The sequence below is a fragment of the Lissotriton helveticus genome, chromosome 3_1 (assembly GCF_964261635.1).
Source record: "Lissotriton helveticus chromosome 3_1, aLisHel1.1, whole genome shotgun sequence".
Classification (NCBI taxonomy): Eukaryota; Metazoa; Chordata; class Amphibia; order Caudata; family Salamandridae; genus Lissotriton; species Lissotriton helveticus.
In genome coordinates, this window is record NC_136061.1 from 451,954,049 (window position 1) to 452,026,137 (window position 72,089).

Here is a 72,089-nt window from a genome sequence, read left to right on the forward strand (position 1 = left end):
ATTTACAGGCCCTGTTATTAGGGATTTAAAAGTGCATTAAATATGCCAGTTGGGGATGGGTCAATATTATTATGTGCAGGGGAAAGAGCACAAGCATGTTAGCACTGGTCAGCAGTGGTAAAGAGCAGAAAGCCCTAACACCAGCAAGTACAAGATCAGAAAAGAGGAGAAGGTAGGCAAAAAGTTGGGAGGAAGGCCAACCTAAGACTGTCAGGTCTATCAATTTTTCCCCATAAAGACACGGAACAGATAAATGTTCCACTCTCAGATCTCAGCTCTCAGGATGAGGAGAAGCCTGCAATCCGCTTCCCTCCCGCGCTCAAAATCGCTGTTTATCTCCTGCAGCGTGGGACGCTTGCAGCTGTTTGAAGCGCAGGATATTTCTGCCAGCCAGGGACTCTGTCTCCCAGAAATCCATGAGGAGGAGCCTGCATCCCACTTACCTACGTCACTTGCTGAAAATCGCTAATCATCTCCTGTGGCGCAGGACACATGCGTACCCCCCTGGGCACAGCTCAGCCCAAGGGCGGACTCGTCCGCGCCCGTCAGAGACAGGAGGAGGCTAGGCTAAGCCCCCCCCTCTTGGTTCCCTGATGTTCGGGAGTTTGGTCAGTAGACCCATGGTAGATGTAGGATCCAGAAAATCATAACAGCAAGGACCTTGTGTGTTAATATTTGGACAGGCCAGCAATACCGGGTAGTAGGCCACTGTTTTACCTCCTGCTTTTTTTCTTGTTTATCTAAGCACTTTGGTGCAAGACTGTTGTCACTTTAACATCTTCCTCGGCCTTGGAAATCCAGCTTACTAGTATAGTTAGTGGTTTGCTTTACACAGCTCATCACTGTCGTTCTTATTGTCATTGTTAGGCAGTCATGGGGAAACGCTAGGCAGCCGTGGCAGCCTCCATGGTCCTGTGGTAACCATGATGGGCACTTTTTTACAGAGACCAGCAGGGGTCTTAGATACAGAGATAGAATTGGTGGCTGGACGGCTCTCTTGCTCTCCAGTAAATCACCTATTTCCTAGTTCCCCAAGAGTTCCACCAATGCAGGTCTCCAAGCTGGATCTTGGATCCTCTGTCTTATCTATAGGGCAGGAAACAGGCGGAGAGGCAGGCCCACCTATTACTTTGGACAATGCTGCCAGGGATGAACCAGATCTTTCGTATGCTGGGAGTAAGGATACCATCAAGACAATGGTCACTCATCCCCTAACCTCATTAGGGGGCACCAGAGTGAGAGTAGGGACAGGAAAAACAAGAAAGTGTTCCAAGACTGGGGGTAAAGCAAAGCGCTTAAGGGTCCAGGGCACATAGCACAGTGCACACAACATACAAGCCCTGACTAATATAACAGTCATGATGGAAGAGTTCTTGGGTTCCTTGCTGGCCAGAATAGACTCAAAACTGGATCCAATAAAGCAACGTCTAGCTACAATAGAACAGGAACTTCTCAAGCTTAACCAGAATAATCTCATGGACAATATTGTACCTCATGATGGACTTGTGGCTTCACAAGGCAAAGAGGGTTGCAGCTGGGTTGGTCCATGTACAATGAGTCAGGAGCAGCCATCATCACCAACCTTTGTGCAGGAGAGTGCTACCCATTCTCCATGGCCCCCATCGAAAATAGCCCAAAAACTTTTAAAGTATTCCCTGGGTTTTTAATCTTTATGTGGAAAGGTATTGTATCACTGTGTATCTGAAAAAAGGGGCTCTCACTCTCGCATTCACTCTTGGGTATCCCTTAATATAGAATTAATATGTTGTATCCCATCTAGTAGTAGAACCACAAAGGCAAAAATCATTTGGCATAGAACTATTTATTAAAATGAATCAATATCGATATCGAAAATAGTCCATTTGGAAGCAAGACGAAGGGGGGGGGGGATCTTCAATGAAGAATCCCAGGTCATAGGACTGCCCGGGAATTGCGAAGTCCTCCACATGGAAGCCAATGAAAGGAGGGGATGATAGCTCAAGGTATGGGGTATTGGGTACTCTGAGACAGGGACTTATCACTCTTCATCTTCCACCAAAAGCCACACCATGTGTAGTGGTCTGAGGGAATGTACCTGTGCTCCTGTTGGATGTTTCAGAAGACTTCTGCCAACTGAAGAACAAAGTTCGGTATTGGTTGAACTCCAACACGGTATGGGGAATAAGGGTGGAAAGGTACATCAACATGGTGCGTATAGTTGCTTGGGTAGGGAGGTCTAGGAAGAATTGTGAAGTTGACGGTGTCATTATCAACTTCTATAGATCTATGTGGCAGAGAAAATCCTTTCAATGGTCACCTCGAGTACCCTCACAGGCCCCACCATGGCCATCATGGCACTTCCTCTGGGTTATTTGTTATAGCCCTTCAAGTATTGTAACATCTCTTAGCGAAAGGAACCCTAGGAGGTTCCCTGACCAAGTCCAGTATAGGCGGCAGATAGCAACTTCCAATATATCCCTTGTCAATGGTTTTGCACTTCTTGTTTCGTTTGACAATTGGACAATTGTGATTGACTCTCGGCTGCAGTCCCAGAGGAGTCAATAATTTCCACTCACCTGGTTGTCCCTGGATACCCAGGTAGCAGGTCATTGGATGGCAAGGACTGTAAATCCATCTTGTGGAACATAGCTGGGTTGGCAAGCAAGTTTTCTTACCCAGGATGGACTTCTTTCATAAAAAGGTTTGACGTAATACACTAAAAGTGGACTCTCAAGAACACCTTTTTCATAGATGGGTATAAGTCCTTTTTTGTACCTGCCACCCGCTTGAGGGCAGATAGACACATGGGGGTTTAGTTGTTTATGTTTCCTTAGCAGTAAAATGTAGATCAGTTGTGTTGCCCAAGGATAATTTATGCTTGTAAACTTTGTCACTTATCATGTTCTTATGATCGCTTCTTACTGACCAGGTTCCGGTTTAACCTCTTTCATCTTCTTCTTGTCCACCCATGGGGGCAGAGCAAGGTTCAGCGTTTGTCGCACTGGGGCTGCAATGGAAAGTCTACACAAAACATGCTCCATTTTTTAATGTTCTGTAGTTTTTATGAGCTACCGAGGAAAACATATGTCATCCCTATCTTAAAAAGGGTAAACTTTAGGCAGTTGCGTCCTGCTTTTATCTGTTATCAGCGCTCTCAGGTAATACTGTATTTTATGTTCTTAGCTTTTTAAAATCCGCTCTTAGGTTCAGATCTAGCAGTGATTAACAGTTGAGGGTGTATCATGGCTGGATGTGAGCTTGGTATCCCTATTTTATTCTTTATTTAGTTTCATGTACCTTTTTAATCGTAAAAAAAAAATAATAATAAGTATAGTTATAATATTTGTGCAGCACTTGATGTGGCAGATGTTTTATAGACTTGATTTATTGTATATTTTTGCCAATCTTACTTTTATGTTTTTATGCAAAAGTCGAATAAAGATGTGTTTTTGTTGTTCTTTGACACAGGGTCCGATAGCAGTATTCGGTGACCTGCTGGGCCCTCGCCTCAGTGAAAAATGTATTGTATAAAAGCCGAAATATACACATATTTTTTTTTAACGCGTAAGTACTAATTGCATCAGTAGTCCCTGTAAGAGAAGGGGAGACCTTATTGTGCAGATGTGCACAATGTGCAAGAGCAGAATGCAATTGCTCACAGTCAGACAAAGCCAGTAACTAAAGTGGACTGGACTTTTGCCAGATACTGCATGCTGTGGTGGGTGGAAGCAAAATTTGAATGACCCTGCAGTAGAACAATGGATGAAGAGGGCTTGCTGTTAAGTATATATATTTTTACTAAAAACAAAATGTCTGGGCTAAAAGCAGACATAAAAATGCATCTCTCTAACTTGATTGTGCAACTAAATGCTAATATAAACATAGCCTTTGCAGCTCACTAAATTGTTGGTGTTTTTCCTCATTCTGGTGACCATACACCCGAGGTGCGAGCACAATGTCTTCAAAAAGAGATTAGAGCATAGGAGTGTGCAGCCCTGTATTTCTTCTCAATGATCACAACTCCGTCGCTTCCTCTGTGCCCATAGTCAGCGCCAAAAGCAGAGGAAAAATCCAAACATGATGCCCATCGGTCACAATAACTGCTGATTATTTATTGGGTTATTGCTTCATTGAATTTTTTCACGTCTGATCTTCATGTAAAAATGAGAGATGGAAATGAAAAACTCCCCAGTTATGTGTATGTGTACTGCCTTTATACTCTCAATTAAATTTATAATACATGGGAGCCTGAAATCCTTGTATAAGAACCGGTCTCTAATTTCTTTTTTATAGGCAACTTGTGACATATTTATTCACCTGTAATAATAAAATGATGTATTTGCTCAACTGCTGCAGTTGAGTTGTGACGTCTAATATCTCCTGCCACCAGTCAAGGCCAAAGGCAGGTCACGGACCTTTATTACTGCTGCAGGTTAAGCAATGCAAAGAAAATGAAAACTGACTTTTCATTCATATTCTTTGTTTTACTAATTATGCGTCTCAGCACTTTTTAATCTGACTTACATTAAACTGATTCTAATATCTTAATCAAATTATTAATTGCTACCTGATTTGTTTATTTTCATACTAGGTTCCTCTTTTATTCTTTATGGCTGGAGCTATACTACCTCTTTCACATGAGCATGTCACTAAGGATTTAAGTGCTTTGCAGGAAGGGTGAAGGTGTGACCATGTAAGGAATACAAAAAACCCGAGCAATACTTTTTAAGGATATTGCTAGTCATTGCAAAGTTCCATGACCTCTATATGGTCACATAACACCTCGGTGACTTGCAATACCCTAATAATGTACAGCATGGGTGCTTTATCTTAGATATTATGCTTTTGTAACACCAAAAGTATTCATCTCACTTGGAGTGACTATATGCACAGAGCATATATTACAGAAGTGGACCAATATTTGTAGCATGAGAGAGGAATATGTTAAAATGTATGTGTTCCTGTCTGCCAAAATAGACGTCCTTGAACATGATATGGCTAGAACAGAAATATTGCACATTCTTATTAGTATGAAGGCGGGAATGCACACAAATGTTATAGAGCAGGGGTTTCCAACCTTTTGTGTTCTTTGAAAATAATCCTGAGCTACTAATATGATGATTGTTCTAAAGTGACCCTGGTAAACACGGCTACATCAGTGGCCAGGATTACCACCACCGTTCACCTCAGTGCATCAGGCAGGGTTGTCAGCAGTAATACAAACAAGGCTATATCAATATGGAATGCCTCTGCTTGGGTAATGCAAAAAAAGCAATAGCTGCCATGCCATTGGCACCCAGTTAATATTATTAGTAATTGCTCCCCAATGTGCATAATCTGTCACTTAAATATCAGCCCTAAAATTATTTTGAAAATTCAAAAAGTTTTCTCCAATCAATGAGCATATGAATTTTGACAGTACACACGTTTTCTTCTCGAATGCTCACTTTTTTTTATTTTGGTTTATTCAATGTTAAATAAACCATGCAAAAGGTCTAATCGATAGAATTGGCTGCACACAGGAGAGCTATTTACATGCAGCTAGAGCTACTCGTTGGAGAAGCCTGTTATGGGCCATGTGTTGTTGCCTGTCCTTATCATAACTGTCCAACTGTCCAGAGAAGTGAACTGAATGCCAAAGATAAAATGAAGTGGGAGGCGTACTCATGAACCGAATGGACGGGAAGCACTTACTGGGGACATGCTATACAGCACCCTGAACTACTATAGTGGGTTTATTTCACAATAATTTGGCGTCAGAAATATTGGTAAGATATATTGAGTGTTTGACTACTTATTGAAAATAATATGGAAATATATTCTAAACTTACTGACAGCTATTGAAATAATTTTTTGAACTCATGAGACAGTTTACAAATGTTGTGTCTGGACATATAGTAATGGAGGTTTATCAGTAATAAGACAGAAGCAATGCTATGAATGAATACATTTTATTAACAGTTCTTGGAAACAAATTTAAATCTTAGAAACTTTAGTGGAATTCCATTTTTCTAAGGGAGCCAACTTTGCTGCTCATGGATCCCCAGTCTAAGTATCTTCTGTACTCCCCGGGTCTAAGGAAGTACTGTCGCCCCCTGAAGTTTGGCTGTTCATAAAAGATCCAGTATCCCTCATGCACAGTGCAGGAGTGGATTTCATGGTATTTGAATTCTTCATGTAGATCAGGGCAATCCTCAGTAAACTCCATCATCTGCCCTCTGAAGTCCTCTCTCTCGTAGATCTGGATTCTGAACGTGCCTCGATACTGTGAGATGAAACAGTAAGGAACAGTATTATGTTAAGTTTTGTTATGTTATGTTATAGGAGATATCTTGGATAGCACGTAGAAGCCCCAGTGTACATTTTACATGGAGTGCATTTTTGCCCCCCAGCTGCTAGTTATAATTGCTTTAATAAACATTTTGGCTGAAAAAGAACCCAAGGTTGTGTTCTCTGAGAAACAGAATCTGAAATATGGATCATTGTCTGTAAATAAATGAATTTAAAATAAAACACAGACCTAAACAATTGAGAAAGGTACAGCGAAATGTATTATTAGGCTCAAGAGTGGACAAATCAGATAAGACTGAACACTCTAAACTGCCCTTACATTTGCTTGTTTCTACTGTTTATATTGCCTTTTTTCTAAACAGATGCTTAACCCAATGTATTAAACTCATATATAAAGTATACAATAAGACAGCAAAATAACTGTCATGATTTAATCTGCAGAAGAATCTAAGGAAAACCAGCATGAAAGGGTTATTTTCAATTAGTTTGAATTGATTTTAATAATGCAAGAAAATGCAATTGTTAACCAGAGTTGCAAAAATCATTGACAATTGCACAATACCCCAAATGAAATACCATACCAGGCAAAGTGCGTGTTGTACAGGTGTATTAGTAATAACAGACAGCCATAAACAATAGTCGTTTTTGGCGAACACAGTAACGTTAATGGAGGTTCACCAGGGCCGGGCTAGCTACCGGGCGTTTTGGGGTGCTGCCGAGCTGGGGGCTGATTTCGTTGATTGGGACCTGCGTGTGCTGAACAAAATTTGTTTTGCTTATTTCAAAACACCCGCAGGTCCCCATCAACGAAATCAGCCCCCACTGCAGTGAAATAAGCTCCCAGCTCGGCAGCACACCAAAACGCCCAGTAGCCAGTCCAGTCCTGAGGTTTACGAAATTTTATTTCAAAAAATGGTATGTCTGCACAGATGTCAATGGCGTTTCGACCCTGAGGAAGTATAACAGGGTCTCATCAGTACTGGTGATAACCAGGGGAATTGCAAAGCGGATTACAAACAGAGAGGCGAGTCCCTGTGAAAAATTAATCCGTGCCAGCATAAAAGTGCACCGCAAAATAAAGTAATACTCACAGAGCAGTTCCTGGTGAGTAACTCAAGTATTCTCAATGAGCAACAAACTCAAATGTAGGATTTGGAGGATTTCTGCGAGTGAATCTCAATGCCACCAGAGGTGCGTAATAATATGAATGCACTCACGGGTTCACGGTCCAATAGACCATCAGTGTCTCAGGGTTCTGAGACACTGGCAGTCCATTGGACCAGTTGACGGTCCATCGGACCGCTGTGAGCGAATCTCTCATTGAGGAGTTCACATCCAGATCCCACATCCGGTACTAGGCTGGTTATGAAACAAGTTTTTGGTCTGTTTACGAGACCTCCTCCCTCACCCCCCCCCCCCCCACTGGGGCCCTCCGTATATTCAGTGCGCTTTTCTTACTCGGCACGGCCGTGTAAGGATATTCTCATTATTACAGCAGTTTTGTCTGATAAACCCCACAACCTGGAAGCTTTTCCCATTCACTTTTAAGGGAGGAGAATAGGTAGCTGTTTTTAGGTCCATTTGATTTTATTAAAATTATATGTATAAGATACTTAGATAAAGGGGTTTCAACCTTGTTTTTTCATCCGATGGTATATTCATATGTTGCTTCCTTTCACTACAGCATACAACATGACGCAATGGATAAACCTACTTCAGTCAAAGGCTTACATCACATCACTGCATTTAGGTGCCAGTGTTTTTGTTTTTACTATATTATTACTTTAGCCTTGGCTTTGTTTGCAGAGCCTGATGTGATAGCAGGATACCTACTACCAGATGAGAGTGCAGGGCACATTCCATCTTTATATTTTCCTCTCCCCTTCCAATGCTGTACAGTTCTTTTGAAGTGGTCTTTTTTTCACCTGACTGCTGGGTTTTTTACGCCATACCAAAAGCTCGCATGGACTATTTTTGTCCTTCTTCCGCTTTCTTTTTCTTCTTTCCTTCTATCTTTATTCTTACTTCTGTCATTTTTCCTTCTTTGCCTCTTTCTTTCTTCATTCCTTTCTTTCATCTTCCCTTCTTTCTTTCAGTTTCTTTCTTTCCTTGTTGGTGTGTTTCTGCCTCTTTTTATTTCATTCCTTCTTTGCTTGTTTGTTTCTTCCTCTTGTTCTTTCTTCCCTTCGTTCTTCGTTTCTTTCTTCCTCCTGTTTCCTTTTTTCCTACTTTCTTTTCTTCCATTTAATTAGTTCCTTCTTTCTTTCTCACCATCTTTTCAAAAGGTAAGAGGTATTTTTGCTTTGTCTGTGTGAACAGACTTAACAAATCAAGACCATTTGATTTTACTCAAATTATATGTATAACATAGTTACCTACTGTGGTTCTCAACCAGATTTTGTCAACTAGTCTGTGGTTCTGTCACTCACATTTTCCTTCCACACACTTCAGCATTCATCAAGGTGCAATGTGTCAGCCCACTTCAGCCATTAGTTGATTTCTTTATAAGTTATGGGTTGCTGCCCTTTCACATCAACACACAAAGTAGTTCCGTCAGGGCCAGGCAGTACTATGCATATTTATTTCGACCAAAAACTCTTTTGCCTTCAGTCAATTGTTTTGATTAAATTGATAAGTGCCCAGCAGCTTCCTGAATATTAAAGTTGGGCCACAACATGACAAAACAAAACAAGAATTTCCAAAAGGCTGGAGGCCAACACCATATCTATTGGCTTTGCCAATGCTTGTTTTTTCAAGTCATGGGAATTATGTCTTTTGCCTCCTTATTTTGCTGTAGGACAGGTTTGGCAAAGATGAGACCGGTCAGTGCAGACGCATATGGGAACCGTGTGTTTTTTTTAACCAAAATTGGCCTGCGCGCTGCATGTACAGTAACTAGGAAGATCTCCAAGTTAGTGGATTAGCCACAGACATCACAACTTGGAAAGTTGGAGCAGTAATTGTATAAAGCTTTATTCGACATAATTGATATCATAAAAGCATTACATATACATTAAAACAGTTAGAAAAGTGGACATAGCAAATACATAATTATGTACAACATTTTACATATTTAGCTCAATAAGACAGTATAAAATGCACTCAGCTAAGATAGGATAGTCTATTAAGTCTAATACGCCATGCCCATCCTAAAAACTTGGCTATTGCAATAGCAAACAGGGGACGAGGGTCCGTTTTTAGTATCCTTAAGGCCTCCCTATGCGACCTAGTCCCAAGGGTTCTACAAAGGGGCTTCAGCCATCTACTACGGGGGGCTGAATAAGCCAAACATTCAAACAGCAGAAGGGGAACTGTCTCTAGTCTGTATGAACAGCAAGGGCAAATAGGGGAGGTCTGAGCCGGGACCTTCCAGTTCGCAGTCACAGTACCTACTGGCAGGACACCTACCCTGAATTTATAGTAGAGGGCCCTATCCCAAGGAGCTGTGATGGAGTACAAATATGGCTCTCGAAAATGCACTTCTTTTAACAGAAGAAAATCAGTCGATGACCTACACAAATTCACATCATTTTTTCTGCCCTCAGCCACCCAGGACCAGAATAGCTTTTTTAGTATCAGCTTTGGCGGGGCAGATCTGTTATCCCAATCGTCCTCAAGGCCCAAATTAATTAGGAGATGATTAACTTCCCTTAGCCACTGAATCTTGGCCCAGCCAGGCGATGCAAGGATCTCTTTTAAACCATCCGCATAACTGGACAATTCAGGGACTCTCCAGATACGGGCCCATAGTAAAAGCGGGCGCAGCCTCGCTTGATCGCTAATCGAGCGAATGCCCATGTCTAGTAGAAGAGGAAGAGTTGGGGTACTATGGGGAAGGGCCATTAGATCTTTGAGAAATTTATTTTCGGAGCGGGCCAACTGGTCCACATTCTGTACACCCCATAATTCAGCACCATAGAGAGCTGTACTAACACCACGCGCCCTATAGATGTCCAGAGCCGGTGCTATTGGTTTATAGGAGGAGCCACGATGTTTCTTAAGAAGGGCGCCTGTCACTCTCTTATGGGACACCAACATCTTTTGCTGATGATTTTTCCAACTCATGGAGTCGCAGAGACGGATGCCAAGATAGTCGAACTCCTTGACCCTCTCGAGTGGTACTTGATCAAGTGTAGGTGGTATAACTGTTTTCTTTAGGGGATGTAAGACCAGGAACTTCGTCTTCCCCGTGTTTATGACCAGACCTCTCAAATCACAGAAGGTCTTAAAGCTATTTAGCAGGCTCTGTAGCCCCACTGGTGTCTTAGAGATCAGGAGGGTGTCATCTGCAAATAAGAGGGTGGGTATTTTCTTACCCGCCAGGGAAGGGGCATCTGCTGGATGTTGTAGCAGATGTTCCACCACTCCGTTAACATATAACGAAAACAGAGTGGGGGCCAAAACACAACCCTGGCGGACACCTCTATTTACAGGGATTCGTGGTGTTTTTTGTCCCTGGACACCCCACCTAATCTGGGCAAAGTTGTCTGGGTGGAACTTTATCAGCATATCCAACAAGTAAGGGGGAATTCCCAGTGCGTCGAGAACACTCCAAAGCTGCTGACGTTGTCAGAATCCGCAGCGCAATCGCGCCTGCCAAGCTCAGGAACTACATTTCCCATGAGCAGGCGGGGTCCCGCAGGAAGTACATCTTCGACGCAGACGCGCATCCGGGTGCGCGTTATTCTGGATTTGTGTTGCGCTTGGCGTGAGAGCGGCCGCTCTGCACGCCCGCCTTCGAGTCTCCTGTTTTGGCCCCCCTCCCCAAAGGCTCCGTGAGGTGAACTTCTGCATTGCAGTATCTGATGTTATCGGACCTCAGCACCAACAGGTATTGCCGTTCTAGTATCTCCGGCCGCCCTTGCGGTCAGCTGTTTACTTTCCTGAATTCTGTGAGTGCGGGAAGAACGGAGACAGTAACTCACAGCTAACATTATTGTTGTTATTTCTCTTGGCAAGTTGGGTGTGGCGGAACACAGTGGCGGTCGAAACCACGTGTTACCGTACACCCTGATAGTATTTTGGAACTAAGATAGCGGGGCGCTGTAGTGAGGATAACTACGCGTCTCCGTTATTGTCTGGGTACTTACAAGGACCAAAAAAGAGCTGGGCATGTAGTGAGGTAACTACTGGTTCCCCAGTTCTCATTGTGCGGTCACCCTTTGGGTATATTGTTGGCAGAATTCTGTGGTGGTCGCAACTACGTTTTGCTGTTTGGCATAATCCAAACATATTCTGTGTGGTCATTATTTAGTGAGCGGAGTGTTGTAGTTTTTGCTTCCTACACACTACCGTATCTCTCTCTTACTTTGTGTTGGAACAATCATCCTTACTTTGGATACCTTGGACACCCCTTGTACATTGCGTCCTCTGGCTCATCTGTGGTATGTTGTGAGTGGGGGGTTGTGTGTCTCAGTACAACGTGTGTGTGTATGGTATGACAGGGCTGTTTTCGTTAACTATATGTCTATGTGTTCCTTAGGCCTTCCTCACAGATTGTGGCAGAAGGGCTGTAGTAATTTCCTATCCAAAGTCGGGTTTTCTTTCTGCTCAGGTACTTACCTATTTTCTTGGTTTATTAGTGAGACTAAATGAGAGTAGTATTTCATGTAAGTAAGCACCTATCTGATGCCTGTCTTGTTTTTTGTTACAGGCGTCCTTTCCCTGCTGGCCCTACCTTTACCCATCCCACATTTTTTATTTTAGTTTGTTATTTTTCTCCCTCGCCTAATGGCTCGAACACCCTGTGTTTACACTTCAGGGTGTTGGTGACATTTGGAGGTGGAACCATATTTGCAGCGACTGGATCCCGTGGAGTAAACCTGACAGAATAACGCGCCCACGAACGTTGCTCTGCCCGGTCCAGTTGCTGCAACATGGCCACCATGGATGACATGATGCAGGCTCTGCTTTTAGTGCAGCAGGAGCTTGCCTCCTCTAAAGCAGAGGCCGCATCCCTAAAGGAAAAGGTAGAAAGGTTATCAAGGAATCCCTTTTCTACCACGGTACCTCAGGTACAAGTAACGGTTCCCCCCCCTATCCCTCTGGCTAGTCCAGAGAGGTATTCTGGGGATCCGTCTAAGACTCAGGCGTTCTTGACGCAAATTATGTTACACTTTTCCTGTAAGCCTGCCTCGTTCCCTAACAACCATTCGAGAGTAGCTTTCGCGATTTCTTATTTAACAGGGGATGCAGCCAATTGGGCTGTACCTTTGGTACGGAATGACGACCCAATGCTCTCAGACTGGGCGGCTTTCCGGGCCGAATTTGAAAAGGTGTTTGATCGAAGGGCAACCACCTTTAGTGCAGATAGAGAACTCCTAGAACTAAGGCAGGGGCGGTCGGACTTGATAACATATCTTACCAAGTTCAATCAACTGAGGTCGGAAACCTCGTGGCCGGAGGAAAAGAGAATGTCCTTGTTCTATCAGGGTTTGAGGGATGGTCTTAAAGACGTCATTGCCCAGATTGATCCCCAACCAACCACTTGTGTAGATATGGTGAATCTAACCCTGAGATTGGATGGAAGAATGACAGACAGAGGAGGGGATAGGAGAAGATGGGACAGGGGCCCCCCCCGTTCGGAATGGAGTCCACGTAGGGCTTTGCCTTCTGCAGATGCGCACCCTGAACCGATGGAAATCGGGGCAGTCCGATCCCCCCTAACCAGAGAAGAAAAAGAGAGTCGTCGTGTGGCCGGTCTTTGTCTGTACTGCGGTAAAAAGGGTCATTATGTTAGGGACTGCCCTTCCAAACCCAGAAACACTGGTTCTTGGACTCGGAATAAAAGAGTAGCCATAGCTGCGGGTAACGCTTTAGTGGAAGCTGGTGCCCAGGGAGAGGGACACCAGAAAGAACCACAGCCCTGGAAGGTGCCCTCATTGACGGTGTTGACTCTAAGTGAATCTGAATCCCATATCCTGTTGCCCATGAGGCTGGAATGCCAGTTACAGGTATATACTGTCGCGGTCATGATTGACTCAGGGGCCACAGGGAATTTCATCAATAGCGGACTCGTGTCCTCTTTATCTATAGACCGGGTAACCAGAGACACCCCGGAGGAGGTCTTGGCGGTTGATGGAAAACCCTTAATATCTGGTCTCATAACGGAACAAACCGAGAGGGTAACCCTATCGGTTGCTGTAATCGACGGCAGGCATAGGGAAGAATTGGTGCTTAACATCATCGAAGCCCCTCAATATGAGATAATACTTGGAATGCCCTGGCTTAGCCATCATAATCCCTCCATCGACTGGAAGAAGAAGTCGATTCGTTTTCTGTCCGAGGAGTGCAAAACTCACATGGAAGAAGACGTCGGGTTCTCACCTTCTGTTCTTCCGTTGGTGGTAGCAACAGCAGCAGAAAAAGAGGTGTGTCTACCGATGGAGTATAGGGCATACAGGGATGTCTTCAGCGAAAGTCAGGCTGAGAAACCCCCTCCGCATAGGCCCTATGACTGCAGGATTGATCTAGTGGAGGGAGCCACTATACCCTCCTGTAGGGTTTATGCATTGTCAGACCCTGAAACTACTCATTTGAAGGGGTACTTGGACCATTATGTGGACATTGGCTTTATACGCCCATCTAGGTCTCCTGCAGCCTCGCCCCTCTTTTTTATTAAAAAAGCAAACGGTGATTTGAGGGCCTGTGTCGATTATCGAATGCTGAATAAAAACACCGCCAGGAATCGATATCCACTGCCGCTTATCTCTGTTTTGCTGGACCAAGTACGATATGCCAAGGTGTTTACCAGATTGGACCTAAGGGGGGCATATCACTTGGTCCGCGTCCGTGAGGGGGACAAATGGAAAACCGCCTTCAAAACAAGATACGGCTTGTACGAATACACTGTGATGCCGTTTGGGCTGTGCAATGCCCCAGCGGCATTTCAATACTTTTTAAACAACGTTTTGAAGGATGTGGTGGATATCAGTGCAGTGGTATACATCGATGACATCCTGATTTACTCAGAAAACGTCAAGGAACATACAAGGCATGTAACTGAAGTGCTCCAACGGTTGAGAGAAAACCGGTTATACTGCAAGCTGAGCAAGTGTGAATTTGGTGTGGACAAGGTGGAGTTTTTGGGAGTCATGCTAAGCCACGAGGGACTGCAAATGTCAGACAGAAAAATACAGGCGGTGCAGGAGTGGTCCACCCCTACCTGCGTGAAAGACGTGCAAAGATTTTTAGGCTTCGCTAATTATTACCGCCGTTTCATTGCGCAGTTCTCTCAAGTGGCGGTTCCTTTGTCGAGACTGTTAAGAAAAGGTGTGCAATTTGTATGGTCCCCCGAAGCCACAGCGGCTTTCAAGTTTCTAAAAGAGGCGTTCACAACGGCTCCGATCCTGGCACATCCAAGACCGGAATATCCTTATGTAGTCGAAGCGGATGCTTCTGACGAAGCTATCGGAGCCGTACTGTCTCAAAGGGATAAGGACACCGGACAGCTCCACCCCGTGGCGTATCTGTCCAAGAAACTAAGCCCCCCCCGAACAGAATTACACCATATCTGAGAAGGAACTGCTAGCGATCAAAAGAGCGTTCCAGGAATGGCGACAATACCTTTGGGGGGCTAGATTCCCTGTCACCGTCTATACTGACCATCGCAACCTTCAGTATATGAAGACAGCAAAGCACCTAACACAAAGACAGATGAGGTGGATGCTCTTTTTCGCAGAGTACGATTTCACCGTCACCTTTAGACCAGGGTCCGAAAACCTGAAAGCCGATTCCCTATCCCGACGGGATCAGTTGGAAGAGAAGGACAACGGAGAAGCTAAGGTGTCTATAATCAGTCCCGAGAAAGTGGTCTGCGCAATACAAGCAAACACTTTTTTGGATCTTGTCAGACAAGCGAAGGATCATGACGCCTGGGTCAGATGGGCCACGTATGGGGGTAATCGCACTTTGGTGAAGGGGCTGCCTTTTCAAAACAACAGGTTGTTTCTCCCTTCTCCAGCATTGCAAAAAAAGGCCTTCACGTGGTGTCATGATTCCCCTTTGGCAGGACATCAGGGGGTGCAAAAGACCATGCATCTCATGAAACGACACTTCTGGTGGGAGTCCATTGAAACCGATGTCTCTGTGTGGACAGGGCAGTGTGAGACATGCGCAAGGGCTAAATCCTCTACCGGACCGAAAAAAGGGTTGTTGATGCCGTTGCCTTCCCCTAGAAAGCCGTGGCAGAACATTAGTCTGGATTTTGTCACCGGACTCCCTCTTGATCAGGGTAAATCGGCTGTGTTGGTGGTCGTTGACAGCCTCACTAAATTAGGCCACTTTATTCCGTGTGTTAACCTACCAACCGCTGGGCAGACGGCTCAACTGCTGCTAAACAACGTCATACGATTGCATGGAGTCCCAGAGGTCATAGTGTCTGACAGAGGCCCTCAGTTCATAGCGAGGTTCTGGAAGGCGTGGTGCCAGGCGTTGCACATACAGTCTTCCCTTTCGACCAGTTTCCACCCACAGACAGACGGACAAACTGAACGGCTAAACCAAACATTGAAGAAATACCTACGGTGGGTTTCTTTGTTGTGGATGGCCGAGATGGCATATAATAACGTCTGGCATTGTTCTGTGGGGGTCTCCCCTTTCCTGGCTAACTACGGGTTTGATGCACGTATCCTTCCTGTGCGCATCCCGGAGGAGGTGTCTCGACAGCCTTCGGTTTTGGGACAGATGCGGAAGCTCCGTGTTCTGCACAAAAAGGTCAGGGCGCATCTTGAGAAGGCTAAAGCAGTGTACAAGAAGTGGGAGGACAAACACCGCAAGGAAGGTCCCTCGTTCCAGGTTGGTGATAGGGTCTGGTTGTCGACTCGCAACATTCGGTTCAAATTGCGAAGTGTGTTTCATCCACGTTACATCGGGCCCTACACCATTGTGAAACAAATCAACCCTGTTGCCTTTAAATTGAAACTGCCTGGTTCTTTGCGCATACACCCGGTGTTCCATTGTAACCTGCTGAAACCTGCTCGTTCGGCGAGACGAAGGGCCACACCTCCGGTGCTTCGGGATGCTGGGGCTGAATATGAGGTACGGCGTATTAAGGACTCCAAGTGGAGTAGAGGGGTCCTGTGGTATCTGATATCCTGGAAGGGCTACTCGGTGGAGGACGACTCCTGGGAGCCTGTCGGGAATGTACACGCCCCAGCTGCTGTACGTGCTTTCCATCGTAGATGCCCGCTGCGCCCTGGTCCTAGGAGGCGCTAGGGAGGGGGGATGTACTGTCAGAATCCGCAGCGCGATCGCGCCTGCCAAGCTCAGGAACTACATTTCCCATGAGCAGGCGGGGTCCCGCAGGAAGTACATCTTCGACGCAGATGCGCATCCGGGTGCGCGTTATTCTGGATTTGTGTTGCGCTTGGCGTGAGAGCGGCCGCTCTGCACGCCCGCCTTCGAGTCTCCTGTTTTGGCCCCCCTCCCCAAAGGCTCCGTGAGGTGAACTTCTGCATTGCAGTATCTGATGTTATCGGACCTCAGCACCAACAGGTATTGCCGTTCTAGTATCTCCGGCCGCCCTTGCGGTCAGCTGTTTACTTTCCTGAATTCTGTGAGTGCGGGAAGAACGGAGACAGTAACTCACAGCTAACATTATTGTTGTTATTTCTCTTGGCAAGTTGGGTGTGGAGGAACACAGTGGCGGTCGAAACCACGTGTTACCGTACACCCTGATAGTATTTTGGAACTAAGATAGCGGGGCGCTGTAGTGAGGATAACTACGCGTCTCCGTTATTGTCTGGGTACTTACAAGGACCAAAAAAGAGCTGGGCATGTAGTGAGGTAACTACTGGTTCCCCAGTTCTCATTGTGCGGTCACCCTTTGGGTATATTGTTGGCAGAATTCTGTGGTGGTCGCAACTACGTTTTGCTGTTTGGCATAATCCAAACATATTCTGTGTGGTCATTATTTAGTGAGCGGAGTGTTGTAGTTTTTGCTTCCTACACACTACCGTATCTCTCTCTTACTTTGTGTTGGAACAATCATCCTTACTTTGGATACCTTGGACACCCCTTGTACATTGCGTCCTCTGGCTCATCTGTGGTATGTTGTGAGTGGGGGGTTGTGTGTCTCAGTACAACGTGTGTGTGTATGGTATGACAGGGCTGTTTTCGTTAACTATATGTCTATGTGTTCCTTAGGCCTTCCTCACAGATTGTGGCAGAAGGGCTGTAGTAATTTCCTATCCAAAGTCGGGTTTTCTTTCTGCTCAGGTACTTACCTATTTTCTTGGTTTATTAGTGAGACTAAATGAGAGTAGTATTTCATGTAAGTAAGCACCTATCTGATGCCTGTCTTGTTTTTTGTTACAGGCGTCCTTTCCCTGCTGGCCCTACCTTTACCCATCCCACATTTTTTATTTTAGTTTGTTATTTTTCTCCCTCGCCTAATGGCTCGAACACCCTGTGTTTACACTTCAGGGTGTTGGTGACATTTGGAGGTGGAACCATATTTGCAGCGACTGGATCCCGTGGAGTAAACCTGACAGACGTGGGACCAGGTCAAAGGCAGTCCTTAGATCTATAAATGCCAGGTACAGGCTGCCTTTGCCCAGTACAACCACTTTCCAGTATAACATCAGCAGCCGGAGTGCTTGCTCGATCGTCCCTGTGCCGGTTCTAAAACCGGCTTGGAAATCTGACAAGATATTGTTCTCTTCAACCCACTGCGTGATTCTTGCTAAGACAACCTTGCCTGCCACCTTCTGCGAACTATCAAGGAGGCTTATGGGGCGATAATTGGCGGGGTCGTCCCTGTCTCCTTTCTTGAATACAGGGACGACCTCTGCTCCCCTCCAAGAATCTGGTAAGGCCGCACCGGCCAAACCAGCATTCATAACGGAAGCAATGAGTCTCCCCACTCTGCCAAATTGACACGGAGTAGATCCCCTGGTAGGCCATCCGGGCCTGCCGCCTTATTCGGGACCTGGCACTTAATCGCCCATTCTACTTCTTTGCTTGTGAAGTGGCGGTCCTCAGTGGGCTCCGATTTGCACAAGGCATACTGACCCACCTCGGTTAACCCATGGGCCTCGCTCACTGCATAAAGCTTGGAAAAGTGGTCAAGCCATGCTCCCTCAGTTATGTTACACATTATGAGCGAGTCCGTAGGTTTGTCCTTATTTCTTATTAGGTTCCAGAAGCCTTTGGGATCCTTCCTAAGGCTGGCTGCCAAAAGATCCTGCCAAAACAAATTTTCATGGTCAGCCTTAGCTTTTGCTAGAGTCTTTCTATAGTGGCGCCTAGCGGAGCTGATCTGGGCCCCATCCTTGGCTTTTACCGCCCTCATCAGTTCTTTTTTGGCGACACTACAGGCGTGTGAAAACCAGCCCGTGCTGCGCGTCGGTCTACTGTTTGTGGTGCGCCTTGAGCTTGGAGGGTAAGCCACAAAAAGTTCCCCCAGCGCAGTGGATGCTTCAAGGAACAATTTGGGACCCTCAAGATCGTGATCAATGGGTCCTAATAGGTCTAACCGTGATGCAATGTTAGACATTATAGATTTGGCCTCCTCGATCTTGGCATTATTTGCCACAAAGGTATTCCATTTTAGCCGTCTGGCACAATTAGAGGGAATTACTTCTTGTGTTGTTTTCCAGACGTAAGGGGTTAGGGGTAAGGGAAAGCCCATAATAAGGGAAGATAAGGACAGGGATAAGGGATTGTGGTCACTGACCGGAGACTGCACAACTTCCATATCAGTTAAGTGCGCCCAGAGGCTATAGTTCAATAGGATGAAGTCAATACGCGAGGAATGACCCACTCTATTGTAAGTGTGAGCTCCTGACTGGTCTGACTTAGTTCTGCCATTGGCGGCCCTAAGGCCGTATTCCAGGCAGAGTGCGTTAAGATCAATAGCATTTTGAGACCAGCTTCTAATAGGGGCCAGTGAGAGGGGTGGAATACCTCTCCTGGCGTCATCCTCCCAGGTGCCCAATATGTCTTCACTGGCCAGGGGTTCAAATGTGCAGTTGAAATCCCCTGCAAGTATCACTAATGCGTCGGGCGCACAAGAACTAAGACCCTCTTCAATACTCGTAGATGACAATTTTGATGTTCCCCCCGTGCTCCCCTAACATAGATATTAAAGACTTCAAGCCTATTCCCCCCCTGTGGCCTTCTGACAGAAATTCTCTGTAGATCCGGTGATTTATTAGCAAACTGCCTAATAGAGAGACCCAACGAGATATTTGCCCAAATAAGAAACCACCAGAAGGACGGCCTTTCCCTCCCTGTGACTGTGTTGCGGGAACAAAATAGGTGGTAAAGCCCACCTTATGGTATGGTTCCAAACACCAAGTTTCCTGGAATAGGCACAACCCGAAATCTTCAATAAAGGAATTCCAATCGGGTAGGTCTATATTCCGAGCCAGGCCTGCTATATTCCAACTGAGTACTTTCAGAACCTCTCCCTCAATTCTCTTTGGGCCCTGCGCCTGGTCTTTTACGGGGTGAATCAAAACAGTACTAGGGGTTATGCTAGGGGTTATACTAGGAACGGTACTAGAGAGCTCAACTGGAGTCAGTACAACAGTCACAATTCCAGGCATCGCCGCCCAAGAGGGAAGTAGCTCTCCCCCCGTAGTCGGCAGCGATGGTGGAATAAGACTGCCACTGGGCTGAGGTCCTCCGGTGCTAACGGCCAGTTCAAAGGGGGGGAGTTCTGGGGGAAAGTCTGTTACGAGTCTGCTGACAATAACACCAGTCTGCACCAACGCCCTTTACAGCGCTACTGGCTTCAAGGACCTGCATTTTTGAGTTCTTCTTGCAAAGTGGGGAGAAGATTATTATTATTATTATTGGACATTTATTGAGCGCACAGCTACCCCCAACGGGGGTGTCCCGGCGCTGAGGAATGCAGGAAGGAGTGGCAGATGCAAGTTTATATTATTGACTTAGTGGGCTAAAAATAAAAAGGTTTTCAGTTTGCCCCTGAACTGAGATTCAGTGTCAGTCATTCTGAGACTGATGGGCAGAGAGTTCCACAGTTTAGATACTGCCACTGTGAAGGCTCTACCACCCTTTCTCGCGAAACGGAATCGGGGAGTTGACAGCAGGTGAAGGTGATTCGATCTGAGGTTAAGAGTGGAGTGCACTGGTTTTAGTCTGTGACTCAGGTATTTAGGGCCTTTCCCCTTAAGAGCTCTAAAGGCTAGTATCAGGGCCTTGAATTTAACGCGAGCCGTGATCGGTAGCCAGTGCAATTTCTTTAAGTGGGGGGAGATTGAGTGACGGTAAGGGACTTTGCAAATCAGCCTGGCAGCAGCATTCTGCACAATTTGCAGTCTGTGAAGCAGGTAGGCGGGAAGTCCCACGTACAGACTATTCGCGTAGTCTTGGTGTGACGTAATAAGAGGATGTGTCACTGTTTTTAGAGCTTCCTTGGGAAGGAAGGGGGAGATTTTTCTTATCATATGAAGTTTCCCAAAGCATGCTGAGGTGACTTTCTGAATCTGAGTCTTAAAAGATAGGTCGTTATCGAATTGAACTCCGAGATTGCGGGCCACCCTCACCGGGGCCGGTGGAGGGTTGAGTTCCATAGGCCACCATGTAGAGGGAGGTAGGGGAATTGTCTGATTAAAGAATAACACCTCAGTCTTATCCATATTTAATTTTAGCGTGTTTGAGGTCATCCAAGCCACGATATTGGAAAGACAGCTTCTGAAATTGTCGAAACCTGAGGGTGAGTGATCTTTAAAAGAAAAAATAAGCTGAGTGTCGTCAGCGTACGATATCACTCTTACCCCCAAGGACTCGATTACCTTTGCTAGGGGAGCAACATAGATGTTGAAAAAGAGGGGGCTGAGAGCAGAACCCTGGGGCACCCCGCAGTCAAGTGGTTTCCTGTCCCTGGACCAGAACGGGCGGCACCAGACTTGTTGTGTGCGGCCCGTGAGGAAGGAAGAGATCCAGGCCAGAGGGGTGCCGTGAATCCCCAACTCACGGAGTCTCCCCAAGAGGATGGCATGGGAGACCGTGTCGAAGGCTGCAGACAGGTCGAGGAGCACTAACATAGCCACCTCTCCCCTGTCCACAGTCTCCCGCACGGTCTCCGCCACCTCTAGTAGTGCCGTCTCAGTGCTGTAACCGGTCCTAAAACCGGATTGCGAGTCATGCATCAGGTCCTGGTTCTCAATAAAATCAGCTAGTTGTTCCTGTACTATTTTTTCCAAAATTTTGGCCGGTTTTGGTAGCAGGGAAATCGGACGGTAGTTACTGAGAACAGCAGGGTCCGCATCAGGTTTCTTTAAAAGGGGGATGAGAATTGCCTGCTTCCAAATGTCCGGAAATTGTCCTGATCTGAGGGAGGAGTTCCATATTGATAGCAGGGGTTTCACAATCGCAGGAGCAATTGTGGCGAAAACGTGAGCAGGCATCGGATCCAGGGGAGAGCCTGATTTGCATAGATGGAGTTTGCATAGTGCAGCATCTAAGGTGATGGGTTTGAACGCCATGAGTCTCTTGTCCTCGGGGCTGATGTCAGTGAGGAGGGTGACATCCGTATCCGGGCTAAGTCCTGTATTAAAAGTAGCATAGATGAGAGAAATTTTCTCATAAAAGAAATTGGATAACTTGTCACAGAGTTCTTGACACGCCTCTGTCTTTTGTAGAAGGGCTGAGGGGTTAGTGAAGTTTTTTACAACTTGGAAGAGTGCCTTGGTGCTGTTATCTGCCGCTTTGATTTTACTAGCAAAGTATTCTCTCATGGCCGTTTGCTTAATTTAATTGAAATTTTTTAGTGCCCCTCTGTACGTTAATTTTGCACCTGGATCATAGGCACGACGCCAAAGGCGTTCAAGCTTTTTGCATTTGCTTTTTTCTTCCCGCAGCGACTGAGAGAACCAGGGAGCAGAGGGCTTGGATCTGGCTGAAGAAAGGGTAGTGAGGGGGGCGATATTTTCAATGGCCGTGGTGATGTATTGATTTAGGTTAGCCACATCCTCATTGATATTAGCGGAGGGATGCCATTCAAGTTTGGCTAAGACGGGCTCGAGGTCCTCAAGTGTTACTTTGAACCACTTTCTACCCGTCCTCTCTGGCCTACAAACTGAGGTCGGAGTCGTGGCAAGTTTTAGGTTAAAAGAGATAGTAAAATGGTCCGACCAAGTCACAGGGAGAGGGATACCCGTGGAGAGACCAGGTAGGTTGGTAAAGACCAAATCTAGCGTGTGCCCTGCAGAGTGTGTGGGGCCAACAACTTTCTGCAAGAGGTTGAAACCCTCCAAGGTCTCTACCAAGGAACATGCCTTTGTGTCGTCTACATGTAAATTAAAATCCCCCAAGACAGTAAAGTGCGAGTGTTTTAATGAGAGGTCAGCCAACCTAGACATTAATTCGGTCATATGAGTGGGGGGGGTGTTCGGGGGGTTGTAGATAAGTACCCCTGCACAGATGAGGAAAGCTGCCTCGGAAATGCAAAAGTACATAGCTTCAATGGGACCCAAGTTGTCCAGTTTCCTGTGGCAGATTGTCCAGTGGGCTCTGAGAATAATAGCTATTCCTCCTCCTGTCTTGGGACCCGATCTATCAAGCCCGGCAAATTGATAGTTCGGCGGGACAGCTAGGGCGATATCGGGGTGTGAGTACTCTTTGGTCCAAGTTTCCGTGAGAAACAACATGTCCCAGGCATTCGTTGAGAGGGAGAGCCAGATGTCACTAGCGTGTTTAGGCAAGGAGCGGCAATTGACTAAACACGCCTTTACTTCACGCAACACGGAGCTGTGGCAGCTCTCGTTGGTAATCTTGCATGAGTTGTTAATCGCCGGTTGCAGGGCAAAAAGGCATTTGGGGCAAGTGTAACTTTGCAGCATTGGCGATGGGTTGTACCGCGGGTGGTAATCAGCTGATAAGGGTCTGAGAGCTAGGAGACTTTCTCTAGACCAGCTCCGGCGTATCATTGAGTCATTTTGGGCATAGTGACCGGCGCTGGGCGCGGGCCAGGAGCGGACGGGCGCAGACGGGCTTGCCTTAGGCGCGCCTTTGGCGCGCCCGCTGCGCTCGCCCGCTGCGCGTTCTCTGACACATTGGATATATGGGAAGCGGAGTTTGCAATCAGCTCCGCCCCATGTGGTGCCGGAACCGCCCTGCGCGTTCTGGTGCAGGTCTCCACGCCCTCCACTCAAACAGCAGGCAGCTGCGGGGAACGAGGCGGGAGCCAAGCGCTAGAAATGTATGTGTGCAAATAACAGTTTAAAATCAAGTTCTAAATGAAGTTTAAAAATCGTAATTCATTTCACATCATTTTAAAACATTTTCTATAATTTCTGTGCGCTTTTCACTCTGAAGTAATGCCACCAATGTTAAAAGTGTGCAGTGCACGAAAGGTAATCAAAAGAGGGTGTTGGGGGTCAGGCAGCCGCCTACTCACCGCAATCCTCGGTGAGCAGTGAAGTGTACCGAGCTTAAATGCTGAGCGGAGCTTGCAATCAGCTCTGCCCCATGTGGTGCCGGAACCGCCCTGCGCGTTCTGGTGCAGGTCTCCACGCCCTCCACTCAAACAGCAGGCAGCTGCGGGGAACGAGGCGGGAGCCAAGCGCTAGAAATGTATGTGTGCAAATAACAGTTTAAAATCAAGTTCTAAATGAAGTTTAAAAATCGTAATTCATTTCACATCATTTTAAAACATTTTCTATCATTTCTGTGCGCTTTTCACTCTGAAGTAATGTCACCAATGTTAAAAGTGTGCAGTGCACGAAAGGTAATCAAAAGAGGGTGTTGGGGGTCAGGCAGCCGCCTACTCACCGCAATCCTCCAGCTGTGGCCTACCTATTGCAAACAAAACCCTAGAGAGGAGGTTACCCTTGGCATTATCATAAGATGGAGCTACCAAGCTTGGTTTGTTGTTAAGGGGCTCAGGGATTATATCAACTAGCCGAGATTCGGCAAGTCTACCCTCATTAAGCGTGACCCTATTTTCTGGCACATTGTATTTTGCAGGGATGCATCGAGGTTGCATAGCAGTAGAAAGCTGTGAGGAGGGAGGTAAGTCTTCGGAAGAAACTGGACAAGGGACGTTGTTAATGAGTCAATCGACATCTTCGAGACAACCAAATCTATTGTAGGTAGGTGCCCCATCCCACCTCCCTTGTGGGCCCTGCCAGCAATCTACTGGATCACCCCATGCGTGATTTCTAAACAAAGGTCAATTCCCCCCGTTTTTAGGACGTGCGGGCGGGGGATAAAAGTAGGTTAGGGGTCTAGCTGCTATGGATGAATTTCCCCCGCGATCATTCCATGTGCATATGTAGTGTGCTGTGTTGGGGTCATCAAAAGAAATGATTACACAGTCACCTGGAATTGATTTAAAGGAGGTGCCTATCCATGGTACCCTGCGCACCATGAGAATTTTACTTCTCAGGTGGGCGGTAACGGCCTGTTTTCGTTTAGCCAATGTGTTACCTTGTTTCTTAGTGACCCAAAGTTTTCCTGCTGGTGGTATACAATCTCCGGGACACCTGTTAACACCACAACATAGGGTCTAACATCCGGGGGGGAGGTCGATATAACCCCCACGAAGTTTCTCCCTATGTTTCACCCCCTGTGTCTTTGGATAATAAGACTTTTGTTCTTTAGCTCTTGTGGGTACTGGGGCCTTTGTAGCTGGTGCAGGTTTTACAAGCGATTGTTTTGGTAACTCCTTTGGGCCATTTATATTATTACTTAAAGCAACCTTAAGACGGGGTTTAGGAATGGGTTTAGTTACAGGGACCACAGGGGTAGGGACTATAGATATTGGTGTATGATGGGTTGGGCCAGGTGTGCTAATCGGTTTATGCTCAGTTATGCTAAGAGTTGCTAAAGTTAGTATACTCTTTTCCGTCTCTAATAGTTGATTCTCTATGCGCGATAGTCTAACTTCCAGGGGGGTTAGAAGTTTCTTTAGTGTTTCCCAGACAATCGTTAGAAATTCCACATCTCTCCCCCCTATCACACATACAGGGACCCCCTCATTTTCACCCTCTATTACTAAATCCTGCTCCCCCTCTATACCCTCCCGACTAGTTTCTGCAATAATTGCGGAATTATGGGCCGTAGGTGGAAATGGTTGTGGAGGAAGGTGGGGCAGTGTGGTGGACACCCCTTCTATTGTAGGTTTAACACTCATGGGGATTGGGCCTTTGCTACCTTCGCCTTCTTCCTAGAGTAGGCAGATGTAGTTTGACGTTTACGTTTTTGGACAATACCCTCTTTAATTATAAAAGGATTCCTCCCTCCCCCTTGGGGTTGGATGATGTATCTATAGGGGATCCCTTTGCCAGCTCCATCACACCCGCAGGAGGGGTGAGATTGGGGCTTGGAGAAAAAGACAACCCTCCCATAGGAGCGGGAAGAGGGGAAACCAGTATCTGATGGACATCTGCATGCGTCATGGTAGGGACAATACCTACCCGGCTAGTTTTGGCTAAGGCAAGATGGCCTAAGGATGACTTCCTCACTAGAGTCAATTCCTGGGAAATTCGTCTAGCTACATCAAGGTCCATAGAGACTCTCTGCTGCATTTTATTAATTTCCACATCAATGGCCGTGTTAGTTCTAGTAATAAAGTCATCAAGAGTCCCATTCAGCTTCTTCCCTTTAGCTGCCCTGTTTCGGCACTCACGCACAGACATTATGACTACACTTAAAATTATTAAAAAAACAAATAGAAAACAACAAATGTGATGGTTAAACAATCAATGGTGGAACCAAGGGTAGAGGCCCGGTCCGGTCTCTAACGTTCTCTAACGGCCTCAACGGCCCGCCCTTTGCCCGGGCTTAGCCCCGGGCGCTCCCGCGCAGCGTGGGTCTCTGTAACTTAAGGGCAAAAGAACGTGAGGACGTAAGAGTGAGGGTGGGGCAGGGCGGTCAGGGAGAGCGGGCCCGGTGTCTCGGCCTCAGGGTTACCGGGACTCCTGGGAAAGCGAGTCCCGGTTCCAACGCTCGCAGCCCTGCAGCCCTGTCACTCACCCAGCAGGGGCCAAACAGGGGTAAAATCAGCTGAGCGATGCGGGACCCGCGACGCGTGTTCCGCGAGAAGTGGTGCTGGTCCTGAGTCAATAACGGCAACAACAAGGGTCTCTGAAGGCGTCCCACGAAGCAGCGGCAGGCAAGGTCCTTTAAAAGGGTGAGGGTGGGGCGGGGCGGTCAGGGAGAGCGGGCCCGGTGTCTCAGCCTCAGGGTTACCGGGACTCCTGGGAAAGCGAGTCCCGGTTCCAACGCTCGCAGCCCTGCAGCCCTGTCACTCACCCAGCAGGGGCCAAACACGGGTAAAATCAGCCGAGCGATGCGGGACCCGCGAAGCGGGTTCCACGAGAAGTGGTGCTGGTCCTGAGTCAATAACGGCAACAACAAGGGTCTCTGAAGGCGTCCCACGAAGCAGCGGCAGGCAAGGTCCTTTAAAAGAGTGAGGGTGGGGCGGGGTGGTCAGGGAGAGCAGGCCCGGTGTCTCGGCCTCAGGGTTACCGGGACTCCTGGGAAAGCGAATCCCGGTTCCAACGCTCGCAGCCCTGCAGCCCTGTCACTCACCCAGCAGGGGCCAAACACGGGTAAAATCAGCTGAGCGATGCGGGACCCGCGAAGCGCGTTCCGTGAGAAGTGGTGCTGGTCCTGAGTCAATAACGGCAACAACAAGGGTCTCTGAAGGCGTCCCCTGGAGCAGTAATACCCTCTTGGGCCATATCATGAACTGAACTGCTCCCTCACACAGTACACAGTGGTTTTCTTGAATACTCTGTCTACGGTGTATATGTTTTACTCAAAATGTCTATGAATTAGAACATTAACTGCGGACAGCACTGCTTGTAATCAGAGAGAGGTAACCAAAAACAGCACTGCATGCACTCACTCAGAGAAATAGAGAAATAAATGTGCTTTGAACAATGCCTTGCCAGAAAACCAGTTGCACATAATATAACCCTCAGTGTTTCCAAACTGTACTGTATGCAGTGCAGATATTACCTGATGCATGCGCCCTCTGTGATTTGCTGTCTCACTTTTTGTTTTGAATTATGTTCCTAACTGTTACAATGCTGTTCAACTGTTATAAAAAGTATTGTAAAGCGTCTGATATCCTTCGGGATCACGTTCGCGCTATATAAAACTTTATAATTAAATAAACTAAATGATTTTCAGAGATTATATATGTGCCACAAGTACAGCACTATTGGTAAAAAACACAAATGGACAGATCCCCATTTGCGCACTGAATGGCATCATGATTCAGCATATATTTAGATTGTTGTATGCAGAATGCACCACTTTTTGCCTCTGCATGGTGAATATACTGTGACCTAATTCTTACGTTTAGGGGTTTGCCTAGTGTATTGGCAGTGGAAAATCATTAAGCTCATGTGATTATGCATTGTTTGTCAGTGTAAGTACCAAGGAGATGACTACAGCTCCTACTGTTTAGATGATTTAAGTTAGGGTCAATCTGCCCTATTTGTAGTTGGGCTGGCAGAAGACATCCTTTGCCCAACCAACACTGTTCAGATGGCAGTACAAGTGTTAGTACAAGTGTTGTCATCTATCTTAGATGCGTATCAGTTGTCTGTGTTACTACCAACGTGGACCAGGAACCAAAAGCAGTCCTGGCAAAATGTTCAAAACAGCCCACTAACATTCCTCTGGTGCCAAAATCCCTTTTCCATTCAACCACACTCTCTCTCCCACTCTATTTCTTTTCTCTATCCCACCTTCTCCCCTTCTGTTCTCTTTGTCTCATCTCCATTGATATGACCCACCTCTCTCTCTCTCTCTCTCACTCTCTCTCTCACTAAGGGGCTCATTTTGATGTCGTGACATTCGCCACCTCGATCCGGCAATGGCGACCGTCATGACATCGTAACGAGTGAAACCCCACCGCCATATTACAATGGTGGGGGGTTTCGCGGCAGATGCAAAGTGCGCCCGCAGCTTTTCCTCCGGTCGACAATCATTCCAATTGCCGGCCGGGCGGAATTGGCCCCTAATATGGTGGCGGTACCTAGCAGGCACCGCCATCCATTTTAGGATAGTGTGGGGGTGCACTTAGAGGGTACCCACCGTACACCCTCCATTTGCATACACAAAGTGGCAGGCAGCGCACAGTGCCTGCCGCTTTGTGCATGCAAATGCACAAAATGTCATTTTAGCGGGTGCTGCTCTATGCAGCACCCGCCGCAATGTCAAATATGCAGGATGTGACCACCAGGGTGGCGGGCACATCCTAATCAGGGCTGCGGCACTGCCGCATGTCTGTCGGCTGGTCCCGTTTCCACTGCGATGGCGGGTGGACTAAAGTCCACCCGCCATCCTAATAAGACCCCAAGTCTCTTTTTCTTTCCCTTGCACGTCTCATATGCTTGAGCAATGGACCATGGAGAGCTGTGAAAAGTGACAGTGACTCCAGCCAGAGCAGTGAGTCTTCGAAAACTGTTCTTCAATGGCTCCAACCCCCTGGCAAATGCCTAATGAGATAAATGGCTAATCCAGCTCTTTTTCTACAGAAGAACTTACTGGTAAAATAAATCGGCAGGAACGAATAGTGTCATTGTAACCCATCCACCGCTGGAAGTCAGGGTATTCTCCTCGTCTTAGAATGTACTGGTAGCCCATATAATTGGGCCGCTCATATAGAACCCATGGTCCGCTTTCCACACGGATGGAGTTGCACCGACTGAAGTAGGAGGAAAGGTCTGAAGAGTCAGTGCTGCACTCATAAGAGCGTCCCTGAAAGTTTCGATCCTCATAGAAGATAATCTGCAGTATAAAAAGGAAATGTGTAAGTGAGCTCATTGATTTTATACACCTATTAGCAAGGTATATATGTATACACTGTGGGCTTTTTTCAAAGACTGTATTTACAGTACCACTTACTTATTACATAATGCAATTCACAAATGGGTGTACGGAGAAAGATAAGGAGGGGTTTAGGGGTGGACAGACACCCACCTACCAAAGAGTAAGCCCATTGCTATTCACAAACTTTACTTCTAAAGTTGTTACAGTCAACACAGGACACACATCAGTGGTTCATGTATATTAACTCAGACCTGAAGAAAGTTCAGTAGTACAAATGGCCAATCACTTATTTTATATATCTTCACAACTGCTCTCATATTCCAGTACCCTGCAGCAAATGTGTGTGTCTGGGTGAGGAGCACGTCAATCTCACCTCTCTGAACACCCAACTAAGAGAGACATACACTCCGCTGAATTAATGCTGCATTTAATTCACATTTCGTGTGGAAAGCACCATGCAGTACAAAACACCCAATGCATTTGGGCATTAATAACTAATTGGTCACAGGTAAATATCGTTGCCCAGAAAAACAAATAAATACACTTCAATGTGGATAAAATCAAAGAAGGACAATCGTACCAACATTGATCATCTCATATTTCGGCCATCTTGGAGTGTAACAAAGGTATTATGTGTGTAATGTCGAATAGCTTTTTAATCTTGCCTAAATGTAAATAGGCATGGCAAATCCTCATCCAATGGCCTTATACTTGAAAGCTATAATTCATGACTCATGCAAACTGCAATTCCGTGAATGGCCAATATGCAAGAAAAATATAATCAATACATGATAAGTGCATCATCCTTCTTATACCTCCTATTCACAAAAAAAGCTAAGTCAACAAAAGGGCAAATTAAACCTACTTCAAACAACATAAAGCCCAAGGGAACTTGCCCATACTAGAATACGTAATGACGTGTTATCAGACAACATTTGACCTTATACTATCTTAATTATATAGTACAATCAAAATTATCTACACAACACAGTAACATTATTTATTACCAATGCCCAATTCCATATTCAGGACATCATTAACTGAGCAACAACTGAGTACTTGTCTCTCTTGACTGGAAGTGAATTGGAGATATATATATATATATATATATATATATATATATATATATATATATATATATATATATATATATATAAATAATTTAACTTTTAAAGTACATAAATAAATAAAAAATATTTTATGATAACATATTTCAATAACATTTTAGATAAAAAATAATTACAACTTAAATGTACTAATAATTACAATGATCTTAATGGTTTATATACATATTTTGTGTAATTTTCATTTCGTGCAAAATAAATATAAAGTAATCTATTGACAAATGGTAAATTGATATATGAGTAGATCTACACAAGTCTATGAGATTTTGGATGTCAGCGCAAGCTAAAATAGCCTTATCAATGAATTGGGTTGGGTAAAGAAGATAGAGAACCAGCTGTGTGATATGGCTAATATATTATAAATTCATAATTACAATGTTGAATACCCCTTAGCCTCCTCAAAAAGGGAATTGTCTGAATTTGTTTTGATGATTGGGAGAGAAAGACATTTCCGATACCTGAGGCAAAAGCAAGCAACAGTAGATCTGTGTGGATCATGGGAAATTAATTCTTCCTTCCAGTATTTATATGCCCTTTCTAATCATCTAATGTGGAACAAAATCAAATGTTTAGACTAGGATGCCATCCTCTCTGGAGCATCTTCCTTTAGGAAGTAAGATGGGCTGGGTGGATATGGATTGAAGATACAGTGTACAATGGCTCATATTGTATTAGATTGTTTTTATTTTTTAATGTGTGCTGCAAAATCCTAAACCATTAAAAAATATATATAATATAATATAAGGATCTGTGGCAATACAATTCCTATTTATTTATGCAATATATGGATGTAACCAGTGCGATGGCAAGATTTGTATTGGTTTTCAATGATTTTGTACTCTGATCATGTATATTTTCAGTATTTTAATTATCTATTATTTTAGTCTATTGTACATTTTAATGGGTCTTTTTAAAATTGATATTGTAGTGTTTAAGAGACATTTCTCAAACAAACTTAAGTTTTTGTCCTTAAACGGGACATTAACAAAAGTACATTTACTCGTAAACTTAGGGGCTGATTACGATGTGGGGTGGACAATACCGTCTTGTAAACGGGACCAACCAATGTCCGGTCAGCGTCCTTATCACCTGATTTGGATGCGACGTTGGATATTTGGTTGCATTCGAACATTCGAGCACGTGTTACGGCCGGAAACCAAGCATAGTACATGCTCCTATAGGGAAACCAAAGGCCACGCACACAAGGGTGCCCTTCTAGGGGCCCGCAAACATGCTTTCCGATGAAGACCGGCATGGAAATCCTGCCTGAAATCATGTATCTTAATCCCAAGGGCGAAATGACCGCTCTTTGCGATTACAGGCCGGCATCCGACTGGCCGATGAGCTCCTTGAATGACCGACGAGTTTTCATAATTAGCTGGTTGGAATTGAAACCGATGATGATGGCCGGAAAGCCTCTGACGTTTGGTCAGAGCTTTCCGACAGCAATCGTAATAAGCCCCTTTGTAGTTAATGTACAGCTTTTGTCTGTTTACCATTTCGGAGTATAAATTTACTACAAGGTGCAGACTTAAATGTCTCTTGCCCCTGTATGTGTGCTTTAAGCAATTTGGGCCAGTAAAGTCAGGTTGAAGTTGATATTCCTTATTTACAATATCTGATGTCTGTGATGTGCTTTCTTGCACTGCAGCTTGAGGGCTATGCTATTTGACAGTTACTTCATTTCTATTGTTAACGTGCTTCGGAATATAGAGGGCAAGTTAGTGTATTTGCCTTCGATTTATTTTCTATGGTGTGATACTACTGTTAAATGTATCTTCTTTTTACGTGAAATAGGGAATAGTGTCCCAATCATGATGGACTGCAAAATATGGGTGTAAATTGTGCACCTGCCACTTTACATTAGTGCATACTGCACAAAATAAAAGGTGCTTAATTTACTTCCGATTCCAAGTTTCACTCATCGGAATGAGGAAAGAGCACATATAGATCATGTTATTTAGTTGACTTTCCGGATTAGCAGGCGTTGCCCACACACGTAGCTGCTAGCAGGACAGCTCTCACCCTCCCCCTGTCCACTTCCTTTCTCACTGAGACGCTGCTGAGATGCTCTGGAGGAACGAGATACGGAACCATGGCAGCCCAGGCACGGATAGATGTGCCAATTCCCTGTGGTTGGCTCGAGCAAGGGCAGTGCTGAAGTGGGAAAAGATACCCGCTATTCCTGGACTTTGAAAACGGTTCTGGCGGCCGGTCTGAAGCGGTAACAGCACTTGAATCGTGGATCCTGCAACCACTCTATGTTTTATATGGTGGAAAACACCCTGCAGAGCTCAGGGGCTGAATTAGGGGAGGCTACGGCTGCGTTTCACATGCCCCTGCTGAGGAGGCTTCTTATTGTAAGGTTTGTGAGGGGCGCTAGGCCCTCATTATGCTGTGTGAATAATTGGACACGGACACCAGAGTGAGGGTTAGGTAATGGGCCCTGAGCACGTGCGCTCAGCCCCTTTTATTGGCCAGGGTCATCTGACCAATGACGCCTGGTGGTGGGTGGGTGTTAGGTGTGCTGTTACAATAGAACTGAGACACTAGACCGTGTCTTACGTTACTACATCTATTAATAAATTCAGGAGGAGGATGACTTTCAGCTGCCTCCTCCTGCTTTGGCTTGTTTTCCTGAGGGGGTGAGATATCAGAATGTGCACAACCAATCTGAAACAGCGAAGAAAGATGATAGTGAAATGCCAGACAACCCCTTCACCAGCTCCCAGGTCGATAAGCATGCCCCCCAAAAACACCCAACACAGGTTGGAGCTTAAAACTAATGCTCTTTTTTTGTCAGACAGGCAAGCTTGATGACCCCTGAGACACTGAGAGAACGCCTGAGATAGAGAATAATAAAGATTTCTCTGACCCTTTGTTGGACCTGCAGCTGGATACAACCCCGTTGAATCCGAGGCCAAGTTCTAAAAAGAACAGAGCTGCAGGAGGCAAACACTGGTACACGCATGAGCCCCAGCCCTCCTAAACAATACCTTCTCTTACAATAATATTAGAAGCAACAGAACCCAGCCCCGTCTGTACCAGACAAGGCTACGCTCACTAGAGAACTGGCTAGGTCTCAGCCTTTTTGCACAACGACAAGAAAATATTCAGCCGGGGCTGTCTCTAAATACCTCCAATGGCCCTCTATCTCCTCAGGGCATTTACCTGCTAGCTAGGACTTCACAGGTTTCAGTCAGTGAAAATGAAGAGAGGGATGAAACATTAAGCCCGAAGCTGTTACCAAGAAGGATTCCGGAAGATGGAGAGTTGTTGATCCAAAATATGCTGGCTACCATACTGGGCGAAATTGGGGATCTTAAATAGTCCCAGGCTCTAGAGATTGGTTCACTGCATGAACGGCTGTTCAAGTTGGAGGAAAGTATATCCAATACACCAAAAAGAATTGGTGAGGCAGAGAGTCGCATCTCAGAATTGGAGGACAAACAAGAACCAGATAGAGCTGAAGCTCCAGGATTTTGAGAACTACAATAGGTACTCAAACGTTCGCCTAGTGGGAATACCGGAAGGGTGCGCAGATGCTCACGTATCGAAATGGGTGGCATTGTTACTGAAAAAAGAAATACCAGAGCTAGAAGGGGACCTAACAATTACAAGAGCTGACACACGCCCCACGCAGAGACAGTCAAATGCAAGATTCCCTTGGACTATATTATTGAACTTCGTGGACTACCGTGTTAAGAAAAGAATACTGAGTACTGCTATAGCTAAGAGGTCCTTCTCTACTTTGGAAATCCCACAGTTTAAGATATTATCAGACATGTTGGTGGCAACAGCCCGGCGTAGAAAAGAGTTTGATAAAAGTATCCATTTATTCAAAGAGAGATGGGCTCAGGAATCGCTAGTACAATCAAAACTTAAAATGTTAGCCAAAGGACACTTTCACATATTTACTGATATTCAGGATGCTCAATTGATGTTATCGAATTTGTCTGCAGTGGAAAAGTGTGGTTAGCTCACAGTGCTGCAATTTACTTATTTAGTCTCATAGTAACACATTGCTGAAGGCTGGAGGGGAGTGGAGGGGTGCCTAGGGCACTAGTCGTCGATGGGGGAGCTGGAGTGCGCAAAGGATGCAATACAATGGCATCCAGTGTTAGAAGGGGAAGAGGGAATAGTTTGTGATTCCATCTTACAGGGAGGGCACAAAGAGTTTGAGGTGTTTAGGGTGGTGGGGTGAGGCAAAACATAAAAGGAGAGTTCAAATCTAAGTGCTTAACAATTTCAGGGGCTGTATCAAATGTACTATATAGGTCATATCATCTGTTGTCATAAGAAACTAAAAATAGAAAGCATGGGGGAGAATAGAAATTGCACAGGACACTCTATCTTTAACAGAACACTAGATGCACTTTAATACCTGCTAAATGCTTGTGTTACTTTACGTCCAAGTCAAGTCAAGAAATACTTTATTCGGTTCAATTTTCAGAAACCATAAAAGTACAAGACACACTTAAAAAACGGTCCAAAGGTCGCAATACATCATTAAAAAGAGATTACATTTTACAATTTAAAAAGAGGCAAGCGATGATAAAAACATTACAGAATAAAAAACTAGATTCAGTTATACAATAAGCAAAATTAGTAGTGGGTATTCTACGTCCAATTGATCTTTTTACCCAATCTCACTGCAATAGATAAAAATTTGGCCACATTGTAGATTTCCCAGATATTAGTTAACATCTGAAGATATAAAATAGCTGGTTTTACCTGCCTAAACCCTCTCCCCTTTAACAGGGGGATGATAAATTTTTTCCTGATGTCTTTAAAGTAGGTACAAAAGAACAGGTAATGGGCAGTATCCATGATGGAGTAGCCATCGCAATTACATATATTCAAATCCAGATCCCTGGTCCAGCCATGACGGCCAGAAATTAACAAATGGACTTTGTTCAATCGAAACTTAGTGAGAAGGTACCTATGACTTGGATTATTAACAACCTTCAAGTAAAGTTCCGGTTCATGGTCTGAGGAGACAATCAATTGATGAGACCTAACAGAGGGTTTTATCAACTCCCTGTTTTCCCTGTCCATTCCACTGTACAACAAAAAAGTGTTTTTTGTCCACTTCAAATCAGACTTCACAAGGGCTGATGGGTTGTGGAACAGTTCAGGCCTTCCCAGCTTCACACACAACTGTTCAACATATTTTAGCCAGGGAATCATGTACCAATGATCTAATTTTAGGCAGTCCTTCAGGATTTCATGATTAACTACAAGCTCTGGGTTGAGCCACACAGATATCCATTTCAACAGAGGGGCCATAGAAACTTGGTCTTCCAAAAAATCCACCCCACATTCCTGATGTACAATGAAGCTGGCCGTGGATTTTGGCAAGGAAAGAATGGATTTAAAAAAATTATCTTCGACCACTTGAAGAAATTTGACAGGCTTAATACCCCACAGGTCAGCACCATACATAGCAATGGCTATACATTTAGCAGCGTACACTTTTAAAACTGCCTCTATGGGCTTCACCCCAAGTTTACGTGAGAAACCAAGGACTGCGGATATGGATCGTGCCAAAACCTTTTTTTTCTCCAGCAATTGGGGGTGCCATGTAGAACGGTCATCAAAGACAACACCCAAATAGGCGAATCTGGAAACCCTTGATAACTTGTGGCCATTACAGTGTAAAATCATGACGTTTTTTTTGGCCTTTGCATGGTGACCTACCACCATTACATGGGATTTGCCAAAGTTGATACCTAAATCCAGTTTTGTCATAAAACTATAAAAAGAGTTTAACAGGCTTTGCAGACCCACTGCAGTTCTAGCTATAAGAGCAGCATCGTCTGCATACAATAATGCAGGCAATGTGTATTTCCCTGCCCTAGGTATATCTTTACATGCTGTGCCCAGTGTTCCACCCAGGTCGTTAATATATAGTGTGAAGAGCAGGGGAGCAAGAATACAGCCCTGCCTTACACCGTTGGTAATACTAATTTTCCCTGTACAGTTCCCTTTTCTGTCATAGCGAACTGTAGCGGTAAGGTCCTTATGGAGGTCGGCTAGAAAATACACAATATTTGGGTCAATTCCTATACTAAGGAGTTTGCCCCACAACTTGGATCTGTTAACTCAGTCAAATGCCGAGGACAGATCCATAAAGGCAATGTACAGGGATCCCTGCTTTGCTTTAGTGTATTTTCCTATCAGCAATTGAAGGTTTAAGCTCTGATCGATGGTACTCCGTCCCTTTCTAAAACCATACTGAAGGGGGGAGAGGATGTTAGTCTCCTCTAACCATTCAGTAAGTTTGCTGAGAACCACCCTTCCTATGACCTTAACCGCAGAATCAATTAGGGATATAGGGCGATAATTTCCAGGTTCTCCCCTGTCTCCTTTTTTAAAAATAGGGACAATTACAGATTGGGTCCATGATTCTGGGATGCCTGCTTTAAAAATGCTGTTGAAAACTCTAGCTAAGATTTTGGACCAGAATAAAATATCCACTTTAAAAAGATCAGCGGGAACCCCATCCGGCCCGGGGGCTTTATTACTAGTCATTTTTTCAATGGCTACGGCCACCTCATCCTCATCCACCGTTAGGCTATAGGGGAGTTGGTATAAACTAGTCGTGTCCTCAGCCCCAGGGGTTACCTGTTCATAAACAGATTTAAAGTGCAAGTGCCATTTCTCTTCTTGGATGCCACAATCCAGTTCATTATTGCTTGAGTTCGAGAAGAATGGTTGATTGACCACGGCCCAGAATTTGGCGCTACTTTTCAGAACATCAGTTGAGGTTAGGTCGGCCCAAGCGTCCTCTCTGATCTCACGCCGCCTTTTCTCAATGGTGGTCTTGTATACTTTCCTGAGGGTAGCCACGAGTTTTCTGTCTACTGGTTTGGATTTTAAGGCTATTTTTAACTTATGATTGGCAGCGGAACATTTGTTGTCAAACCAGCCTACCTTTCCTTGAGTTTTCCTTTTACACTGTTGTGTCAGGTGGGACACGATATCGGCGCAGACCCTATTATACGCCTCTATTACCTCTGTGTCTCCCACCTGATCATTCAAGCAAAGTTTAAAGGCCTCCTGACTACTTATATACAAATTACCAAAAAAGTCCTCAGGAATTATTTTACACCATTTAATTCTACGGGCCTGGTCAGTTAGTCGTAAATCACATTTATCAACTAGACTCAAGCTGCTTTCCTTATTGTCAAATACATTCTTAATTTTTGGTACAACCAGATTGTGGTCACTAAAATGGGACCTTACAACATTGTAACAAATAATATTACTGCCATGACTGCTACTCAAAAAAATATAATCAATGATGGACCCACTGCCATGACCCGTGAAAGTTGGAATGCCCTCTTCCCCCCCAAGTGGCAACGTTAGTCCATTTTCAGCTAGCAGGGATTCTAAAAATGTTCCCTGCTCTGAATGTTCAAAATGGATATTTTCTTCAACTGGGGGGCCAAATAAAATATTAGGGGGACATTTTTCCTGGCAACAATGGACATTAAAATCTCCCAGTAGAATGACAATACAGTCAGGATCCATAGACTCCTTGAAGTTGGCTAAGAAAGAATTTAACCTCGACAGGTTGTCAACTGGATGTTCTCTATCAAAGGAGTTATAGAAATTCACTAACAGTACAGCGTTAAAGCCCCTGTGTGTGATTAAAACTGCAAGACAGTAGGGACTGCCAGTAGGAATTTCAATATAGGTGCCTGAGATTTATGCAGATATCAAAGTGACCAGACCACCTCTGGCCCGCCCTCGCTTTGAATTAACAGCTGGAAGAAAAAAGGTGGTAAAACCGTCCAATGTGAGTAAATTTTCAGTGGCCCACGTTTCCTGCATGACGATTATATCCATTGAGCCTATGAGATCTCTCCAATGAGGGTCGTCAATTTTATTCCTAAGGCCCGCAATATTCCATGTGGCCAGTGCGATCCCCCGCCTGCCCCTTTCATTCCCATCTGTCGTACACGATGCTGTCCCTCCCTCAGTACCCTGGCCTATAGTTAACGTTGGATCAGTATTTAACTCAGAGTTTAGTTCTTGTACAGGCTGACTGCTCTGTGGAAGAGTGTAAGGGGCATTTTGAAGTTGTTTAATGGGTGAGCCCAGTGTATGTCAATCTACCCAATCGGTGAATGACGGGTAATCATAGTGATTGAACGTTGGAACATTATAGTAGTTTTCTTGCCCATTCACATGGTGATAATCATAATGTGGGTGGTTATTTTGGGGCCCTGGAGCAAACCCAGCCTGGAGAGGTCTGTCCCTTCTTCTCCTAACCAGATTCCATCCGTCCTCACCGCCCTCATCCCAGCCGTGGGGTTGAACCTCCCATTGGGGGATTGAACTTCTGTCTAGTTTTATGTTCATGGGGGCCCTTTAACCAACTCCATCTTCTATCGGATTGATTCCCCTGAGCATAGAAGTAAGAGAGAGGCCTGGCAGTGACCGTGCTCGCCTGGTAGTGCGGTGTGCCGGCACAGATATGCTTTACTACCTGTGGGTTCTCAATGGTGACCACAACGCAGTCACCTTGTAAATTTTTCCTGTTGCCTCCAACCCAGGGAGTTCTCTCCACCAATAAGATGTTACTGGGCATGCCGGGCGATAGCGGGTGATTTTTGGACAGCCACTGACATACCTTATTTTTTAGGGTTTGGTAGGACTCTGTTTCAGTGGGTGCAAGTTCAGTAACCCCGGTTAAGATCACAACGTAGGGGCATGCATCCGGGGGAAGGTGGATGTTTCTCCGTAGTTCTCTCTTTTCTTTTGGGGCCTGGTCTAGTTTAGGGGTCGGGGGTGTGGGATCTTTAAACTTGACCTGAGACGGTACCTTAGGTTTAGCAGGTATCAGTTTTGGGTCAGGGGTTTTCAAAATAGTGCCTCCTGAATTAATGGTGTTAGTGGGATTACTGGGCACGTTTTTGATGATAGGGACATTTTTGTCTACAGTGGAAGGCTTACTCATAACCTTATTTACGTGGGGCATCTTATTATCCAAACAGAAACTGGGAGCACTTATGTCTTTATGAATGTTTTTTAAAATAGTTTCTAAGCAACGTAACCTAACTTCAATGGGTTCAAGGAGGGTTTTTAACATTTCAAAGATGTTGTTATTTGCCATGTTTAAGCTGTTCCTGTCCTCGTTGCTTCTGACATGATTATCTACTTCACCACTTAATTCCAAAATTTCCACTAAACTGCTGCCTATAACAGTATCATCTGGTAAGCTTAGAGATAGGCCCGCGTTGGCTTGGTGAGCTCCATCAGAATCAGTAATATGAGCAACCAGAGTGCTATTCGTATTTATTGTGTTTAGAGGCACCAGATCTAGGGTAGTTTGGACGAGGTTATGAGTAGTTTGTGCTTTTTTCCCTTTAAGTGTAACGGGTTTGGCCTTTTGTTTGGGAATTGCCCCCTCTTTCATGCCCCTTTGAAGTGCATAAACATTAGAGGCACTATCAGACTCGTTTTCGGATAAACCACTCTCTACTAACAGAGCGAGATTAGGTGTTGCCTCCAAGCTTTCTTGAGAGCTTAAAACATCGTGGCCCCCCTCATTATGTACAATAGCAAGGGTATTTGAACCTATTTCGGCATGTGGGGAGCAAGCTTGGGCGATAAGGCCTAAGGAAGATCTCCTGGCCATAGCCAAATCTTGAGACACCCTTCTGTCCATTAAAATAATCCCTTCATCTATTAGGGCATGAGTCCGCACAATAAAATCGTCAAGGGTACCAGTTAGTTTTTTGGCTCCAGCAGCTGCCATGCTTCTGGTCTCTCGACAGTTCATAACCGACTCCAGTATAATGGCAGTGGGGGATAGCTTATACTTTACGTATATTTGATGCACTTTTGATTTATATGAGCCATATTCTAGCTGCTACTAATCCTGAACGGATAGTATACAGTTATTATAGGAAGCAATGCACACTGCACTCACCAGTTATCTGTTATATTATCTGTTTACATTAGTACGAGTCACATTAGTCATTTTAGGTAAAGAGGTTCTGAAAGTAATCTCTTTTAATACTAATGGACTAAACAATAAAGGAAAGGCCCAGGCAGTAGAAAGCTGTCAGAGAAGCCACAGCCCTGATATCATACTCCTGCAGGAAACTCATTTTAAGAACACAAGCAAGGCGAGTTGGATTTTTCAACAATGGGCTGTTTTTTATTGTCTATCTCACGCCAGCTGCGAACAGAAGGAGGTATTGATTTACATAGGAAAACATGTATCATTCGAGGTGAAAACCACACAGGCAGATTCGTGGTGGAGTTGGGCCTTTGTAAATGGGAGTTTCAATCAATTTAATTTTACCATAGCAACAAATTACGCACCGGTCTTAGACAACCCGCTCCCTTTGCTCCAGCTCAAACAGGTTTTAACCAATATCTCTGGTTCCATCATATTGGGTGGAGACTTTAATTTTCTCCAAGAGCCCCTAATCGATTCCTCCACTAAAGCTCGAAAACAAAAGAAGCCACAGATGGCTATTGCTGTAGCTAATTGCAAAAGAGATTTAGTTCTGATAGATCCATAGCGCTCTCTGTTCCCTAGGAAAGAAGCTTTTTCATGTTTTTCAGCAAAATATAATAGATCTAGAATAGACTACTTCTGGATCTCACGTGGTCTGAAAATGATCTCTTATGAGCATAGATCAAAAAAAGCTTTTTCAGATCATTTAGAGAGAGAGGAATGGTGTACAGAGGTAACAAATGACATTGATAGTTGTTTTGTAACCCCTTCTCGGAGCCGCTAATTCTGCCGTGGCGTGAGGGAGCTAGGGGGTGGGCGTGGCGCTTCAGTGCTCGTGACGGATCCACGCCGTCATGAGTCACGGGCGGCGTGTGCTCATGATGGCGTGGTGCTGTCATGGCCCCTCCCGCTCATTAATTCACCCGCACAGGCGGGGAAATAGCGCTGCGTCAGCGACATGACAGCTCCATTCCATCATGAGCACACGCCTACAGTGACTCATGATGGTGTGGAGCCATCATGAGCATCCAAGGGGTTAATAATGCAATGCCTGAGTAAGCATTGTTGGGATGCCTTTAAGGTGGTATTACTGGATTTTATCACATCGAAAGAATCCAACAGCAGATGAGTAAAAGGGAAATAAGATCCGAGCTCAAATTTAGGCTTGAGCAAGCACTTAGAGACCATGCCATAAATAGGAATTTAATTACAAAAAGAAACTTCCCCAGGCAAAGTTGGATATGCAGGAATATTACTATCTGCAGGGTAACATTGCTAACACTGCCTACCTCCAGAGTGTATATGAGGAGAGTGAATACACAGGGAGATTACTGGTGTGGCAGGCAAAGGATAGACAAACTCAAAATAGAATACTTTCACTGATGGATATGGATTCTAACACACAGATAATGAGTTCCTTGGAGATTTGGAGGTCCTTTTTAAGTAATTATGAGAAAATCTATCAGACAGATCCCCAAATAACAGCAGATCACATTATAAGGTTCTTAGATAAACTGCCATTTCCATCCCTATCCAGAGAGTAAAGCGAAATGGTAGCGGCTGAGTTCTCTCTTGAGGAGATGGATACAGTAGTAAAGTCAATGGCTAATAGCAAAACAGCTGGGGAGAATGGACTACCGGTAGAAATATATAAGGTTAGCCCCAATTTCTTTAAATATGCCACTGCTAATGCTTTCCAACCACATAGTAAAAGGAGGAGAGCCTCCAGCATCCTTCCACACCTCTGTGGTAGTTAGTATTTTAAAAAAAGACAAAAATAAGCCTTTTTGACATCGATTACAACATCTTTACAAAGCTACTTACCAATAGGCTCAATAAGATCATGGGATCAAGGTGGTTTTGTTGCAGGCAGGCAGCTCTCTTCAAATACAAAGTTTTTAATAGAAGCTTTGGACTATTTTACCCAGAACAAAATAGAGGCACAGGTGTTATTTTTTAGACGCTGAAAAAGATTTTGATTTGATATCCTGAAAATGTATTTTTTTAATTCTTGGAAGATTTGGGTTCTTGGAAAAATTCATACGTATAGTGAAACACCTATCGAGGACTCTTCAGCGCAAATAATTATTAATTCTAGAAATATAGGTAGCTGTAGAATAAATAGGGGGACAAGGCAGGGATGTTCTCTAGCCCCAATTTTGTTCGCTTTATTAATAAAACCTATGGCAATAGCTATTAGACAAAAAGCACTACAAACAGCACCTTTGCAAGGCATGTCCAACATAAAATTATACGTTAATGTTATTGTTCTATTTCTATTTCTCAGGCTGGGGGAGAGTATTCAAAAGGAAATTTTAGCAATTTTTGCAGAATTTCAAGCACTGGGAGGATGCCAAATAAATAATGCTAAGACGGAAATCTTACTCTGCAACTGTCCAGGTCACACACTAATACCTTATCTCCAGCAACTACATAATTTGAGACCTAGGATATATTTAGGTGTATTTGTGTCAGAAAATGTGAACAAACTATATACATTGAACGGTACACAGACATAATATCGACTCCAAAATATCGTTTGGACATAATATCGACTCCAAAATATCGTTTGGAGAAAATATCGACTGGACAGAATATCGACAGCCAAAATATCGTTTTTAAGGTAAGTGAAGTAATATCGTTTTTAAGGTAAGTGAAGTAATATCGTTTTTATTTTTAGGGTTCAGGGTCAGTTTTGGGTTTTTGGGTAAAGGGGTATTTTTAGGGTTCAGGGTCAGTTTTGGGTTTTTGGGTAAAGGGGTATTTTTAGGGTTCAGGGTCAGTTTTGGGTTTTGGGGTAAAGGGGTATTTTTAGGGTTCAGGGTCAGTTTTCAGTTTTTGGGTAAAGGGGTATTTTTAGGGTTCAGGGTCAGTTTTCAGTTTTTGGGTAAAGGGGTAGTTTTAGGGTTCAGGGTCAGTTTTCAGTTTTTGGGTAAAGGGGTATTTTTAGGGTTCAGGGTCAGTTTTCAGTTTTTGGGTAAAGGGGTATTTTTAGGGTTCAGGGTCAGTTTTCAGTTTTTGGGTATTATTTTAATATATTTTATTACTATATATATATGTTTAATAATTATGAAATAAAAAAATATTTATTTAACTTTCATTAATTATTTAATTATTATAAGTTCATTTAAGTAATTTTAAGTATATTTTAGTAATTAATTATTAATATTAATTTAATTTAACACTGTTTTTAGTAAATATGATATTTTCTACAACTATATTTTTGTAAACGATATTTTGTACTCGATATTTTTGTACTTACCTGTTTGTACATACAAACTCGATATTTTTGCTGTAGATATTTTTTCCTCGATATTTTGGGTAGTCGATATTTTGGTAGTCGATATTCTTTCAGTGATCCACATTGAACTATGTCCCACTAGTCCAGAAATTCAAGCGTTTATATGCTAAATGGATTCAACTCCCAATCTCAATAGTTGGAAGGGTAGCATTAATACGAATGTCTATTTTACCATTATTTAATTTTCTATGCGCAGCAATCTCCTGTGCATTACAAATGTCTTTTTAAAAAAAAGAAATAGATGGTCTATTCTCATCCTTTATATGGCCAACAAGGTATCGAGGCCAGCACAAGTTACTTTAAGTAACCCACATGAGGAGGGAGGGTTAGCCCTTTCAAACTTGAGGGAATACTATAGTGCAAATTTTGCAGATAACACATATACATTTTTTAAACTACAGTAATCCTCCAAGTACAGATAACTTTTTTATAATAAAGAGTCTGAAAGAATACAACATTTTAGATCCTATGAGGCTGGTGAAGAATCCCAAAAAAGTACGCTAAAAGGTCTTCTAGTGGATTTTAAAGCATTAAACTCAACTACTTAAGTATTTTAAAATACCTAAGATAAATGGCCCTGCACGTTCGGCCGACTTTCAGGGTGGGGAGTATAGGCTGATCCAATCTAACATATTAAAGAAATGGGAGGAGAACGCATATACTTATGTGGCAGATTTTCTCAGCTCTGGACAGAGATAGAATGCGGTCTGAGTCATTGTAAAGATATACTTAAATGGCCCTTTATCCAAATAGGCCACCTTTTAGAAAGTATTGATCCGTCCGCATTAAGTGCAAGACCAGAACTCACTGAGGCTCTATTAGAAACAACTAGATGCAGACCAATAAGTAGTTGGGTAACATTTTTATTAAACACTAGACTGTCAAATTGTAAGAAATGTATGAGAAAGAAGGCCTACAGATTTCGAGGATGGTCTGGAATAGAATAAATAAATTCAACACTACATTATTAAGAGGTGCCAATTTCAGGACAATGCAATTCTCCACTACATGACTGTTATATAGGAATCCATCCTTTCTCCATAGAGTATATCCTCAGATAGAGGATAGATGTTTTTGGTGCTTAGAAGCAGTGGGAGGGACATGGACTCACATTGTTTGGGATTTCCAAAAGATTAAGGAATTTTGGGAAGAAATTGAGAAATAATGCAGAATGAAGCTAGGTCATCCACTAGTTAAAGAAAGATATATTGCAACTCTTGGATGTTCCCCAAACATAACGGTATACATTATACAAGAAGATGGGCTTTATATACTTTATATACTGGCGACTAATCCTCCAGAACTGGCGAAGTGAGATCATACTTACTTTTCATTGTTGGCAGGCTAAATTACATACAGTAAGAGCGCTGGAGAGACTATATGCCATAAGGTCGGACTCGTACACTAAGTTTGAGAAACGCTGGAAGTCCATAGGAAGCTAGCCAGTAGATTAGATTAGATAAGTTAAGTTATTATGGGACAAATGTGCAATATGTGTTTTCTATGTGTTTTTACCCTCAGCGATACATCTGGAATACATACTTTATTGTATAGTTATGCTTTGTGGATGAGATGGGCCAATCAAAATCGGGTACTGTAAGCACTTTATTTTTACACAAATAATTGTGTAATAAACTCTCAATAAAAAAAAATATATTTTTAAATATGTAGATCATGTTATTTCATATTCTGGGGTGCACAATCCATACAATTGTCATATTTACACTTGTGAAGGATTTGCATCAGATTTCACCGGCTGCAAACTTTAGGTGCAAATACAATGTGATGACTTTCTGGGACAAACAACGTTTGTGCTTAAAGCAGGGTTACCAGACCCATCATAATTGGTGCCGAAATATTTGATAAACCAGGTTGAATTATTAGCAAGAGGGTCTATTTCTTGTGACAAGTACATGCATAACGGTACCGAGTGCTGCACAAAGCGGTTGTTTTCCAGTATGTACCAAATCTGCCCTGGAGTGAGGTTAATTCAAAATATGTAGTCAAACAGCCCTTTGCCTTCCCCTCGAAACAGCTAATAAGGGTTGAAATCAGTGTTAGCTGTGGCATTGTTGTGCACGTCATTGTACATGTAGCCAGAAGAAACTGGTCTCGAAACCCAGCCTTTTCTTTTGTGGATGCTTCCGACTCCGAATCAAAGAGAGGATGCCTGACATCTGTGTGTCAAAAGGCAGGTTCTTTTATTTCCCTTTTAGTGTATACTTTCTACCCTACCCCTGTTACCTAGACCATTTTATTTAGATATACATAGTCTTGGGTTTGAGGACAGATGGTTCAAGATTAAAAGCGAATCTGTTACCCAAAATGCGAAAGACTAGTACATCAAAACTAAGTTTCAAAACCTCTAACTGTGACAAACATTCTGCAATTCAGGTCTTTAATTAATAAGAGGCTGTCAATTTTCAGTTTGAGATTCTATTCATTGGGCAGCATTGGTTTAATCTTGCCTTGTATTAACAGTACGCCCCTCGGGCAGCACAATACTCGAAAAAAGAAAAACACTGCAGTTTAAAAAAACTATATGTGAAACAGATAATCAGCCTTACCTTCCCCATGTTGGCTTGTGTTACGCAGTCGATGTATTTGCTTGTGCTCTCTGGTAGTAATCCATGTAGCTCTTATATACGTTCACCCGTGAAAACAGTTCAGGAACCCAAACAAAGGATGCTTTTTGTGTGGAATCACAAAAGAATGTATTGCTCTTTCACTCTCCATTTAGCTGTCCTTTTCGTTGTGAGTTTTTTCCTTTGTGGATTTAGATTGTTAGATTTGCTTACTGGAGGTCAATTTGCAGGGTGGCGAAAGCTACTGATCTTCATACCACTGTGCTCCTCTCCACGTTTGTGTCTGTGCATCATGTGTTATGTGAGAATGTTTACTGCATTCCATACGTTTGAGGTATGTCACTGATTTTCGGTGACATCCCTCAAGCGTATGGACCGAAAGCATCCAAATATGTCATATGGTAGATTCATAGCCCCCCACATTCAGATGGGACACCATACCACTTAAGGAACTAGAAAGTCATTATATCATTTGCAATTGAAAGAAATACAAACAGTCTCTACTGCAAATTATGAAATGAATGGGCAAACAGTTAAGAAAAGCATGGGGGTGGGATTCATAGTCTAAACTATCATATTGTGTAGGGTTATAGCTACAACTGCCAGAGAACCTTAATCTCAATACCACCTATTTATTGGTGGATGCCTCAACTAGTCATTTCTGATCACATTAATTTAAATCATTTTTCCGCTACATTTGCTCATTTTGTAGGACAGCAACTCAGGGCTAAAGTAATGCCTTAATGATCTCATTAACCCTTACTCCTCCCTGATTAAGGCCTCTGTGAATGACGTCAAAACAAAAACATCAATGTTTTGGATCTAGACTGTTTTTTATTTTGTCCTCCTTTGTCAGTTTATGTGAGGGTTTCAGAAAAGATCTAACTGTCTGTGGCAAAGAGTACCCGGTCTCTCAACGAAGGAGGGATGTAAAGAGCCAACTCTGGCCAATCAATGACCTCCTGCCCAGTCGGAAGAACTGACTTCTCTGTACAGGTGCAAAGTAGGGGGCCACAAACCTGTGCAACCTGTGTAGCATATTGCTAATCATTGGACCATGGGTTTTCCAGCATAAGAAGAAGGAGAAAGAAGAGATGGGAAGAAGAGCAAAGAAAAGAAGTATTAAAAAACTTAGTGGATTGAATTAGTAACATATAACTAAACCAGTCTTTCCAGACTTCCCAAAATTGTGTTCTCTTAACTAGCTTGGTAGCTCAGTCGAGAGTCGCTATTTTTTGTAGTGATCGGATCCATTCTGACTCTATAGGGGGACAGGAAAGAATCCACTTACTACAAAACGCTCTGCATGTAAGGAAAATTAAAACAAAAATTGGGGCTTTATGAATCTTAAGAAGCCCCCCATTTCCTCCCCTCCCCAAACCACCTCAAAGATTACCAAAAGACAGACTCACCTTAATCTCTTGAGCCAGGATTCCCGAGATAGCCTTGCCCACTTTGTGCCAAAAGATCTGGATTGAAGGGCACTGCCAGAACATGTGGACATTGTTCACATTGTTGTCTCTACACTTCGGACACTTCTTCACTTTCCGACTTCCGAACTTTGATAATTTCCATGGCGTCCAATAGGCCTTATGAATTGTAAAAAGATGGGTCTTCCTCAGTGGAGCAGGTTTCAAATATGACCACAAGTGATACATAGATACTTGCCAGACTGATTCAAGATCTTGATCTGGCAAGTTCCTGCCTCTAGATCTCTGTCAGCACATTTTGCACTTCTTCTCCGGACTGGATTAACATCCTGTACCATACTGCAACTTCTTTCCGCGAGAAAGGTTGTGAGCATATCCTAGCCTCCAATTTCGGATTCCCTTCACCGTCCTTTCCCAAGGTATTTGCCCAGCTTGCTATTTGTTAATATTTGAATTTTGTGACAGAGCCCTCAGAGATCTCCAGCAGACATTGCACTGATGTTTCTTTAGTGTCTTCTATAAGCTGTCCCCAGCTGTGAATACCTCACTCTTGCATAGGAGTCACTAGGGAATCTAGAAGGCAATCAGGGTACTAGGAGAGTCCCTGATAGGAGTTAGGCCACTGTAGTAAGGTATTTGTAGGGAGAGTCTTACTTGGTACCAGATCTTAGATGTACCTATGAGGATTTTTAACCTGACTTTTTAAAATATCTGGGATGGCCAAATTTAAGGAAAAGAAAGTCTGCCTGGTCTTGGAGGCCTGCCGTAAGAGCTCTATAAAACAGGGACAGGCAAGTTCTACTCTTTAGAAGCTGTCAAAAGTTCTTAAACTGGAAGGCATGGTAGTACTGATACAGCTCTGGACTAGCAATACCGTCATGTTCTTTCTTTTACTAAGCTTCTTCCAGGTAATTATAGGGCTTGTTTCCCCATTAAAGCTAGAAAACTCCCCTTGCACTTTCGTGAACCAAACCCTCTTAAAAACTAATGAATTAGAATTAAACAGAAAGGTGAACTTCGGGAGGATTGACATTTGCAAGAGATTAGGTCTACCTAGAAAGGACAATGGGAGTGCTCGCCAGGCTGTAGCTGTTTTTTAAGACCAGAGACTACCTTATCAAAGTTCACCTGGCCTGGCTTCTCCAAGTTGTGTACTATTTGGACCGCCTAATATTTTATTTCTTGTCTTGTTAGGTTACTCGTATACTGGGTATTCCACTGCATCAACTCAGTTTTTTGCTGATTAATTGAATACCCAGATACCTTTCCAAAACTTTCCAAAGTCTCCCAAATTGCAGAGAGGGAGTTAGGTAAGTCTCCTGTAAAGATCATTAGGTTGTCTGCGTACAACCCTATTTTTTTTTACCAGCCATCCAAATAAAGGGGTAGATGTTCCGGCATGCCCTTAGTTTACAAGTCAATGGCTCAATGTAGATGTTAAAGAGGAGGGGGGAAAGAGAGCATCCCTGTCTGGTCCACCTACCAATGTGTATTAACTTAGTGAGGCTCCCATTCACTAAGACCTTTGCTGATGGGTTTTTATGTAGTGCCTTGATTGCTGCCAAGAAAACGTCTCCTAAATTGAAACGTTGGATCTTCTTGTGCAGGAACTGCCAGCTAACACTGTGGAAGGCCTGGGCAGCAGCAAAAATCATCACTGTTAATGGGTTCCCAAATTCCCTCACCAGGTCAATTGCATCTATTAATTCGAGGGTTAACTCATGTATTTGTCTCCCCTTCAGAAAGCCTTCTTGGTCAGTGTGGATTAGAGTTCCCGCCACCTTATCCAGTCGTTTGTTAGAATCTGGGGATATACTTTATAATAGCTGGTTAGGAAGGAGATGGGTCTATAGGATTCGCAGGCCCTTGGATTTTATTTTGTTTTAAGGAGTATAGTTATGGTGGCAACATCCCAGGAAAACGGGAGACTATCAGCCTGATTCATCAATCTCCCGTTTTGCGAGCACCTAATAGCGATTCATAACGAATCGCTATTAAGGACTTGCAAAGCGGGATTCATGTAGGAATTGCATAAAGAAATGCGATTCCTACACATTCCTTATTTGCGATTAGCAAATTGCTAATCGCAAATAAGGAATAACTCCCCATTCATTCCTATGGGCCAAAAGGCCCATAGGAATGAATGGGGAGTATTCCTTATTTGCGATTAGCAATTAGCTAATCGCAAATAAGATAGCGATTTAAAGGGTGCCAGGGGTGTCCAAAGGACACCCTGTAGCACCCCTTAAATGCAAATTGAAACAGGTGTTGCACACACACATGTCCAAAGGACATGTGTGTGTGCAACATGCAACTTAGAAAAATGCTTTTAAAAGCATTTTTCTAAGTTTTCGCTATTTACCACGAGGTTTGACCTCACGGTAAATAGCGGGCCGAAATTGAGAATTCGCAATTTTTAAATGGATGATGAATTGCATTTAAGGAATCTCAAATAGAGATTCCTTAAATGTAATTCCTCGCAAAATAGCGAAATCGCTATTACCGATTTTTGCATTTGGGATGATGAATCCCAAATGCAAAAATAGCGCTAGCAAAGGGCCAGATTCTGAGAATCTGGCCCTTTGCGAGCCGATTTCGGCTTGATGAATCAGGCTAAGCATCTGCAAATAAAAGCAGAGTTAAATCCTTAAAACATGGTCAAATGTGGTCTACACCTGCTTGGCACATTTAATGTACTTATAAATCCCCAGCAAAGTGGTACAGCGTGTACTCAGGGCATGCAACTGAAATGCTACTAGTGGGCCTATTCCTTGCACTACTGTGGAGAGGAAGGGGGGGGGAGACTCTTCCACTTCAACACTTTAACACCAGCACCAAATAACAATAGTACCCACAGACCCACTCCTTCGTTCACTCTTGGACCTGCTGATGACACTCAGAAGGCATGTGCTGTACGTCAGAGGACTTCCCTGTTGTTTGATGCCTGATTTGTACTTCAATGGAGTGCCCTGCTGCTCCCAAAGAACCGACCTGCTGCTTGAATTCCGAGCGGATCACCCTGATGCTTGAGGACTGCCTTGCTGCTGGGACCCAGGACTATCAGTGTGACTCAACTGGCTCGCCTCCTGTTCTGAGTAATAAGGACACACAAAGCTCCAACTTGAGCCCTGCACTTGGACCCTGCCTGAAGTGAGTCCTTCCCTCTAAATGGTGCTCACCCAGTCCTGGACCTGGGAAGTGGTGCTAGAAGTACCCAAACAGCCAAAACCCAAAACTTGGGACTTGCCTGTTCACGGTTCTGCCCTGCCCCTGGTGCATCGCGGATCAGCCTCACTTCACAGTAAATTCCACTAAGTTCTATTCTGCAGCAGCAAATCTTGTTCAGGAGCTCGTTGTGGAAGGGGTTTCTACCTCATGGACCCCTCGTCAGCTACAGCCTGCAGTTTCACCTTGCTGAAGATTTTTTACTTCTAAAAAAGTGGCAAAGACTAAACATAGAAATCTTTACCGCAACTTCATCCGGAGGGTCCCAGACAATGGAGCCTCTTCCTTGGATACCACCAGATGCTTTGCCCTGCTGCACTTTACCTTCTCAGACATTTGTCTTAAAAAAATGTCTAGGCCCAAAGGTAAGCAAACACTGAATCCAATCAACTCTGTGTATCTAAACTGCGCTCCGTTAAAGTTGGCCATAATGCCATAGCTTTCAACTTTGTCCCAGTCTTGCACATCTAGATGCTTGCATTTGGCGCTTTGATTTTTAGGTGAGAGTTTTTACTAAAACCTTTAAATATTCATAACTCTGGTTCTACTAGTTAGATTTTTGTCATTTTGGTGTCAACTAATCTATTAAAAGTTCCACTAATATTCTAAATGGGTGTTGGATTTTTCTTGTTTTGTGTATTCACTTTTCGTACCACTTATGGCCTACATAAATACTTTACACATTGCCCTAAATTAAGCCTGACTGCTTCTGCGCCGTGCTACCAGAAGGTTAAGCACAGCTTAATTCAGTAACGTTTGTGGATCAGCATGACAAGGATTGTAGTTCATTAAAATCTGACCCAATTAAACACCTGCTGCCAAGAATGTTCTCATTAAAAGAAAAATAGACTGTTAGGTTTCCTTGACCTCACAAGTGTTCTACACCATCATCTAAAAGGTCAGTCTGTAAAAGTGGTGAAGGGAAACACTCAACTTTTGTGAACAGAGGTTGATCCCTAACACACATCTAAGCGGGGCTGCCTGCACACCATAAAATAGTTCTCTATTAGGAAGATCATTTCCTGACTGTCTAGGAAGAGCTAGGCTTGATTCACCAAAACAGGGAGTACAATGACCAGCTACCACTCTGTGTGTGGAGAACTACACAAGGGGGCACTCTATAAGCATGCACTTGTGTTGCTGCCCGGGGCACTGCATTTTTATTATGCCAATACTGTTCAATTTATTGCAGCCAAAGCGAAAATGATCATAGTCAACTGCATAGTAATAAGTATGTAATACCTGCTACGATTCACAGACAATCAAACATTAATTCTAACAAATCCAAAAGTAAACTACTAAAATCATTGCTCATTTTACAGAAGGCCTAAATACTCAGTAGAAAGAAATGCTCTGAAGGAAAGCTGGGGGAACACCTAAATGTAATAATCACAATGCAGCTTGGGCCCTGTAATATCAGACGTGGAGGTACTTGGGCACTCCAAGGGGTTAATGCCCCGGTTACTTACCGGTAATCTTCATTACTCCGAGTATAGTCTTCCTCGCCACATGACTAACAATGTGAGCTTCAGCTCCACACCAGAATCCTCCAAAGCAAAAAAGTCAGCCTCCCATGCCTTCCATCCCTTCCCAATATGGCCGACCCATTACACCCTTGACCTCTAAAGAGGTGGACAGGCCCAACCCATCAGCCTGAAACTACCAAGCACAGACATGAAGCCGATAGCCAAACAGGGAGGGAGGGATGGGAACTCATGTGGCGAGGAAGACTATACTCGGAGTAATGAAGATTACCGGTAAGTAACCAGGCCATTACCTCTTTGTTAGTCTTCCTCACCACATGACTAACAAAGTGAGCACATACCAAAGCCAAGCGGCTTCATGGAAATTCACAAGAAACCAACAGACCAGAATGGAATGCCCACGAAAGAGGGCAAACCCAACAGACCAGACGAGTGGAAGAACCACCCAAGAGAGAGGCAACCACGAGCAGGGAGAACCAGCCCGGGACAGAAAGACACCGGGAGGGCCGAAAACCCGGACCCCCGAGACACGAAGTGCCACTAGAAAATCTGCCCTATCCAGAAGTCGAAGGAGGACAGAGAAGGCACGGAACCAGACCGCACGGAGCAAAAAGCAACAGCAAACAGGCCCCAGAACAGAAAGCAGCAAGCTGGTCTAAACACATCTAGACTGCCCAATGGACAGCCAAAAGTGAGAGGGGAGCAAAAGCCCAAACAGAGGAACCGAAGAAACAGAGGGTATCCCCACCACAGTGACCCAACAAAAAAATCACAGCAGAAAGGAGACGCAGCCCGACAGAAACACAGCAACACCGCACGGTGGACCACCAACCGCGATAGAGCTGAAACCACCAGAGGAACAGGGCAGCGGAACCAGACACAATCAAACAGACTGGCAAGAGCCGTAAGAATGGAGAGGGGTGCAAAAGGAACCCAGCACACCAACCAAACAACCAAAACCACGAAGGTCACCACAACCCCACCCACAAGGAAAGAAACAGGTGGGACATGGACCCCGAAGCGGAAAAGGAACCCCCCCGGGAGGGTGCGCAACACCAAAGAGAGAACCCAGAAAGGCACAATGTAAAATAGCCCCAGGAAGGTGCTGGAAACGACACCAAAGAAACCCGGCCACCAAGAGAACCCAACCGGCCAACAGCGAAAAGCCCATAAGGCTGCCCATGGAGCTCGATGAGCGGATGGGACCAGGCCCAAGGCTAAACCACCAGAAAAGAAGCGAAAGTCTACCAGAGGTCCCCAAGCAGAAGAAAATACATAGAGCCTGGCAGGGAGGGAATGTAGCACGGAAGCGCGAGACCGCCCCACACAGGGAACAAGCAAACCGACACAGGAACGTACCACAAGAAGGAAGCGAGCTGCCAAAGCGGATGCAAACACTCCCAGGGAGCCAACCGAGCCAGCAGGCCCCAGGTTCAAAACCAGGGACACAGAAGAAGAGGAGACAAAATCCACACTGGAAGCACAGGGCTCTGCCTGGGAGAGGAGAACCGGGAATCCCAGCACCCCTGGACAACCAAAAGCACTGCTGGAAACAAACACCACCAAGGTAAAACCAGAAAGCAGGGGCAGGACACAAAAACTGGCGCCCACAGAGGCATAACACGGTCCAACGAGCAACAGTACCCAAGACCACCAACCGCACCAGGAGATCTCCCATCCAGGTACGTGAGAGGCTCGACCCTGCTTAACTACTGAGATCAAATGAGATCATGTGCTTTCAGGGTGGCATGGCCGTAGCCAGAATAAAAGAGACCCATGCAAAGACAGCACCATCGTGACAAACAATCAACATGGGCGAGCACCGCAAACCCCCTGGAGCACAAGGCAAGGGCGAAACCACCCAGGAGAGCAACAATAAGCCCCCGCAGGGCCAGGGCAAATCGCCGAGAAGCCAAGGAACGGACGACAGAAGGCCGACCAACCGACCCAGCACCTACCGGGAACCTACGCACGCCCCACAGGACAGCAAAGGCCGCCAACACCTGGGAAGGGGAACCCAGAATAGAAAGACCACAGGCCCAAAAAAGAAGTGTCGGAAGACCCGGAGCCAAAACACACACAAGACATAGGCCCCAAAGGAAAGGCAGCCCACAGCACTAAATAGACCCAGGCAGACACCCATCAATGTGCTAACCAATTCAGACCCAGCCAAATTTCTCAAACAGACAAGATCAGAAGCTCTCAGGGTAGGAAGGACATAGGGCCCTGGTAGACCAAGTTCAGGAGGCAGGAGGATACATCCAAATGCCAAGGTGCAGCACTCCAATACTGCGGCAGCAAGCCACACCTCAGTGTACAAATATTCCGGAGAGGGGTGTCACAGAGAGGAAGGAAGGGTACACCCAACTACCCCACCAGATCACCCGAATGCAACCCAGTCAACACTGGGAGAAGAACACCCAACTCAACCAGAATTCCCCACAACCCCGTGAAGGGGACAGTAGAAAAGGATGTGAACACAACACCAGTCCAGTAATAGACATCAACCACTAGCCCACAGCGACTCACGGACAAGGGAAGGAACAACAAGGGCCCAGCATGAAAATGAGCCCAGGGGAGGGCAAACAAAAGTCCAGACAACAAACACAGAGGCAGCACGCTAGTGGCCACCACAATCCAGGCTCCTGAAACATACCCACAAAATGCCCAAAAACATACTGGAAGACAGAAGCACCCTCCGGGATGAAGGGGACCCCCTGAATCGGGGTCAAGGAGTCAAAGAATAAGCTGCACATAGGAGAGCCACACTCCTGCCGCAATTTAAGCAGACGACGAGGAGGGCAGGAAAAATCACACAGCGCCACTTCCAACGTACAAGGACACCCGACACATACTTCAAGGGTGATCCCCGGCCCCAACCCGAAACCAGGGGACCAGAGGAAAAACCAATGAGGACTGCCAGGAACAGGAAGAGCCCCAAAACCCCACCCGAACAGGCCTCACCAGATTGGAACCGGGAAGACCGACAACAAAGTGGAGCGGCAGCAGGCGGGAATCACAGAATTGCCACAGAGGCCACCCAAGATGCAAGGAGAGGCCTCAAAACTGCCCCCCACAGAGCCCCAAAGGCCAGGAGCTGAGGAGAAGCCCAACACAGACAAGAGGCAGTGCAGCCGTATGCAGAGCCAAGCATCCGGATGAGAAAAGGGGGGTGCTAAGGAAGTGGACTCAAGGGAGCAGAAGAAGAAGCAAAAAACCCACATGGAGAGGACAGAGGCAAAGGCCCCCAGCACCCCCGTATCCGCTAACAACCCCCGACATGCCCAGGAGGACACCCAACCAGGGACCCACAGGGCCAGACCCCACACCCCAAGGAGATCAGGCGGGAACAGGAGTTCATCTGACAGAAGGACCATAGGCCCAAAGCCCGGAAGGGAAGAAGGAGCCCGGGACAAACACAGTCAACATTGAAGCTGTGGCCCCACAAAATACCCCAACCGTCCCAGTAAAACATGAGGGCCGAAACATGCAACCGCAAGGGAATGCATGAACAGCAACCCTCTCGGGATATTAAGCAAGCAACGGCAGGACATCAACCCCGGACCCACGGCATCCCATGCACCTGAGGCACGCGATGCAACAGCGAGTCATAGCCCCCGGGTAGAATGCACAAGGAGGAGCCAAGCGTCGTGACAAGCAGCACACGCAACAGAGCACCCAAGGCCCCAGGAAGCTGCAGAAAGAAAAATAGAACAGCGTGGCCAGAACCACAGGAAGCCGATGCGTCAGCGCAAAGACCCGAACCGACCTCACCAGCTTAAAGGCCACATCCCCACAGCACCCCACCTACACACTGTGAATAAGAGCAGGCCTAGAAACACAAGTGACAATGGGGAAAACCTAGAATGTAACCATAATCCACTTATGAAAGCAGTCAGGCAAACACCTACCAACCGGCAACCGCAGGAAATGTGGCTGTCGGGTCGAATGCAGAGGCCGAGACGTGAACCCCAAACACCGGATCCCAAAGTCCGCAGTACTGCTACCAGACAACATCTGCCTTCCAGAACAACACGCTCACACGATTGAACTAGTGACCACAAAAGTATGAAGGAACCTCGCATATTAACAAGGAGGTCAAGGAAAAACAAAAAAATACAGAAACAACACACTCACCCAGAGTACGATGATCCTGCATAACCAAGTCGCCCCCGCAGTGCTAGAAAGGCAGAGCCTGAAATTAAACAATGCCCACACAGTATCGCTGCGGGAGATTAATGTAGCACGCATGCGCGTGTGAACACACCCGAAACACAAACAGAAGCCACAGGAAGGAAGGTGAGGACGCACGCCCTTGGCCCGAGGGACGGGTAAGTAATGCAGTCCTAAAATTCAAACATTTCAGAATTCTACAGGAATAGCTACATGGCAGGCCTCGCTGTCTCTATATCATGTAGCCAGTGGGCAGTCATCAGAGCCATCACAGACACCTCCCGGCCCCCCTTTAGGGAACATCCGAGGCCACGGTCGCAGTGCGCGGCACCAGGGTAATGTAACTGCACACGGCACCCGGCGACTCGTGCGCCCACTCCTGGAGGAAACTTGCCCGGAACCAATTCATCTGAGAGATAATTTCCAGAAAGCAGACCACTGTAGCAAGCCCAGAGTAAATGCACGATGGGTTAAAACTGCCCAACCGAGGCCCCCAGAGGAAGCAAATCCCCCGCAGCAGACTGCGCCCCACCAGCCCCACAGGACAACATAGATCACAGCGAGGCCCCTTGGGGCCCCTGAAAAATCAACAACCATGAGGCAGAGGTGCGCCTGGGGAACGCATAACAGGCCGCCGGGCGCCTCCACCCCCAACACACAAGCCCCAAGCCATCCCTGTAATGGGAGACTGGGGCATCACAGCGCCACCATCAGAAGGAGCACTCCCAGGGAATGAGGGGGAGGCAGCCTGGGCTTAAGGATAAGCCAAAACACCGTGCCCGCACAGACAAGGGGAAAGGAAAAATAAGGCTGCTAGGAAGAGCCCCAGACCTCCCCGTCCGTCCTCCTGTACACCTTGGGCTCGCTAAAGCAGAGCCTAACCGGCCCAGAACAGACACCTGGGGAAGGAAGGAGGATGGTCCCAGAGTCCTAGGGCCCGCTAGAACAGGGCCACCAACCAGGGACCCCAGTTCCAGCCATACCAGGAACAACTTACTTGACAGAAGCTTCGGAGAGAACTGCAGCGCAGAACCAAAAAAACAGGCTGATGGGTTGGGCCGGCCCGTCTCTTATAGAGATCAAGGGTGTAATAGGTCGGCCATATTGGAATGGGATGGGAAGCATGGAAGGCTGACTTTTTTGCTGTGGAGGGCTCTGGTGTGGAGCTGAAGTTCACTTTGTTACTCATGTGGCGAGGAAGACTAACGAGGAGGGAATGGCGGTCTTAGTTTTCCTCCGCCTGTCTCCAATAATTTATGCACAAATAAATCACGTTTGAAGGTGTGTAGACTCCAAGCCCTGCTGAGGGTACTGCAGCAAAAAATATGTTTGGGCCTAGAAGAAGTTACTCTCCCTACCAGGTGCTTAAATAACCCCGCCGACTTCTAGTGCTCCAGAGTATAAAGTTCATACGAATCTGCGTTCTTTTCTACAGCTTTACGGCCAGGACCCAAATACTTCCCATCAGCTATCCCTGCACGCCTGACCCTTAGAAACACGCAAGAGTAGAGCTAACATGACCTCACAAACCAGACACGATAAGTCAACTGTTTGTGTATCTCAAGGCCTGAAGCGCGGGTGGCTGTGCACAGATGTAGCGCGACCTGGGGGCTCAGGTTCCAACCCAGCGTCATCCTCCTGAGGTAGATATGAACCGCAGCCATGCGTGTGCATCAGCATGTTCCAGTTGTGGAAACTGGTAGAGACATGTCTCCTGACGTTCTCGTTCATGCTTCAAGTTTTGGTAAGAAGAGAAATACAGAGCAATGGCGGCCCAGATTAAAACACCACCTCCGTCTGTTGTATGAACGCCCCTGCACTCTTTATACGCCGAAGACCCTCGAGATCTGAATAAAATGCTGTACTTGATCTTTTCAATACTACTTATGGACCGTTGATATATATTACTGTTAATCAATTTACACAACCTTAAATTAAGCAGCATTAGTCAAGCATGAAAGCAGACGAGCACGAAGGCCTGCAGGCAAAAGAGGCCCACACAGGTATTTAAGTCAAGATGGATCCCAAGGCCCATCTGTTAATTTAAAGCTCAAACAGGGCAAAACTGCCTTCCATAAGCAGCAGTCTTCACGAAAAACCTTTTGTAATACAGTTTCTGTGACTCCTATTTCATACCTCCAATCTGCCTTTCCAAGTTGGGCTCCGTTGTAGACAGATTATTCCCTGCCCTGCTGGCCTATTTATAGAAACATATTTTCTCATTGTTGTATACTGTGCCACACGCCTTTTTACCACAAACTGCACAAAAACTCCTACGTAGGTTTCTTAGGAGCCCTTGCACAGGTGGGGTGAAGGTCGGTGTGTTGGTGGGTGGCAGTGATTGAAAAGTAAGGGGAAAAAAGTGATTACCATCCTGCTCCACTCATTGCCCTGTTGGCTCTACCAATGAAGGTAACAATACAACTACTAACCATCACACAAATGAGACAATTCAGACTGTTTCTAGGCCACTTCAAGTTATAATAAATATGGTTTGCAGGTATTTTTTTAAAAATTGTATATTGATTTATTAAACATTGTTATGCTCATGTCAGAATTAGACAGACCACGCCACCATGTGGGGACTGTCACCAGTGCAGACAATTAATTGCAGGTGCCGACTAGAGGAAACTACCGGCTCAAATTGAGCACTGGTGGGTTGGTTTCTGATTTCTGGCATAGATGTTGCTTGTGCTCATTCATGGGAGTGTGGTTGTGGTGGTGCATGTTAGTTTTCCGGACCTTAATCTCGCAGCATCTCAGGGTTTTCTGTTGCTGATGGGTAGATTTATTTTAAGCAGATTTAGATTTTATCTTGTCCCTTATTTGAGTAACACTCTCTGTTCGTTCCTTGGCGGTGTTCTGAACCATAGTACACCTACGTTATTGATGTGATTACATTTTGGAATGTCCATAAAAAAACCTCAGGGGGAGAATGCAAGAAAATGCAGATGCAAGCATAGACGTGGGTGCTGCTCACCCTTCTTCTTGCCCTGCTAATCCCAGGCCAGGTACAAGTAGTTTTATGTTTCCAGGGCTGAATACAATTTTTGCGCCTCCCTACCTCTATCATCAAGGCTGGTTTAAAGGCAGGTGCAATATGGCGCCCTCTTGTGGCCACTTCTGTAGCCAATGTTCTGCCTCAGTCCCAGAAAGGCATATCTCCTGTAAAAGCACTCGCTGCATCTCTACCTCACAGTGGCATACCTGCACGAGCCACTCACTCAAAACAAGCATTGGCATAGCCAATAGGTCTCGCCTTTGGGACCTTATAAGTGTTTAGCCATGCAACACTTGATGTTATTGCACCAAGGATATTGTGCTGGATAACTAAACACTTATAAGGTACCAAAGGCGAGACCTATTGGCTATGCCAATGCTTGTTTGTGGCTGATGAGGGAGTCCCTCGTTATCATTTAAGACAAGCAAGTCCTTTTGTTGTGAAGCCTTGTGAGTGCAGCAGGTGTAGTCCTTATGAGTGCAGTCCTCTCTTGTGCAGTCCACAGGTCCAGCAGAGCAGTGTTTCTTCTCTGGAAATTTCTTTTGGGTCTTTTAGGGCCCACAACACCAACTCAAGGTTCCAGAATCTATGAGTTGCTCCATTGGGAAGTTGGGACTACAAGACCCACAATGCATCTGGCCAGATAAAAGTCCGCTGAATGCTGTCTAGCTAAGTTCACCTCGGTCGAGATGGAGCAGGTGGAGCTCTTTTAATCTGTTGCTTTCAGGAAGTCAATACTATCAATAGTTGTACAATATTAAAGTATTCCAATGTTAGCCTATGTTGCCAATGTGCTACTGTAAAAAGCAGCAAATCTCCTAAGACCCACAATGCTGCCCGGTGCAGGGTCACCTTTAATTCACTGGATTTACGATTAAAATAATGAGGCAGGCACTGGAACTGGAAGACAAGAAACAAGTTTATTTCTCATGATGAGAACCTGTCAACAGACACCGTGGTAATCTGCTGAGGTGTTCTAACAACAGCTCTCCTGCCGGTCACTTTTACACAGTATCAGGACAAAGTAATCTTTATGATCAGTGTCATGTAAGCTTGGTATTCTCGCCCCGAATAGGTTGTCACACAAGCCAAACATTGTTTCATCAACATGGTTGCACAAGCCCAACAGTTATTTTCCTCCAACCCAGGTCAAACAGACAATTTTATCTTGCAGCTGAACCTTGCTTCAGGGTCTAAAACATGTGAGACCGGCCAGATCTAAGAGTCTGTTCTGTTGATAAAAACAGGTCCCATTGTTGGCAAAAACAAGTGTTGCTGTGTGCAGTGCAATAAACCATGTTTGCAAGAGTCTGTTTGGTATTTGGAACCTGTTTGTGTAAGGGTGTCCATGGGCCTGCCTGTAAACAGAGATGAGAGGAAAAACGAGTCTGTGGCAGCAAGTGGTGTTGAGGTTTGTCGTGGCGATAGTCCATAGCCCCCAGCTCACATACCAGGCTGGTCAGAGGGATGCCAGTATGGGCAGTGTGAAACAAAGGTGACCAACGGATTATAAAATGGCTGCGGTGGTCAAAATGACCGCAGTAATGTGTGCGGAGGAACTTCCATCAGACAAGATGGCGCAGATAATGTTCATGATTGTCGCTTTTGCCCTTAACAGTCACCCCTTTGAACATAACTAGCCAGCTTGTCAGTCTATTTTGATCTCCATAATGTCCTGTATCTCTTGTTCATCCATTACTCTCATTTTTGTTAGCTGAGTGTCCATAGTCTTAGGGCGCAAGGTACCCATACAAAGAGAACACAAAGGTGGTATACAGTGTACACCCAAACAACAACCACATATTGTCAGTACTGGGACCAAGGGAAACGTTGATATTTTCCAACCCTAGTCCTTCAAGATGCCCCGTAGCTAAACATGTAGTTGGGCTGATCATTGCAGTCTTTGGTGGCATACAGGTTGTATAGGCAGATGCACAGACGGTAGGTGAAGATCGCCACCAGTACAAACAGCATTGTCAATAACCTATGCAGTGAATGCAACAAACTGGGAGATAGTGTATACAGAAGGGTATTTGCTGTACCACAGTTCAAACTTGGTGAGGGCATAATTCCTAGATGATGCAGTAAATTCATTGTAACACAAAAATGAGTTTATCATACTAATTGTTTTGTAGGATAAGGACCATTACGTGCATTATTGAGAACTGGACTGTGGGGGGGGGGGTCAAACTAATAAGTATATTCATGAGGGCAACTGGCGTTGTATAATCCTTGTGATACACAGTTTACTCTTTGTGCCATATGGCATGATATTCCTATGCTATTATTAATACAATGACACTATGGATGCAATTGATGTAGAATTTCAAAGAAAACCCGTTTTCTTGTCCATTTGGGGCCTAATGAATACAAGGTGATTGGGAGAGAAATGTAACCTAATATAACAGATGGTCAGGGCATTAGTTTTGTTAAAGCTCTTCTTTCCAGTGTCCTTTACAGTAAGCCATCACTGGTAGGCTCCCATCGTTCATCGAGCATTGGCGCTGTTGAGCACCGGCGATGGAGCTATGCGTCCAGCTCGGATCCAGATTCCACGTTGCAGGGCGAGGTCGTTCTTTCTCTGGGATCACAATCCCTTTGCCCTGTTCACTAACTAATCTATCGCTGGTACCTTAGACAGGGTACCCGTACCTTATTCTTGATCCAAGAAGTCCATCCCTACTAAGCCTATTCTATCTTTGTGCACTGTTCCTTCATCAAGTGGATTAAAACCCTATGTGAAAAAGGGGGTTGGGGGAGCCAAAGGAAGAGAGGGTGGAGTGGGGTCAAACTGGAGATGGACCAAGGGGGGCAGAGACTCCGCACAAGTGAGCCAACCAATTAGGCACAATGGGCTGAGACTTTAGGCACAAGTAGACCAACAGAGAGAGAGAGAGAAGAACTCTGTTTATTTAGACCTTGGTCTTTAAACAAAATCAGATAAACTTCATAACCCTGTACAAAACCAGTTAATAACAAAGCAATATACAACTTTTTAAAATCTAACAGTTCCTTCTATACACTCCACCTTGTTACTTCTATTCAGCAATTAATTTCATCAATATGCGAGTTATTAAACTCTTTAAAAGTATAACAACTTATGTACATTCTAAAACAGAAAGCCTAGTCCTTATAGAATTTGAGATAGTGGCAAGTTCTTTTCCTTATACCTTATTCATTTTTTGTACAATATTAAAACCATTTAACCTTGCTTCACCATGGTTTTATCCTTCAAGTGTTAGTAGATATGGTATACGGGGGTGTTTACTATCCTTACTTGAGCTTTTCCCTAGCCAGTACATTAACCCCTTTCAGATAGTACCCAAGTGCAATTGCTATTTCTAGATGTTCCATTCTTAGCAATAAATTAATCGCTTGAGCTCTTACTTTTATGTCATATTTTATAAATAAAGGTCGCAAAAACCGTTTCCTCATTTCTCTACAGATGAAGCAATCGAGTAGTATGTGCATCCGCACTTAGTCCCTAACCCACATTTACATATACCATCAGGGTACATCATTTCTGTCATAACTCTCCCCTCCAATCACCAGGGGATAATGCTGATTCTTATTTTTAAGATGTCCCACCTGAATCCATAGTGCGGCAGGGCTTCCAGGTATGGATACCCCATGTCAGCTTCACATACCTCTTTCATGTTTTGGACAGATTTTTTATTTCTTAAGTATTCTAGGTCTTGTGTTCTGGAAAGTTCCCTTCCTTGTGCTCTTAGTGAGCTTTTTTGTAAAATTTACCTCCAAGGAATTTTGAGCTACACCCACATTTAGACAGCACGTTATCTCCTTTATTTACTTTTTTGCCTCAGTTGCCCATCTTAGGCTGCTATGTCGAATTTCCTCGCTACACCAATGTGAGACCTTTTGTTCTTCCCCCTGGGATTGGCGTTCTCAAAATCTGGTCACTAACATTTTGGCCTGGGCATTCCACCCTATCATTCCTGTTTCAAGTCTGATTGCCTGTACCATTGCAGACTTGGGTAGGGACAGAAGCATTTTTAAAGCCTTACTTTCCTCCCGATCCCAGCCGCCTTTACCACTAAAGAGGAGCACCTCTGCTCCGTACAATACTTGTTGGGGGACCATGGCTGTAAAGGCTTCTAGCATGGGTTTGTGAGACATATCACCGTAGTTTTTGCTAAATTTTTTTAAACCGCAAATGGAGGCCGAAGCTTTTGCATTCTGGTTTTCCACATGTTTGTTCCATTTTAGAGTGGATTCGAACAGTAGGCCCAGGTATTTATATTCTTTCACCATTTCTAGTTTAGTTTTATCAAGATACCAATAAAAGTTCTTTGACCCTTTCCCGAAACACATGACCTTTGTTTTTTCCATATTTACTGTTAACAGTTTATTTTTGCAATATTCGTTAAAAGCATTCAATTTGCTCTGTAACCCTAGCTCGGTCTGGTCGGTAATGACTAAATCATCTGCATACAGCAGGCATGAGATCTTTCTTCCACTCATTCTGGGGCTGGCACTTTTTTCCACCTCCAAGACTGCTGGTAAGTCTGCTAAAAAGATAGAGAAGAGAAGTGGGGCCAAGACACAACCCTGTCTTAGCCCATTTCCTATATCTATTTTCCTTGTGAGTGCCCCCTGGGTATCTTTTATTACTTGGGCCCAGTTCCCTCTATGTAGTTCTTTTAGTATTTCTAATAAATAGGCTGGGATGTCGTATTTAATCAGGCACTCTGAGAGTTTCCCCCGGTCCACCGAGTCGAAGGCTGCACGGAAGTCGACAAAGCAACACAGCATATTCCCCCTTTGTTCTATCAACTTCCGTGCCAAGGCCCACAGTGCATAGCAGTGGTCCACCGTGGAGTGCCCTTCCTTGAAGCCCCACTGTTCCACCGGGGTGATTTGGTTGTCTTCTACCCAGTTTTTTAGTTTGCCTAGCACTATTTTAGCGAAAACCTTCTCCCCAATGTCCAGTAAATTGATTAATCTATAGTTTTTCGGGCTATACATATCCGTTTCTTGCGTATGGGCCGTATTACTGCCCCTTTCCAGGAGTCAGGGAATCTCCCAGTGTCTAGGATAATTTGGAACATGGTGCGAATAATTTAGCCCACCAGTCTGGTTGAGTTTTAATTATCTGTGCTGGGAGGTTATCTTGACCTGCTGCTCTTGTAAGGTTCAAGCCCATTATCGTTTTTTTAACCTCGGTAACTGAGAAGTCAGGTTTCATATCTACTACCAGACCGCTCCAATCTGTGTACAGATTCTCTTCCCGAGCTGTCCCCGGGCTATACAAGTCCTGTAAATATTCCTCCCAAGCAGCTTCTTCCACTATACAGTTCATTGCCCCTGGCTGGCCGTCTGCTGCTGAATGCACTAATTTCCAGAACTGGCGTAGGTTCTTTGTTTCTATCGCCTTGAGTAGCTTTAACCAGCACCCTTCTTTAAATTCTCTTTTTACCCTCCTAGTTTGCATATTATACTCTCTTTTTAGGGCCTCTAAAGCTTTTCTACTATCCTGATCCCCGTTTCGGGAATTACGGCGTGCCATTCTCCTGACTTCTCTTTTCTTCTCCTGGCATTCCCTTGTAAACCAACCAGTTACTTTCCCCATCTTTCTGTTACTCTGTTTAATTTTATTATTTCCACCGTTTCCATCTTTCAGTCCCTTGCTGAGTATTTGAACTACCTCCTCGATTTTTCTTACGTACCAATCGAGAGTTTGGCCACTCACTGTCTCCAAGTCTAGGATTTGTTATAAATTTATTAATCTTGAGACATATTCTTCCGTTAGCCTAGTTGTACAATGTCTGGGGTAATCCATCTGTTGTTCCATAACTTGTGGGCGGGGTGCTCATTGGACCCCGGGGAGCTCTAAAGCCAACATATTGTGGTCACTTCCTTCTCTATTTATAATCCTAAACCCAGTGATTCGGTGGAAGTTCCAAGGTGTTAGATAGACATAGTCAATAGGGCAAATTTGAGCACCCAGCTTAAAGGTTCTTTTCGCTGGGCAGTCAACCTGGCTTCTTCCATTTAGGCAGAAGAGATTTTTAGCTCACAAGAAATTCACCAGCCGCGTGTCCTTTGCTCCTGTTATACAAGATGGAAAAGTAGATTGTGGTATTTCATAAGCCTCTAGTATATCTTTGAACCAACCATCTACATTCTTAGGACGCAGTTTATGATTAAAATCACCAAGTAATATAATCATGTCCTTACAATATCTCTTGCATAGAAAGTCCATATCCTCTTTAAAGAGAGCGATTTCCTCCACATATTGCTCCGTGGAGGCCCATTGCATATACACATTTATAGTCAAGATCTTATCCATATTTATGCAGACTAACAGCCATTTGCATTTCACGGTTATTTCGGTTGCTTTTTTTGTGATTTTTGTTGACACCAAGGTCATTGTTCCACCCGCAGGACGCCCAAATCAACACATCTTGGCTATTCGGACCATCTTCGGGGTCCGGTATTGAGGCCACAGCTAGGTTGACGGCGGGTTGTGAGCGCTGAGGGCGATGTGCCAGGTCGCTCCACCCCCCCCTCCCGAGACCCATGGTGCGAGTAGCGCCCTATTTTAAAGTGCTGTAACACTCCTAAAATTTTGGAGTATTTTTTGGAATGAGCATCACGCTCTTCCCTTTTTAAGCACTTTTTCACCTTTTTTAATTTTCACTTTCACGCCCCCAGGTTAGGGTGGGTGATTAGAGAGCCCATACCGCCGGGGTTTAGTCCTGACGAATGCCTTGGTAAATAAAACCACCCATATGGCAGAAACATGTTGACTGAGATTAATATTAGTATTTTCTGAATTTAACCAATCCTTATACCTTGGCAGCTAAATTCAGACACATAAATACTTTTTGTTCTGTGCCTTAGGGATCACTTATTAAAATTTATTTTTGATACCCTTTCTAGGCACTATTACATTTTCACCTTATCTGATAACACGCCCTCCTCACACAAACCAGCTCCGCAGTCTTTCTGGCGTCGCAGCACACCAAAGAGGCACTAGGCCTTTTTGGTGGGGTCCGATGATGAAGCATGACACTGACTAGGTCGGTGTGTGAGGGCTTTCTTTACCACCCAAAGTGGGTGTGTGAACCTTGAAGTGACTCCATCTCTTGTGGTTTTGAGAGATTGTTCTGACCTCTCTTTTCTTGTTTATGTGTATTGAACTGGGGATTGAGAGAGTGTCTCTGACTTTCCCTACCTCTCCCATTGTTGTCGAGTAGTCGGTTTAGTTGGCAGAATCCACCGAAAGTTGGGGTCTTACCACATAGCCAGGTCTCCTGGATACACATAATGTCTGTATTTTCCCCCAGTTTGTTTATGTTTTTTTGTTTCTCCTCATTTCCTAGCCCATTTACGTTCCAGGAGGCTAATCTAATGCTATGTGGTGTACCTTTTTCCTATTCGATGTCATCTAACCAACCTTCCTCCCCCTGTTCTTCAACGAATTTCGATTAGGGGCCCGTCTGGCCTGACTCAATACTCCAATTTCCCCACCAATGGTCAATATTTGAGTTTTTTGCTACTATTTTGACGTTACCTAGTGGTGCTCCATCCTCTTCCTCAAGTTCACATATCCTGACCTGTCTCTTTCCTAACCCTGAATGATATTTTAGGAAGTTTTTTCCCTGCCATCCCTTCTCATCTACCTCTGCAAACACCTCGTTCTCATCCAGTAGTCTAATTCCCTCCTTCTGGAGTTCGTTAGCTGCTTTCTCGATCGTATCTTTTACCAAATTGGAGTACAGTGTGATTCTAGTGACCTCCTTCCCTTCTCTTGCTTGTCTAAAACCCACTACCCTTAGGTCGTTTGTTCCTATTGCTTTCAGGTTCTGGCATTTTGAAAATCCTTGCAGCAATTGTGACCTATTTAAGGGCAGCCTCTTTCCTAGCTTCTTTTCCACATTTCTTATAGGGATTTGTTCAAAGTATAACTCCATATTCTCATTCTTCTCTTTCCTTGTCCTGCTTACTAACGGTGGTTCATTCATCTTGACCTTCTCTAATTGATTGTTTAAGCTAATAGATCGTGCTTCCCTTGTAACCCAGGACTGCAGATTTCATCCCAGTTGTCTCCCCGCCACCATGGGCTGAGCTATGGGTTTGATACTATCTAGGTTCCTCTGGGTTTTCATGTTCTTGGGTGGGGGTGTAGATTTTACCTGCCATTTTGGAGTTTTGTCCTTTAATAAGCTCATAGGTGGTTTGGGTCCCTTTGTTTCCTTATCCTTCGTACTTATTTCCTTTTCCATCCACTATGCGTTCTCAGGAATTCTTCATTGGTGGTGCCGGTTCAGCCACCAATCGCTGCCTGTAATGTTTCCACCTTCCACCTTCCCCCCTGATCTCACAGGTGCCTGCCAAACGCGGTCAAAGAAAGCATGCGCTTATAATGCAGACGTACTCCTTTTCTCCTCTCTACTCCCCCGCTTACCTCTGTGTGTCTGGCCTTCCTGGTGCCCCTCGTGCCCGGCCCCTCTTCCTGCTTTTGCGCAGGGAGCCCCCTGCCCCCACCGTTCTCTGTCCTCCTCTTCTCGTTTTATTTTCCACGCTGCTTTATATTTCTGTTTTTCCGTTTTTTTCCGACTTTCCGATTTTATTCCTTTTCTTCGCGTTGCAGCCTCGTCGTGTTAGGGCTGGTTCCTTTCCTTAGGGCTGTTTCGCTTAGGCTCATAATTCTCGGCGCCTTCAGCTCCTTCGGCACCCTCCCAGCCTGTTTGCACTGTCAGCGTCACCGTCTACGTCAGACGCAAGACGCGAGGAGGGCTGTCTCTGGGGCGGAGACGGAGGCAGGGATGGGCTACAGCGCGAACAGCAGGCAAGGCAATCAGAACACGACAGAGGAGGACAGGACACAGTGGCTGTCTACGAATAGAATAAGCATACAAAATAAAATAGACCAGTGGGTGACCAACAGGCTGGGGGCTTCTGGACAGCCCTTCTCTCTTTCATTTGTCTTGTCGGTGATAGTGCCTTGTCCAGCATATCTTTGCTCTGCGGCTCCACCTTGGTCGTGGTCATAGGTGTTTCATGACAGGCAGCCAGGCTGTGCATCGCGTCTGACCTCTCTCTTCTAATGACTGGAGGGTGTCTTGAATCTAGCAGTGAGTATAAAATAAATTTTCAGAGAACTGGCAGGGGAAGACGTTACACAATTTAGTTTTCTCTCCCAACCCCAAGCAGCAGGGGAAATATGTATCATTTACTTAAAAGGAAGATAATATGGATACTCTGAATCTTTACATCTGTGTATATTATTCACTCATGAACCTTCACTGTTGTGCAGGTCTACAAACACCTATAGGAATTTCCAGCATACATATTATCTCTTGTGTCCATTCCTTTTACGTTTATGGCTGTGGCAAGAAATCTAAAATTATTAATCATATAGCCTGTCAAGTTTAAACTGACTTCGCCAGCAAAAACCCGTTGTTACAAACAAATTCCTGCAGGGCTATATTTTCTTCAAGATCGGCTAACCACAATAAAAAGTGTGATGCGCTATTATCATGGGCATACAGGTACCCTTCCTAGTATTGTGCACCATAATAGTACACAGGCTGAACACTGTCCCATCCTGTCAATGTTCCTTACTTTTAACTAAACATTTTGACCTCAGTACCCACTCAGCAGGGCTTACTACAACATTCCTTTCAGTTTAGTTCAAATATTTTTCTTATAAACATTATTCTTATTTCTACATTATCCTTTACAACCTAGCTACTTCATTAGTTAATGAAGGACTTGCGATGTCCCTACAACTTATATGCAATGTTTGTGGTAACATGAACGATGATGGTGGTGACACTAAGGCAGTAAAATGAAAGCCACCGACATATAGCTCCCTTTTAAGGGCCAGATTAAGGGATATCAGTTGTCTTACCTGTCCTTTCATTTTCAGCCAATTTAATTCCATCATTTTACAGAAAGGAGGGGCAGTAACATGGCATAATATGGTATTTTGTTCATGTCAATTTGTTGAAAACACTGTTGTGTTAAAGCCAATTAGACATTTACTTGTGAGGTACACTGTCTTCATTTATTCAAAAGCGTATTCGCCGCATTATGTGAAGTGAACGGTTAAGAGTGAGTTCACCCAGTTGTCTTATGGAATTGGTCCCAGCATGGTCATTCCTGGACAGCGTATGTAGGCTCAAAGAGAGAGAGAGAGAGAGAGAGAGAGAGAGAGAGAGAGAAAGAGAGAGTGCACTTCAACAAGCTATCCAGTGCACTTACCACGTAGAACAGTACAGGATAATTCGCATAATAAGCACATAAGCCAAAGGAAAACACAAAACGCACAGCCTTTGTATACACACAATACAGAATAGGACGCAACAATACATGTACCAAGCACGAAGAAAAACACGCAGTGTTAGTTACACAAAAGGACTTTTTCATGCACGTCGCACATCTCATAGTTCATTTAATTTACCCAGGGGCCAGGCTCCTTCCTTCCCCCTTTTTGACAGTAGATGACCTAAGCAGGTGACCTGAAAATACTAACTCTTTTTAATGGCAGGACACAAGCACAGTCATATTAATACTCACAGTAGTGTCCCCCAACATCTAGCAACGATAATTCGAGTTGAGATATAGGTGTAAAGTAGGGATGCCAGTCAGATGTGCAATGGTACAGCTCTTATATTTCTATGTGGATGGAAGAAGAAGAGGTAAATCTGAAACATGACAATGTCTCTAACGTCTGAGTGGAGGAAGATAGGATGAACCCCAACCCAGGAGACCCTTCACTTCTCCATTTGGTCAGTACATAAATCAAATACATCTTCTCACTAGTGTGCGTTACTTCGGTCTAAATAGGATAGAAAGTGTTTCTAGGAAAAGTGAAAGGTCGCACACTTGTGATACCTGCTGGAGCCGGGCTCTTTGTACTGCAATAAACCTTCAGGCTCCTGATGTAAACTGCCCTCCCATTCACTGGCTTCCAGGAGACACGTTTTTAGTAAGGAATGTGTCACATTTGAATAAAAATGCTATTTGTCTTTCGCATGTGGGCACCAGGTTCTGGCCTGTTTTTCACATCCCATTGGCCAGCTGGTTAGCAACCCAGCCATACAAAAGCGTTCTCATATTGACCCATATGCACATGATACGTACACATACATACTATACACACATATCACGCACACACAATTTCATAACACTAGCCTATTTTCGCATAAAAGACAATGTGCCAAGCCTTTCCAACCTTCAGTTGAAACACCTCTATAACCTAAAGAAAAGGCGGGGGCAGAATCTAAAGCACATTAATACGCGTGATGATGAAGATTTTTAACCCACCATGAATCAGACTCATCTCTGAGATGCAGTCCTTGGCACCTTAGTATTGAAGCCCAGAAGGATTTTGTGCGGCAAGGGTAACTAATGGCGGAACGTTCACTACATGGATCATTCAAGTTCAGCATTACAGACCGCATGTAGGAAAAGGTCAGATGCCAGAGGTATTCAGTGTAAGGTAGGGGGATGATGGATTAATGCTTTCATTTAAAAAAACAATCTACAGTGGTCTGGGGCTGTCCTCATTCACAGAATAGGGAAACTATAGGAGGTGGCAAGTTTTATTGGGTGCATCCTTGTTTCTAAGGGTGTACATCTTGGTTACAGTGGCAAGACCACTAACAAACTCGTTTAACGCTTGCATGGAGATCAGTTGGTGGGCGGATGGGGGAAACAGTGCAGCTCCAGTTCAGAAAATGTATGGGCACAGCTGTGCTAGGAAACCACAGATTTGTAACTGCCAGGGCTGGCAGACCTACCCATGGGGTCCGCAACCACTGACTAAGACATGCCTTAAATGTTTGTATAGGGTGCACCACTCTATATGACACAAAAGAAGCTGTGCCTTTCTCAAACCAGCAATATGTGTTTTCGCCTGACTCCTAAAATGCGGTGTCTAGAAAAGCTTTTCCATATTACAATCTAAACAGATGACCTTTTTCCTAGGAGGTTGTGGGTGGTTAAAACAGAGCAAGACTTTCCTTAAATGTTCATTCAGGCCATGTAACTTGTGCATGAACATCAAATGCTAACACTTAAAATGAGCTTTCTTGTGATGTTTCTCCAAGCCCTGGTTTTGGCAATGCAAGCAATTAGGGAAGATATTTTCTCTGTTTTCATTGAATAGATTTACATATCACTTCTGTCTAATGTTAGACTGGATGGCATACCCCTGGTAAGGCTCAGGAGCATTTGAAAAACCCCTCTGAAGGTCGGCAAGATTATTAGAGTGGAACGTGGGTGGGAAGGTAGGTGAAACACATGGTGTGCAAAATAAAGATTACGATGTTTAGGACCCCAAGAACCAGAATGCACCTGGGGTTCACAGTCAACCAATATCTGGCTAAAGTACTCCCTTGGAAACTATACAATAGTAGTACCAAAATGTGTGCTTTTGCTCCTTCAAGGGAGCTGCGAAGTAAAAGAGGCTGAATTTACTATCCTCTTCATTGACATATCTAAATGCCAGGATCTTACAAATTGCTTATGTTGTAGAAGTGCAAATAAATAAAACATATCTTGACTATTCTTTTAGCGTTGTTTCTGCATACTGCATCTTTTTAACTTTTTAGAATTGAATTACTCATTTTACTGGCCACTGAAAATCGAGTTTCTTCTTTGTGTATTTGTTCCACAATGAGCCATGCATTATGGGACAAATACCGTACTTTATATCTAACAAACAATTAGAGCTTAAACAAGCATTTTTCAACAACTTTAGAAAAGACAGGCATGATGGAT

At 44.7% G+C, this 72,089-nt stretch overlaps 1 protein-coding gene across 1 annotated transcript; it reads right to left on the reverse strand.

The window, feature by feature from the left end:
- Window positions 1-5,914: 5,914 nt before the first annotated feature.
- Window positions 5,915-46,038, reverse strand: LOC144824596 (gamma-crystallin M2-like). The gene is made up of 3 exons (XM_078683648.1): window positions 46,003-46,038; window positions 28,747-28,989; window positions 5,915-6,244 (listed from the first exon to the last, which is right to left on the reverse strand). Exons 1-3 carry the CDS (start codon window positions 46,009-46,011, stop codon window positions 5,972-5,974), a joined length of 525 nt encoding a protein of 174 aa, XP_078539774.1. The 5' UTR covers window positions 46,012-46,038; the 3' UTR covers window positions 5,915-5,971.
- Between the last annotated feature and the right edge of the window lie 26,051 nt (window positions 46,039-72,089).

What these genes read in the sequence shown, in the direction of transcription:
- LOC144824596 (XM_078683648.1), bottom strand. An exon ending in CCTGCCGATTTATTTTACCA is followed by an intron (nt 6,245 to 28,746) that starts GTAAGTTCTTCT and finishes TTCATCTCACAG; the next exon opens with TATCGAGGCACGTTCAGAAT.